The 72,089-nt window shown below is 45.1% G+C and overlaps 3 protein-coding genes and 1 non-coding gene across 4 annotated transcripts; 2 read left to right on the forward strand and 2 right to left on the reverse strand.

The window, feature by feature from the left end:
- Positions 1-15,923: 15,923 nt before the first annotated feature.
- LOC124672421 (dirigent protein 5-like) lies at positions 15,924-16,517 on the forward strand. Its single transcript, XM_047208650.1, has 2 exons — positions 15,924-16,268; positions 16,368-16,517. Exons 1-2 carry the CDS (start codon positions 15,924-15,926, stop codon positions 16,515-16,517), a joined length of 495 nt encoding a protein of 164 aa, XP_047064606.1.
- A 20,203-nt stretch (positions 16,518-36,720) lies between these two features.
- On the reverse strand, positions 36,721-38,379 carry LOC124672431. The gene has a single exon (XM_047208659.1). The coding sequence runs from the start codon at positions 38,306-38,308 to the stop codon at positions 37,091-37,093; it is 1,218 nt and encodes a 405-aa protein (XP_047064615.1). The 5' UTR covers positions 38,309-38,379; the 3' UTR covers positions 36,721-37,090.
- A 5,721-nt stretch (positions 38,380-44,100) lies between these two features.
- LOC124685599 lies at positions 44,101-44,268 on the forward strand. The gene has a single exon (XR_006997579.1). It is a non-coding gene; the product is annotated as a U1 spliceosomal RNA (small nuclear RNA).
- A 2,131-nt stretch (positions 44,269-46,399) lies between these two features.
- Positions 46,400-46,942, reverse strand: LOC124684802 (17.6 kDa class I heat shock protein 3-like). Its single transcript, XM_047219052.1, has 2 exons — positions 46,753-46,942; positions 46,400-46,671 (listed from the first exon to the last, which is right to left on the reverse strand). The coding sequence occupies exons 1-2, from the start codon at positions 46,940-46,942 to the stop codon at positions 46,400-46,402; spliced, it is 462 nt and encodes a 153-aa protein (XP_047075008.1).
- Between the last annotated feature and the right edge of the window lie 25,147 nt (positions 46,943-72,089).

The following is a 72,089-nucleotide window of genomic DNA, read 5'->3' on the forward strand; positions in this document are numbered from 1 at the left end:
AGTGATCTGAATCAATGGAAACAACCACACCGAACATCATTTATAAGGAGGTCTCTAGAACTAGAAGTCGGCGCACCAATGTTGTGTAGCTTCTTAAAGATTAATTTTTAGTACTATATTTTATATTGTTTGCATTTTATATTTCAGGGATCGTGGCAACGCACGGGCATTCAACTAGTTTATATAATACGTGGGGTGAAATTCAAACGAAAGGAGAGCAATGGTGGATATTTGCATTTTTTTGTGGTTTTTTTTACAATCAATATCACATATAGTTCTAGTACTAAGCAGCACATGGTACAGATACACCAACCGTTTTCAATGATTACAAAATAAAATTTAAAATAAATGACAAAATCTTCAAGGTCCTCAAACTTTTTTTTCTTCATGATACAGTCTTGTACTTATCTGAAGACAGCACAAGATATATAACAAACCATAAATTGTGAACACCAATCAAGGGTCTCCCTAATCTTAATTTGAGCTGCCATGTCAGGCTGCACACGCACAAACATTAAAGTAGCCATACCAAAACTACTATATTAGGGAAAAATAACCGCACAACCTAGTCGACGATGACGGGCATTTAAGAATGTGAATCACCATTATCAAGGACGTACTTACGGACAAATATTGCAATGAGACTCCTCACGGCAACCATGAGAAAATATTGAGGGCTCATACCTAGAGAACTATAATCTTCCAACATCGCTATTTACGTCAGGAATGATATTTCGCTGTCGAACCTCGAATGGACGGAAATTACTTATTTTACATGTTGGCATGTTCATTGATGCATAGGCTAAAAAGAAGAAGGCTACCAAAACCCTAATCTAGTACAATATTGTAAATATGAATTTTATTAAAAACTTCATGCTTAGATCGGGTTACTCACCCCTCCTGACGCCGATGAGGCTAGCCGGAGGAGGAGGGACTGTCCTATCACTAGTACAGACCATTACTTGTAAGGACTCCCTGGGCACACAGAAGGCCCTTTTCATGTGTTGTGTGGCCGAACGCTGACCACAGAAAAAACGTACGTTTGCCGACCTGCCACCACCAGCTTGTTGAGTGAGAAGATAGCACACAGTCACCAGAGAGGAAACCGTAGGCGCTATAACGCAAACGATTGGTCATGCACAAGTCAGTGTGCGTACCATTTACCTTTGCATATACTCGTTCTTCAGTCAAACCGTTGTGATTTTTTCGTGCTTCCTTTGCCTTTGCCGCTAATTTTTCCCGTTGTTTAGCTGCCTTCCTGATACGTCTCCAACGTATCCATAATTTCTGATGTTCCATGCTTGTTTTATGACAATACCTACATGTTTTGCTCACACTTTATAAAGTTTTTATGCGTTTTCCGGAACTAACCTATTAACAAGATGCCACAGTGCCAGTTCCTGTTTTCTGCTGTTTTTGGTTCCAGAAAGGCTGTTTGGGCAATATTCTCGGAATTCGACGAAACGAAGACCCAGCATCCTATTTTTCCCGGAACCTTCCAGAAAGTCAAAGGGGGACCAGAGGAGGGCCACAGGGGGCCCACACATGTGGCTGGCGCGGCCCAAGGGGGGCCGCCTGTTGTGTGGCGGCTCGGTACCCCTCCGACTCCGTCTCTTCGCCTATATAAGCCCTTTCGACCTAAAAACGCGATACCACTTGACGAAACTCCAGAAAGACTCCAGGGGCGCCGCCGCCATCGCGAAACTCCAATTCGGGGGACAGAATCTCTGTTCCGGCACGCCGCCGGGACGGGGAAGTGCCCCCGGAAGCCATCTCCATCAACGCCATCACCTCCATCATGCTCCATGAGTAGTTCCCCATGGACTACGGGTTCTAGCTGTAGCTAGTTGGTATTCTCTCCCCCATGTACTTCAATACAATGATCTCATGAGCTGCCTTACATGATTGAGATTCATCTGATGTAATCGGTGTTGTGTTTGTTGGGATCCGATGGATTGTTACATTATGATTAGTCTATCTATAAAGTTTGTGAAGTTATTGTTGCTGCAATCTTGTTGTGTTTAATGCTTGTCACTAGGGCCCGAGTGGCATGATCTTAGATTTAAGCTCTATACTTATTGCTTAGATTGTATATACAAGTTGTTTCACATGTCTATGTCCGGAACCCGAGGCCCCAAAGTGACAGAAATTGAGACAACCGGAGGGGAAGGCGTAGGTATGAGGATCACATGTTTTCACCAAGTGTTAATGCTTTGCTCCGGTGCTCTATTAAAAGGAGTACCTTAATTTCCAGTAGATTCCCTAGAGGCCCGGCTACCACCGGCTGGTAGGACAAAAGATGTTGTACAAGTTTCTCATTGCGAGCACGTATGACTATATATAGAAAACATGCCTACATGATTAATAATCTTGATGTTCTGTCTTAATGCTATTTCAATCCTATCAATTGCCCAACTGTAATTTGTTCACCCAACACTTGTTATTGGAGAATTACCACTAGTGTAGATAGCTGGGAACCCCGGTCCATCTCTCATCATCATATACTCGTTCTACATGTCATTGGAAGTAGTATCAACTATTTTCCGGTGCCATTGCTCTCATATTACTGTCTACTCGCTGTCTGTGTTACTTGTTACTACTGCTCTCATATTACTGCTGCTTTCACATCACCCTCGTTACTAGTGCTTTTCCAGTGCAGCTGAATTGACAACTCGGTTGTTAAGGCTTATAAGTATTCTTTACCTCCCCTTGTGTCGAATCAATAAATTTGGGTTTTACTTCCCTCGAAGACTCGTTGCGATCCCCTATACTTGTGGGTCATCAAGACTATTTTCTGGCGCCGTTGCCGGGGAGGCATAGCTCTACTCATAAGTTCACCTGGGGAGTACACTCTACCTCTCTCTCTGCTTTTATTTTATTTTGTCTTGCTAGTTTACTTCTGTCTAGTTTATTTATGCTTAGTTTATTTCTGTCTAGTATTATTTTGCCTAGTTTACTTTTCCTTAGTTTCATTTTGTCTTGTTTTATTTTTCTCATATACCCAAAAATCCATAAAAAATTGAAAAACCTAAAAATTAAAAACTGCTATTATGGGAGAACCTACAACCTATTTGGAGCTTATTGAATTATATAATAATTATAGAGAATCGAGAATGGGAAAAGTTATGAGTGCTGTGATAGAAAAATTAAATACAATTGCTAAAATATTGCTTAAACGCCATGATATAAACTGTTGCTCTGAACAGGATACTAAACATCTTAAATTTCAATGTTGCTTTAGTGAGGAAGTTTTAATTATGAACTATAATTGGAATAGCTATATTCATTTTGGGTTCGAAGAGGTAGAACAATTTGTCATATTTATGGGAGCCTCTGAGATAGAATCATTCATGTCTAAAAATTATGAAACTTGTGCTGTTTGTAAGGACCTTAAAGATTATGTCTCTTCTATCCTTAATTTTTGCATAGAAAGCTACGGTGATAATCCTTATATCATTGATTATAAAGAGAGACTCATTAATGCACAAGAATGCACTCACAATTTGCAGGAACCTATGGAAGAAGAAATTGATGAACCCGAAAGCTCATTGGATGAAAAAGAGGAGGAAATTGATGAACACTGAAAGCTCATTGCATGAAAAAGAAGAGGAGAGTGATGAACAAAAGGAGGAAGAATGGATTAGCTACCCATGCCAACCTTCTAATGAGAGTAACTCTTTATCTCTTACACTATTTGATTGTCCTCCATGCTTACCGAAAGAGGATGAATGTTATGTTCCTGTGGATTCTCTTGAAATATTCCCTATGAGTAAAACTGGTGAGAATAATTATGCTACTGTCATTCATGATAATCCATGCTACTTTGATAAATCTTATGATAATGCTTTGTTTGTGCCTGATGTCGAAATGCATGGTACTAAAGAGTTTTGCTTGGCAAATGTTTATGATAAATCTCTAGATGATGGTCCTATGTTACTTGATAATATTAATTGTACTACTAATGAAAAAGGGATTGGAGAGTTCTTGACTTTATCTATGAGTCCCATATCTTTTGAGATTGATCAATCATCTTGTTATATTATTGATAAAAGTGGGTTTGAAAGTTTTAATCCTATTATTTCTGAGCTTGATAAAAATTATGTGCTTGTGAATCATGAAAAGCATGCTTTATGTGATAGTTATGTTGTTGAGTTTATCCATGAAGCTACTGAAAATTATTATGAGAGAGGAAAATATGGTTGTAGAAATTTGCATGGTACTAAAACACCTCTCTATATGCTGAAAATTTTGAAGCTACTCTTGTTTTATCTTCTTATGCTTGTCACTTTGTTCTTCATGAATTTATTTGTGTACAAGATTCCTATGCATAGGAAGTGGGTTAGACTTAAATGTGTTTTGAACTTGCTTTTTGATTCTCTCTTTTGCTTCAACTCTCACCCTTATGTGAGCATCATTAAAATTGCTGAGCCCATCTTAATGGCTATAAAGAAAGCACTTCTTGGGAGATAACCCATGTGTTTATTTTGCTACTGTTTTGTTAAGTCTTGGAAGTTGTTACTACTGTAGCAACCTCTCCTTATCTTTATTTTATTGCAATGTTGTGCCAAGTGAAGTCTCTAATAGAAGGTTGATACTAGATTTGGATTTCTGCGCAGAAACAGATTTCTATATGTCACGAATCTGGGCATATTTCTCTGTAGGAAACTCAGAAAAATCTGCCAATTTACGTGCGTAATCCTCAGATATGTACGCAACTTTCATTAGTTTTGAGTTTTCTGATTTGAGCAACGGAAGTACCCCATAAAAATTCGTGTTTACTGGCTGTTCTGTTTTGGCAGATTCTGTCTCTGTTTTTTGCACTGTCTCTTGTGGACTTTAACTGAGGCTTTCTAGATGTGGAGAGCTGTAGCTAATGTTTTATTGAGTTCTTGCAATGTGTCACTACAGGGACAAGGTGGATTAAATTTTTTTGAGTACTAACCCCTCTAATGAAGTTTATGAGAAGTTTGGCGTGAAGGAAGTTTTCAAGGGTCAAGAGAGGAGGATGATATATGATCAAGAAGAGTGAAAAGCCTAAGCTTGGGTATGCCCCCGTGGTTCATCCCTGCATATTTCAAGAAGACTCAAGCGTCTAAACTTGGGGATGCCCAAGGCATCCCCTTCTTCATCAACTTATCAGGTTTCTTCTATTGAAACTATATTTTTATTCAGTCACATCATATGTGCTTTACTTGGAGCATCTTTATTTTTGTCTGTGTTTGAATAAATTCGGATCCTAGCAATCCTTGTGTGGGAGAGAGACACGCTCCGCTTTTTCATATGAACAATGGTGTTCTTAGCTTTATTTTAATGTTCATGGCGGAGTTGAAAACCGCTGCACTTATTGTTATTTGGTTGGAAACAGAAAATGCTTCATATTGTCTTGGATAATTTGATACTTGGCAATTGTTTTGAGCTCTCAAGTAGATCATGCTCTTGCATCATGAAGTTTAAACCTATTAGTGGAGAACTACCGTAGAGCTTGTTGAAATTGGTTTGCATGATTGGTCTCTCTAAGGTCTAGATATTTTCTGGTAAAAGTGTTTGAGCAACAAGGAAGACAATGTAGAGTTTTATAATGCTTGCAATTTGTTCTTATGTAAGTTTCTGTCTGTACCGGTTCATACTTGTGTTTGCTTCAAACAACCTTGCTAGCCCAAAGCCTTGTACTGAGAGGAAATGCTTCTCGTGCATCCAAAACCTTGAGCCAAAACCTATGCCATGTGTGTCCACCATATCTACCTACTATGTGGTATTTCCTGCCATTTCAAGCAAATACTTCATGTGCTACCTTTAAACAATTCAAAATTTACTATCTCTTATTTGTGTCAATGTTTTATAGCTCATGAGGAAGTATGTGGTGTTTTATCTTTCGATCTTGTCATTTACTTTTGACAGACTTTCACAATGGACTAGTGGCTTCATCCGCTTATCCAATAATTTTGCAAAAAGAGCTGGCAACGGGGTTCTCAGCCCCAATTAATTAACTTTCATTAATAATTCTCTTCACGTGTTTTGCCCTGATTCATCAGTAAGCAACTTAATTTTGCAAATAGACACTCCTCCATGGTATGTGAATGTTGGAAGGCACTCGAGGATTCGGTTAGCCATGGCTTGTGTAAGAAAAAGGTTGGGGGGAGTGTCATCTAATAAATAAAACTAAAGTACATGTGTAAACAAAAGAGAAGAGGGATGATCTACCTTGCTGGTAGAGATAACGTCCTTCATGGGAGCCGCTCTTGAAAGTCTGGTTGATAAGGTAGTTAGAGTACCCGCTACCATTCGTTGACAACAACAAACACCTCTCAAAATTTTACTTTTATGCTCTTTATATGATTTCAAAACTTAAAAAGCTCTAGCACATGATTTTATCCCCGCTTCCCTCGCGAAGGGCCATTCTTTTACTTTTATGTTGAGTCGGTTTACCTACTTCCTTCCATCTTAGAAGCAAACACTTGTGTCAAGCTGTGCATTGATTCTTACATACTTGCTTATTTGCATTCATCATATTACTTTGTGTTGACAATTATCCATGAGATATGCATGTTGAAAGTTGAAAGCAACTGCTGAAACTTATATCTTCCTTTGTGTTGCTTCGATGCCTTTACTTTGAATTTATTGCTTTATGAGTTAACTCTTATGCAAGACTTTTGATGCTTGTCTTGAAAGTACTATTCATGAAAAGTTTTGTTATATGTTATCTATTTGTTAGCAACTATAGATCATTGCCTTGAGTCACTTCGTTCATCTCATATGATTTGCAATGGTATGATTAAGATTATGTTGGTAGCATGTCACTTCAGAAATTATTCTTTTTATCGTTTACCTACTCGAGGACGAGTAGGAACTAAGCTTGGGGATGCTGATACGTTTCCAACGTATCCATAATTTCTGATGTTCCAAGCTTGTTTTATGACAATACCTACATGTTTTGCTCACACTTTATAATGTTTTTATGCGTTTTCCGGAACTAACCTATTAACAAGATGCCACAGTGCCATTTCCTGTTTTCTGCTGTTTTTGGTTCCAGAAAGGCTGTTCGAGCAATATTCTCGGAATTCGACGAAACGAAGACCCAACATCCTATTTTCCCCGGAACCTTCCAGAAAGTCAAAGGGGGACCAGAGGAGGGCCACAGGGGGCCCACACATGTGGCTGGCGCGGCCGGGGGGGGGGGGGCGCCGCCCTGTTGTGTGGCGGCTCCGTACCCCCTCCGACTCCGTCTCTTCGCCTATATAAGCCCTTTCGACCTAAAAACGCGATACCACTTGACGAAACTCCAGAAAGACTCCAGGGGCGCCGCCGCCATCGCGAAACTCCAATTCGGGGGACAGAATCTCTGTTCCGGCACGCCGCCGGGACGGGGAAGTGCCCCCGGAAGCCATCTCCATCAACGCCATCACCTCCATCATGCTCCGTGAGTAGTTCCCCCATGGACTACGGGTTCTAGCTGTAGCTAGTTGGTATTCTCTCCCCCATGTACTTCAATACAATGATCTCATGAGCTGCCTTACATGATTGAGATTCATCTGATGTAATCGGTGTTGTGTTTGTTGGGATCCGATGGATTGTTACATTATGATTAGTCTATCTATAAAGTTTGTGAAGTTATTGTTGCTGCAATCTTGTTGTGTTTAATGCTTGTCACTAGGGCCCGAGTGGCATGATCTTAGATTTAAGCTCTATACTTATTGCTTAGATTGTATCTACAAGTTGTTTGCACATGTCTATGTCCGGAACCCGAGGCCCCAAAGTGACAGAAATTGGGACAACCGGAGGGGAAGGCGTAGGTATGAGGATCACATGTTTTCACCAAGTGTTAATGCTTTGCTCCGATGCTCTATTAAAAGGAGTACCTTAATTTCCAGTAGATTCCCTAGAGGCCCGGCTGCCACCGGCTGGTAGGACAAAAGATGGTGTACAAGTTTCTCATTGCGAGCACGTATGACTATATATGGAAAACATGCCTACATGATTAATAATCTTGATGTTCTGTCTTAATGCTATTTCAATCCTATCAATTTCCCAACTGTAATTTGTTCACCCAACACTTGTTATTGGAGAGTTACCACTAGTGTAGATAGCTGGGAACCCCGGTCCATCTCTCATCATCATATACTCGTTCTACATGTCATTGGAAGTAGTATCAACTATTTTCTGGTGCCATTGCTCTCATATTACTGCTACTGCTGATGTGTTACTGTTACTACTGCTCTCATATTACTACTGCTTTCACATCACCCCTGTTACTAGTGCTTTTCCAGGTGCAGCTGAATTGACAACTCAGTTGTTAAGGCTTATAAGTATTCTTTACCTCCCCTTGTGTCGAATCAATAAATTTGGGTTTTACTTCCCTCGAAGACTGTTGCGATCCCCTATACTTGTGGGTCATCACTTCCCACCACTGCCAACTCGTCTATAAATTCAGCGAGGGCGGCAGGTAGCTTATACCTGCAAAAAAATGCTGAAAATACTAGAGGAACAATGTGTCGCCGATGTAGGTATGTCTCCAGTTACCAAGCACACACTTAGCGCGAGGATGGAGGCAGCCTTGTTCTCTCAGAACCGTGTGCTACCATGAACAAAAACTTAGTCCTACAATTTAACTTCACACACGGTTGTGTTCAGCCAGAACCTATGCTATCGGGACCAAAAAGTTCGCACTATCCTTAGACATCACTCGGTGAGATTACATCCATTAAGTTGTGTGGCATATGACTAGGTCATGAGGATGGAATTTCACGGGAACGAGCTGAATGTTCTTGTCAGGAACAAAATCAAACAAATATGATGATGTCGATGATCATATCTTGGACAAGTGTCGGCATCGATGTAACAAAGGGAATATGACTTAGTGTAATGGTTCAAACGATGATCATATCTTCATACAATACACAGGGGCCATTATGGTTATCCAGGTCCCCCTGGTGGTCATTGATAGAAGCGGTGTCTTGATCATGTCTGTGTTATTCCCGAACTGCAGGGTAACATACTTAAGGGTTCAGTGAAACTTGAGATAGTTTTTGATTCATCGGAAATAGATAAGAAAGAACCAGAAGGATTACGAGAGTATCCGAAAGGTGTTCAGAATGTTTCAAGAGGTGTCTCTGTACAACGGGGATTAAATAATATGTATTATATATTAATTAAGTGAATTAATATTAAATGTATTGATTTAATTAATAATAAAAGTCTTCCCAACCCTAAATGGGCCCCTATTTCAAGGGGGGACCATTAAGGGGGTGGCCGGCTACCCTATGGGCCAAGAGGGGAGACAGGCCGGGCCAAGAAAGGATGTGCGGGGGGGGGGGGGGCAAGGTGGCCGACCACACATGTCCCCTTCCTTTTGTCCCACCTTGTCTACCTAGAGTCTCTCCCCCTCCTTTTCCCATATATATAGTGAACACGTTGAGGTAGGATAACACACAACACAGTTCCCAAGAACCCCTTCCCCGAGGGTGCCTTCTCTCTCTAGTTTTCTCTCCCACGTGTTGTCCCTCGAAGAGCTGCGCACAAAGGGAGTCTACTCCACCTAGTACGCGGGAGCGCTGCTGGGATTCGGATCCAGAAGATCTACTTCCGCACCTATGTTACATCAGAGAACCGGGAGTCGTCGTTCAGCATCGTACGTGTGCGAAATTGCGAGGTGTTGTACTTGCGGCACTCGGCGTCGTACGGGAAGAATTGAACACGACCCTGAGGTCACCGACGAGTACGACTACATCATCCATGTTCTAGCGGAACGTCAACTGCTTTTGGTCTACGAGGGTAAGCCACCGAAACCATCTCAGTTGCAACATTACTCTTAGACAGATCTAGACAATTGGAGTACACTATTTAGATTTTTGTTTTGTTTTCTGCTACGAAGCCCTACATATTTTCCACATGAATCACCATTTTTGCCACGGTAGTCACAGTCATTTCCTCCTTGAGCACCAGGGTACTACTCATTACCCCCAGAGGGTTGTTGGGACGGTTTGGATGCCCACGACCCTGAGCTGCAACATTAGCGAAAGACTGAAAGGGTGCAATGTCCTGACCAGTTTAGAGAGGATAGACTGGCGTTGATCATACACAGTGAGCACATGTTGAAAAGTGTAGCTTGGTAAAACATTGATAGACGCGGAAAAGGGAGTAAAGTCAGTGCCTAAACCATTGAGGATATACCCCTTAAGGTCATCATCTATCTTCTTGTCGGCCTCCGCGATCTCCATTGCAAATCCATCTATCTTGGTCATGAACTTTTCATCCTTCATGTCTATCCTTTTTGTGTTTGCGGGAGAATAACGAAGTGTGTTGATCTGTGCGTACGAGGCAAAGAGCTCCTCGGTAGAGGACCAAGCATCAGCAACACAGTGTTCTACACCAACAACATGGGAGAGGATATCAGGGGCCAATGTTTTGAGAAGCCCAACCAAGATTTGTTGATCGTGTACAACCCACGCAACATAGATAGGATTGGGAATCGTCACCGGTTACTTTTCATCATATGGAGCCTCCAGGGTTTTGCACGACACACCATAGAAACCTTCAAGCAGTCCCATACCGAGCGCGTCGCAAATAGCGAGCATAACTTGCATCTTCCATAGAAATATGTTTCACCCATGTTAATTTTCTGTAGGGGGCAACTCGAGGGCAGCCGTCCTGGTGGTCGGTTCTGATGAGGATGCCATCGGTGGGAGGAGAGCGGGCCGGCCGAGATCAGTGACAGACTTCCTGAAGGGACGCAAGACACATCTTGGAATCAGCAACCCAAGTTTTCTTCTTCTTTTTGCTGACCAGAATCAGCAAACCTCGTGAGTTGGAATCAATAAAAAAATCTTCTTCTTTCTCAGATCGATCGAGCGAAGCCGAACCAATCTAGGTTTTCTGGGGATCAAGAGCTAAACGATAGGAAAAAAGCTGCTCTGATACCATACTAATGTTTCAGGGACCGATGGTTACTGATTTGGTAAATGTACAAACAAATGTGGTCCACATACTAATTGTACCAACTCCTGCAACGTGCAAATAAAACGTAACATGAAAGAACAGACGGGGAGAAAACACAATGTCCAACCAAACGACAAAATATTAGCAAATCTGTACCCCAAACAAACACACAGTGAGCAAAATAAATTGACCGGAGCAATTATATGCGCAGCAGAAAATGTAGGCAGCACACATAATCTAGGACAGCTTATAAACAAAATACAGTTAATATGGAAAATAAATCTACAGAAATAAGATGAGCCACGCAAAGCCTCAAAGGACAAAAGTTTCTATTCGTTCGATGCTGGCCATCGCACACCGTTGTGAGGCGAATCGGCTGACCCGGCTTTCCACCTACGAGTTTTTCAACGGTAACAACTTAAATATACGTTATTGGAGCTAGAATTACTGCATCTGCTGGCATCAGACTTCCCTTCCAATGAATCTTTGTTAAAGAATTTAGATTGTACTCATTCAATTACCAGACACTAATGCATCCAGTATTATTATTTATTGTCACTATCTCTTCGTGTCAGGATTGGACACTTGGACTCCAATGGGATACGTGTTGGCGGGAGAAACGCACTCAGGGTGGTATACATAAGGTATGTACATATAGGAGTGGTATACCATACCATATCTTAGACTTATTGTATTATAAGTCTACCAAATAGAACCTGATTATTGTTTGCAAAACAAAATAGAACCTGATTGTGAAGACTGAAGATGCAATTAACAACACACGTGAGTCACACAGCTGCTGGGATTGGGCAAGGTGTGTCTCTATAGATTAATTATCTGCTTATTAGACTAGTTATAGTGTGGAGTAACATTTAGTAGTAACATGCATATGTTACTAGTCTACGTTACCATTTTCATAGTGGATGGTATAATATACACATGGTATCATGCATGTTATATTTATTAGATTGTAGACTTATTTTATCTTGGGTAGTAGTTACCAACCCACTCTTTATTTATTTATTGTCATGCCATGTCATCAAAATGCTTTGAAGTGTGTGATATTACTACCTACTCCCTCCGTCCGTGAATACGTGTTTTTCTTTTTTGGAAGTCGTCAAATATGTTTTAAATTTGACTAAACTTTTACACAAAAGTAGAAACATACGTGACATCAAACTACTATATTATTGAACTACATGTCAAGATGAATTTAACCATATTTTTTTTATATCATAAATACTGCTACATTTTTCTAAAAAATTGGTCAAAGTTAATAAAATTTGACTTAAAACATATCCTAACGTACACTTATATGTTACTCCTACTATGAGTAGGTCTTAGAGGGACTACAGGGAAGAGATGCTATGGCTTCAGCGATCTCGCATTGACTGGTTACGTGAAAGAGACAGGAACACAAAGTACTTCCACCATAAAGCTGTATGGAGAGCTCGCAAGAACAAAATTATGAAACTTCAGGACGAAAACGGTGTTGTTAAAACAGTCCCGACGGATATGCAGCGTATGACAGTCTCATACTTTAAATCTCTATACACTCGAGATCCTTCCTTGGATCATAGGGAGATTACAAAGCTTTTTAGCCAGAAGATATCTACGGATATGAATGATCAGCTATGTAAGGACTTTACTGATGAAGAAATTTCTGATGCACTATTTCAAATAGGCCCGTTAAAGGCGCCGGGTCCTGATGGCTTTCCTGCTAGATTCTATCAGAAGAATTGGGGTGTCATCAAAGAACAAATTATTGCCGCGGTAAAGCACTTCTTTAATACAGGACATATGCCAGAAGGAGCTAATGATACTTGTGTAGTTCTAATTCCTAAAGTGGATAATCCGGTGGATCTTAAGGAATTTCGGCCTATAGGTTTATGCAATGTTCTGTATAAGATTGTCTCTAAATGTCTAGTCAATCGATTGCGACCTCTACTTGGTGAGGTTATTTCTGAAAGCCAAAGTGCCTTCGTTCCCGGACGTATGATTACTGATAATGCTCTCTTGGCCTTCGAGTGCATGCATTATATGGAACATGGCACTTCTATGAACTCAAACTTCTGCTCATATAAGCTGGATCTGTCCAAAGCATACGACAGGGTAGATTGGTTTTTTCTGGAGAGTACGATGCATAAAATGGGGTTCTCTCATCGGTGGGTGCAATGGATCATGGCTTGCGTTACCACGGTGAGATATTCAATCAAATTTAATGGTTCCCTATTGGAAGCTTTCTCTCCTTCTCGAGGCCTACGACAGGGAGATCCCCTTTCTCCCTTCCTCTTCCTTTTTGTGGCGGATGGCTTGTCAGCACTTCTACATAAAGAAGTGATAGATGGAGGAATATCACCCCTGAAAGTGTGTCGCAATGCTCATGGGATCTCACACTTATTATTCGCGGATGATACACTGCTCTTTTTTAGGGCATCAGTGGCTGAAGCGGCTAGGGTGAAGCATGTTATTGATGTGTATGAAAGTGGTACGGGTCAGCTGATTAACCCATTAAAATGCTCCATTTTGTTTAGTTCTTCTTGTTCTCAGGACTCTCAGGTGGCTATTCGTTCCTTGCTGAATGTGGAGCAACAATTGTTCGAACCAAAATATTTGGGTTTGCCTACACCTGATGGGAGGATGCATAAAGGAAGGTTTTTGAGCTTGCAATCAAGTTTGAGTAAGCGATTAATTGAATGGGGTGATGGACTGTTGGCACCGAGTGCTAGAGAAATCCTAATTAAGGCTATTGCCCAGGCAATCCCTGCTTATGTTATGGGTGTCTTCAAATTACCGTTCTCCCTATGTGATGACCTCACCCGCTTAATTCGTGATTATTGGTGGGGATCAGAGAATGGCAAGAAGAAAACCCACTGGATTGGATGGCCAAAATTGTTACGTGCAAAAAATCAAGGTGGTTTGGGTTTTCGTGATATGCGCATGTATAATCAAGCTCTTCTCGCTAGACAAGCGTGGCGCTTATTGTCACACCCAGATAGTCTATGTGCCCGGGTTTTAAAGGCTAAGTATTATCCTAATGGGAGTTTGATTGATACGGTTTTTACCGGTAATCCGTCTTCCACTTGGACGGCTATAGCACATGGTTTGGAACTACTGAAAAGAGGAATTATATGGCGTGTAGGTAATGGGAAAAGTATCCGGATCTGGCGAGATAATTGGATTCCTCATGATTCTTATATGAAAGTATATTCAGATCCCAGAAATCGTCGTATTCGTCGGGTTGCAGAACTGATTGATGATCAGGGACAATGGAAAACTGATATTGTTCAGAGTACCTTCCTCCCAATAGACGTGTCAGCAATTCTGAAAATTAGGCCATCCACACGTCTTGATGATGATATTATCACCTGGCAACCAGAGAAATCTGGGATATTTATTGTTCGTAGTGCATATAAGTTGGCCTTTGTCAATTCGCCTGAGCAATGCATGTTTACATCTACAAGCTCTAGACTAGAAGGTAAAGAAATATGCTGGCAAAGGATTTGGTCTGCTGTTGTACCACCAAAGGTCAAAACCCTTTGCCTTCAAGGCTGCATCTAATGCTTTGGCAACGGAGAAAAACAAAAGATTAAGAGGAATTGAAGTAACAGGGACTTGTATGATTTGTGGTATGGAGCAAGAAGACACGACTCATGCACTTTACAAATGTCTGCATGCTCGTCAGCTATGGGACACTATATGAGACGTATATGGCATCTTCCTTCAGATCGCGAACTTCAGGTTAACTCGACTGATTGGTTGAGAGCGGTACTAGAAGCTGTACCCAAACAGATGATTGATCACATCCTCTTAATAACTTGGAGAGCCTGGTATGTCCGCAACGAGGTTACACACTCTAAACCTCTGCCTACAACCGAGAGCTCAAAGAGATTTCTTATAAGCTATGTTAAGATTCTACGGAATTTGAAGGTCTCCTCTACAGAGGATATTATTAAGGGCAAGCAACCAATGATAGAAAGTATGTATCAGAGTTCGCCCTGTCCTAAGGAACCACCTGATAAGAGATGGACAAAACCCCCAGCCGGATGGGTAAAACTGAATTGTGATGGTTCAGTCAAAGTCGAGGATGAATCCGCAGGAGCAGGTATGGTGCTTAGAGATGAGAACGGTGACACTATCTTCTCGGCCTGTCGGAAGCTGCTAAACTGCCTCGACCCTCTTGATGCTGAAGTGAGGGCATGTGAGGAAGGATTGTTGCTGGCCATGCGATGGAGTGACAAACCAGTGGTTCTGGAACTTGATTGCAAAGTCCTCGTCGATGCTATAAAAGAAAAGAACCAGGACCGTTCGTCGTTCGTTCATACGATTTCTTTTATTAGAAATTTGTGTAGTAGTACTAGAACTATTTATACTGTAAAAGTGGATCGATCTTAGAATAGGGTGAGTCACTGTCTCGCAAACCTTGCGAGGATCGAGGGACAAACTGATCTTTGGATTGGCTCAGGACCTGAGGGCTTGTCCCAGGTGTATGACCAAGACATTCTTGTAAGCCCTATCATTTAATATATCCTCTTTTACTCGCAAAAAAAAACATGTGAATTAAGGTGTTCCCAGGGGCCAGGGCATGCACAATTCCCACTTTTCGGGACGTCGACCATTGGAGTATTAAACAGCATGCATGGCAATGCATGCCAAATTAAGTATAGGAGACAATATCGTACCAACACACAGTATTTTGATCGATTAGGCTGGAACCACAGGATATATTAATGCTACGCCGTTGTACCGACCGTGCATATGCATGCACGCCTTCCTTGATCGGTAGCATCACCTTGCGTCCGTTCCACTCCGACTGACCGAAACTAATTATTCCATGGCATCGTTCTCTGCTCTATAAATAGCATGCTCAGATCGAGCTCTTAACACACAACGACAGCAATACGTGGTCACTCACTTGATCGATTGGGATCTTCAGCTTAGCTTTGCTGAATAAAGCTTATAGTGGGAGCTGCAGTGAACCATATTTGCCGATGGAAGGCCTCACCGCATCATCCAGGATCGCGCTCCTCGTGTTTCTGCTCAGCGTGGTGGGCGCCGCCGCACACGGCCGCAAGAGGGTCGTCTCGAGCAGCTCCGACGAGCCGTGCACGAAGATGACGCTCTACCTCCACGACATCCTCTACAACGGGGTCAACAACTCCGCGAACGCGACGGCGGCACCGGCGACCAAGCCGACGGCGCTGAGCACGACGCACTTTAGCAACGGCACCTTCTTCGGCATGCTGGTGGTGTTCGACGACCTGGTAACCCAGGGGAAGGCGCTGCCCGTCGGGGACGAGGAGCCGGCGGCACGCGCGCAAGGGTTCTACTTCTACGACAAGAAGGAGACCTACACCGCCTGGTTCTGCTTCTCGCTCGTGTTCAACTCCGCGGCACACAAGGGCACTCTCAACCTCATGGGCGCCGACCTCATGGACGAGGAGACGCGCGACTTCACCGTCGTTGGCGGCACCGGCGACTTCTTCATGGCGCGCGGCATCGCAACGATCCGCACCGATGATGTTCAGGGCTCCTTCTACTTCCGTCTGCAGATGGACATCAAACTCTACGAGTGCTACGTCTGATCTGGTAACTTGTTAAGATGGTATAACATGCACGCGCACACGCCGTTGATTATTTTTATTTTCATGTTCATTGATGTGATGAGTTGCATGCATGGGCATGTGATGTTGTGGTTCAATGGCGCACTTTCACGCCAATATGAGTTCAAATAATATTTTTCGGTTTTGCTAGTTTTCGGTGGACCGATAATTAAATTGGAGTTTGAACCGTTGGTTGGATTACATGCTAGCGTGAATGTTGTGTGTTTTGCAACTAAGAATTGAAGTGAGTTGCAACTAAGATAAATTATTTTTCACAGTTACATTTGCATCGTGATTTGTGATTGCTATGAGTTGCAAGGAAGGGACAACTGCCTGAGAGTTAGCGAAGTCGGAAATTACTCTCTCCCGATATCTCTTGTTTAGAAATATTTAAAGTCTTCTATTGTAAGTAACTATCCTTATAATTGCCAACAAAAAGTAACTATCCTTATACATTTGATTATTTCATGCACCAAACTGTTGCAGTAGATGATATCTGCAATATAATCACACTTGCTACTCCCGTGGGTTCACTTGCTGCTGAATTTTTAAACATAAGGCCATAGGCCCGGCTTTATAGATAAAGCCACAACGGCAAGCATAAGTTCGATACAACCAGCAACATCAACTGGTGCCTAGCACCCACGCACACACTAGAATAGTAGCTCATACATCCGCCCCTTGGGCACACCACAGAAGAAAACCCAGGTGAGGGAGCCGCAGAATCGGCCGTCAAGTGGCCTCCCTCCTCGTCCTCGCGTGTAGTCGCCTAAGCTCGCCCAGCGCCGCGTCCAGAAGGTCCCTGTCCCGCTGTCTGACCAGCACCCTCCAGCTCTGCATATGGATAGACATGGTGAAGAGCACATCAGCAGGATGTCCGATCACCTTCCCCTCAATCGCTAACTTGTTACGAGCGTTCCAGAGCGTCCAGCCTAAGGCTGCGAAAGCAAACCACGCTAGCCTACGGAGAGGTCCGGAAAGACCTTGGACTATGGCGATGAAGTCGCCGACCCCGGTCGGATTCCAAGTACATGGAAGGAGTTCCCTCACCCCTGCCCACATAAACCTTGCAAGATGGCACTTGAAGAAGATGTGATCGCAATCCTCCAGCACGCCACACATTGCACATCTTCCGTCAGATGGCCCCTGCCTCTTAGCAACCTGCTCTGCTGACGGTAGCTTCCCCCTGATCAATTGCCATAGGAAGACTCTGATCTTGGGCGGGACCCTTGTGCGCCAGACTTCCTTGAAGTACGTGACTGCCGCCCCTTGCGACAGCCGCAGGTACATAGAGTGTGTGGAGTAGACCCCCGAAGGATCCAGTGCCCAAATCACCTGGTCCTCCCCCTCAGCGAAGGGGTGCAGATCAAAGATTCTGCAGAGGTTCTCCCATTCAACCATCTCGTCCGTACCGAAGGCTCTCCGGAACCTGATGCGCCATCCCCCCCTCCGATCTCACCCCTGTTACCGTGGAAAAGTGGTTGTCACAGCAGGCGAAGAGTCGAGGGAATAGCCGGTGGAGGGGTCCCCGCCCCGTCCACCAATCCAGCCAGAAGTAGGTTCGTCTCCCATCCTGAACCCGGTGTCGTGCCCCAAGCTTGAAATGCCATTTCACCTTTTGGATCGCATTCCACACTTGGGACCCTCTGGTTGGAACCGCTGGGGAGAACAAGTCATTATCGCCTAAGTATTTGGCCCTCAGGAGGTCTGCCCATAAGCCATCCTGTCGCTGGTATAATTTCCAGATCCATTTGAGCATAAAGGCAATGTTCATGGATTTTGTATTGAGGATCCCCAGACCTCCATACGCCTTAGGCTTGCACACGGTAGCCCAATCCACCATGTGGTATTTGCGCTTGTTTCCCACCCCTTCCCAGAAGAATCGGGCTCTCGCCGTATTCATAGCCCCATGTGTCGCGTCGTATAGAAGGTATAATCCCATGGCGAACATCGGCAGACTCGAAAGACAGGAATTCGTCAGTTCCAGCCTCCCAGCCGATGCTAGGAAGAGCCCTTGCCAAGGCTCTACCCTATGCCCCACCTTCTCTGTAAGGAAAAACCAGTCCGCTACTGATAACCTCTTGTCACTAACCGGAAGGCCCAGATAGCGAATGGGGAAGCTCCCAAGCTTGCAGTTCAGTGCATCCGCCACCCTGCGTTTCTCCTCCCCCGTGACCCCTGTCACGATGACTTCACTCTTGTTGAAGTTTATCTTCAACCCTGACATGTTCTCAAAGCAGAGCAGGAGGAAAGCGGCTCTGGATGGCATGCCGATGGTATTTTATAAGCGCATTTGGGAGATTCTCAGTTGGTGACACTATGGTGGAGGAGGTACTAAACGTGTTGCAAGGAGGCAGTGGAAGGATGGAATCAAACTATTGTTGTGCTCATCCCGAAGGTGCAGACCCCACAAAGTATGAAAGATCTACGCCTAATCAGTATCTGCAACCTTGTTTACAAATTCCTCTCCAAAGTGTTGGCAAACCAGCTAAATTGCATTTTGGATGAAATCATTTCAGTGAATCAGAGTGCATTTGTTCTGAAGAGGCTTATTACACACAACACTGTTCTAGCCTATGAGATGTCTCATTTTATGAAGCGGGAAAGGTCGGAGAAAAAAGCTATGTTATAGTGAAGTTTGATATGAGTAAAGCATATGATACGGCTGAGGGGTCATTCTTGGAGAAGATTATGATAAAGCTTGGCATGTGCTCCCAGTTTGTGGAAGGAGAGATGAAATGTGTTCGTTCGGTAACAAATAGATTCAAGGTAAATGAAAATATAAAAGATCCTATTGTTCCGGGCAGGGGTCTAAGGCATGGTGACCCAATCTCGCCATATCTTTTTTTATGTTATGCGCGGAGGGTTCTCGGTGTTGTTACAAGATGCAAAGGAGAAGGAACACATGGCGGGAATTAAACTTGCACCAACAGTACCAAGTGCTAATCATCTCCTTTATTTTGCTGATGACTCGCTGCTTCTAATGGAGCCTACCACCGAAAGTGCACAAGCGGTGAATGCCATCCTCCAAGCATATGAAGTTGCATATGGACAAGTTATAAACATGGAAAAATCATCTGTTCTTTTCAGCAAAAACACACGGAGAAGGCTGGAGCGTCCTATTATGCAAGTTCAGGGGCTGAATGCGGAAATGCGAGGGGGTAAGTACGTGGGCTTGCCAACATTTGTTGGCAGGGATCGGAAGAAAGCGTTTTAATTTGGCCATGCTTGCATGTCAAGGTTGGCGCCTATTGCAAGCTGCTAATTCTCTATGCGCTGAAGTACTCCCGGTGAAGTATTTTTGTGATGGAGATCTAGCCAGATGCAAAGCCTTTGCCTGGTATCAGCTACGTGTGGCATAGTATATTAAAGGGAATATAAATTCTTAAACAAGGGGTAAACTGGAGGGTAGGGAACTGAGAAAAATTTTAAAAATTGGTCTGACCCTTGGATTCTGTCAAACTCGACAAGAGGAACTAGTACACTGATATGTGTCAAACGTATCTATAATTTTTCATGCCCCATGCTTGTTTTACACCAATTTATATATGATTTGCTTACACTTTGTTGCACTTTTATACATTTTTCGGCACTAACCTATTAACAAGATGCCACGGTTCCAGTTTCATGTTTTCTATTGTTTTGTATTTCAGAAAAGTTGTACGGAAAATATTCTTGGAATTGGACGAAATAAAATCCGAAGTCAATATTTTACCGTATCGAAGACGAAGTCCGGAGGGGAGACGAAGAGGGGCCACAGGGTGGCCAGACCAACCCTAGGCGCGGCCTGGCCTCTGGCCGCGTCAAGGGGTGATGTAGGCCCCCTGGCCTCCACCGACCTCGCCCTTCCGCCTATAAGTAGCCTCCCGACGCATGAACCCTAAATCAATCAGCCTCCGCCGCCGTCGCAGACAAGTTTCGGGGGACAGAAGTCTCTGTTCCGGCATCCTGTCGGGACGGGGAATTGCCCTAGGAGCCATCTCCATTGACTCCACCGCCATCTCCATCACCGTTGCTGACTCCCATCATGAGGAGTGAGTAGTTCTCCCCCGAGGCTGAGAGCTTTACCGGTAGCTATGTGTTCTATCTATCTCTACATGTATAATCTTTATGTGATCATGAGCTTTGTAATCTAGTTGAATAAGTAGATGTTATTCTTCAACTATTTTGCTACTCAAGTGGTTTTGTTATGTGATCTTCGGGAACACCTTGTCCAATGGTGTGAAGGTGACAGTGTGCACACCGTGTTTATTTCTTAAGCTTAATTTACAGAAATACTTATGAATTGTGGTGACTAGTTAGTACCATCTTTGTATGCTCAAGGTGATAGTGTGGGGCGTCCATAGATTGGGAATGCAAACTTTAATGAATGCTTATGCAGCCCTACGCAGTGAATTTGTGTTTATTATCAAACCGGAGAGTGGTTTAGAGTAACATAGTGAAGTGATAATATCTATGTATTCAATTATGGTATCATTGTTGAGTGTCCACTAGTGAAAGGATGATCCCTAGGCCTTGTTTCCAAGCATCGAAACACCATTTACAACCAGTTCTGCTACATGTTTGCTTGCTGCCATTTTTATTTCAGATTGCAATTACCACTGATACGTCTCCAACGTATCGATAATTTCTTATGTTCCATGCCACTTTATTGATGATACCTACATGTTTTATGCACATTATATGTCATATTTATGCATTTTCTGGAACTAACCTATTAACAAGATGCCGAAGAGCCGATTGTCTGTTTTCTGCTGTTTTTGGTTTCAGAAATCCTAGTAAGGAAATATTCTCGGAATTGGACGAAATCAACGCCCAGGGTCCTATTTTTGCACGAAGCTTCCAGAAGACCGAAGAGGGAAGGAAGTGGGGCCACGAGGCGCCGTCACCATAGGGCGGCGCGGCCCAGGCCCTGGCCGCGCCGACCTAGGGTGTGGGGCCCTCGTGTGGCCCCCCGCGTTGCCCTTTCGCCTACTTAAAGCCTCCGTCGCGAAAACCCCAGTACCGAGAGCCACGATACGGAAAACCTTCCAGAGACGCCGCCGCCGCGAATCCCATCTCGGGGGATTCAGGAGATCGCCTCCGGCACCCTCGCCGGAGAGGGGATTCATCTCCCGGAGGACTCTTCATCGCCATGATCGCCTCCGGAGTGATGAGTGAGTAGTTCACCCCTGGACCATGGGTCCATAGCAGTAGCTAGATGGTCGTCTTCTCCTTGTTGTGCTTCATTGTTGGATCTTGTGAGCTGCCTAACATGATCAAGATCATCTATCCGTAATACTATATGTTGTGTTTGTCGGGATCCGATGGATAGAGAATACTATGTTATGGTGATTATCAATCTATTGTTTATGTGTTGTTTATGATCTTGCATGCTCTCCGTTATTAGTAGAGGCTCTGGCCAAGTTTTTACTCTTAACTCCAAGAGGGGGTATTTATGCTCGATAGTGGGTTCATGCCTTCATTGACACCTGGGACAGTGACAGAAAGTTCTAAGGTTGTGATGTGTTGTTGCCACTAGGGATAAAACATTGATTCTATGTCTAAGGATGTAGTTGTCGATTACATTACGCACCATACTTAATGCAATTGTCTCGTTGCTTAGCAACTTAATACCGAATGGGGTTCGGATGATAACCCGAAGGTGGACTTTTTAGGCATAGATGCGGTTGGATGGCGGTCTATGTACTTTGTCGTAATGCCCAATTAAATCTCACTATATTTATCATATCATGTATATGCATTGTTATGCCCTTCTCTATTTGTCAATTGCCCGACTGTAATTTGTTCACCCAACATGCTTTTATCTTATGGGAGAGACACCTCTAGTGAACTGTGGACCCCGGTCCTATTCTTTACATAGCATACAATCTACTGCAATTGTGTTTTAATATTTTCTTGCAAACAATCATCTTCCACTCGATACGTTTAATCCTTTGTTACAGCAAGCCGGTGAGATTGACAACCTCACTGTTTCGTTGGGGCAAAGTACTTTGGTTTTGTTGTGCAGATTCCACGTTGGCGCCGGAATCCCTGTTGTTGCGCCGCATCACATTTCGCCACCATCAACCTTCAACGTGCTTCTTGGCTCCTACTAGTTCGATTAAACCTTGGTTTCTTTTTAAGGGAAAACTTGCTACTATGCGCATCATACCTTCCTCTTGGGGTTCCCAACGAACGTGTGAGTTACACGCCATCAACCACTCATAATCATCCATATTACTTGTATTTCACTATCTCTTCACCGAACTAGTGCACCTATTAACCTGACAAGTGTATTGAGTGTGTTGGGGACACAAGAGACTTCTTGTATCGTAATTGCAGGGTTGCTTGAGAAGGATATCTTTGACCTTTACCTCCCTGAGTTCGATAAACCTTGGGTGATCCACTTAAGGGAAACTTGCTGCTGTTGTACAAACCTCTGCATTTGGAGGCCCAACACTGTCTACAAAAATAGAAGCGTGCGTAGACATCAAGCTCTTTTCTGGCGCTGTTGCCGGGGAGGTAAGGTAAAAGGTACTCACATCCTTTGGCTACTAAGTCTTTTAGTTGCTGGTGAGTGCTCGAAGTTATTTCCTTTAGATTTTGCAATTATATCTTTTTATTTCTTGTTTTTATTTTCACTAGTTAGGAAAAACAATAAAAAAAATTAGAGAGCTTTATAGTATTTATCTTGAGTTAAGACATGAGGTGTTTGAAGTGAAAATTAAAAAACCTATGGAACTTTATGTGCATGCTAATAGCAATGTCATTAGTATGAATGCTTTGAACACCATTATTGCTGATACTATGGAAAAGTCTAAACTTGGGGAAGCTAGTTTTTATGATATTTTTAATCCCCTAGCTTTAGAGGAGAAAATTTGCTCTGATGATATTTTATCTCCCATATGTGATAATTCTAATGATGCTTGTGATATCTTAAATCAACCTATTGAAAGTATTCTTTTTAAAATACCTACGAAAATTATTGAAAAAGTCATGGATGAACGTTATGCAGGGGATGGAACAGTCCATCCAAGTGATCACTTGTTGAAACTTAAAGAATTTGTGAATTGTTTAAAGTTGCAGGTTTATCAAGATAAAATGCCATGAAGAAATTATTTCCATTTTCACTTAAGGAGAAAGCAAGAAAGTGGTATCAGCTACTAGATGATCCTCATCACTTGGAGTGGAAGGAGCTTGAATCTCTCTTTTACTTTAAATTTTATCCTCCTCATGAAGTGCATATAGATAGGAATTATATTTATAATTTTCGTCCTCATGATGGAGAAGGTATTGCCCAAGCATGGGGGAGTGACTAATGCTCAAATGTCCCGTTCAGGAGCTCCCCAATAATATTGTTATTGATAATTTTTATGCAAGGCTTTCAGGAGAATACAAGGACTATCTAGATGTCTGTTTGGAGTGATCTTTCACAAGTAATAAGGTTGAAGCTAAGTGGGATCTTCTTGAAACAATTCAAAGCAATACCGAAGATTGGGATAATGACAAAGGTAAAGAATCATGTATAAACTATGAGTATGATTGCATTAAGTCTTTCGCTGAAACTACTGATTTTCAAGAGCTTAGTGCTAAATATGGTCTTGATCCTAAAATTATTGTTGATTGTTGTGGAGCTTTTGCTTCTCATGTTAATGTTCCTAAAGGAAATTGGGACATGTATCATGAACCTTATAAAGACACTTGCATGAAAAATGAAACTGTTATTAATGATTGCAATACGCATGCTCAAACTTCTGAAAGTACTATTTATAAGCATGATAATTTTTGTGGAGTACTTAGACCTTGTGAAAAGAATCAAATCAAAGAATAATATGGTATCCATCACAGGAATGAAAAAACTAGAATGTGGGACAGGGCTTTAAATGATCTTGGTGAAAAAGTTTGTGCCCTCTACCCTTTTGTTCGTGAACTTTGCTATAAAGTAGGTCATTTCAATTTTCAATGCTCAAGCTATGATAATAGCCTTTCGAATCCAATGATTACTGCAAGTTTGTATTCTGATGACGTGATCACTCCTAATCAGCAAGATAAACTTACTTTATTTTTTGGGTTGTGAAGACTTATCAAGGAAAACTTTTTTTTATAGATATGAGTGCTTTTGATATGAATAGCGTCCTTCATGGATGTCATCTTTATTGTGTTGATAATTGACATGAATACTTACATACAAAATATTGTAAAAGATGAAACTTTACCAAAATATGACAGGACTAATATGTGTTTTGTTCTTATTAATGAAAAGGGGGAATCCTTCAAAGTTCCTTCTATTGTTTCTGATAATAAACCAGGGTATGTGGAGAAGCTCCCTTTCAAACCTCTCCCTCCTAAAGAGAAGAAGAAGAAGAAGAAGAAGAAGAAGAAGAGAAGGAGGAGTAAAAGGACAGAGGGAACAATATTTTCCCCTAAACATTTTGCTTTGTTGATGAGTCTGAAGTCGATGATGTTCATATGCCTGTTACCTATAGTAGTGATCATGATTGGAAAAAGCATACTACTTTTGATATTGAAAATCTCTTTGGTACTAATTCTGAAAATGATGATGTTAACAATTGTTATACTATTAGTACTATCCATGTTCCTTCCGATGATGATATATTTACAAATGAACACACTTTGGAAGATAACTACTCTATTGCTTATGATGATACTATACCTAAAATATATGATGATTACAATGATCAATATGATATTTTCCACCTACTATTAAGGATAAAATTAATTATGATTACAATATGCCTCCTATATTTGATAATTATGGTGATGAGAATAATAATGATAGCTATTTTGTTTAATTTTCTCCCACTACAATTAATAATTATGACTATGCTTATGTGGGGAGTGATAATTATTTTATGCATGCGGCTCATGATAAGAATGTTGTATGTGATAGTTATATTGTTAATTTTATTCATGATGCTACTGGAAGTTCTTATGAGAGAGAGAACATTGGTTTTATGTATCTCAGCAATATTAAGTTTCACATCTCTATGTTGAAAATTTTGAAGTTGCACTTGTTTTATTTTCCTATGCTTGTTACTTTGTGCCTCCATGACTTTTTTATTTACAAGATCATTTTTCATAGGAAGTGGTTTATACTTAAATTTGTTTTATATTTACTCCTTGATGCTCCTTTTGCTTCAATTCATATTTCTTATGTGAGCATCTTCTCAAACTAATGTGCCTAGCTGAAAGGCATTAAAGAAAAAGCACTCTTAGGAGACAACCCATGTTTTATTTCTGTAAATTTTTTCTTTGCTGAGTCTTGGAAGTTATTAGCTCTGTAATAACCTCTCCTTATCATTTTTATTTCGTGTTTGTGCCAAGAATAGCCTCTAATAAGAGGAAAATAAGATTTGTGGAAGTTGCTGTCCTGAAACAGATTCTGCGCCGTCACCGTAAAAATTCGTATTCCCAGCTAGAACGTAATTTTTAGCATATGACTCAGGTTATTATCTAACTTTTGTTAGTTGAACACTTTTCGACTGAGCAACAGAAGATTTTTCAAAAAAATCGATCTTTACCTGATGTTCTGTTTTGATAGATTTCTGCCACTATTTGCATTTGCCTCTTAATCTCTTTCTTTTTGAGTTCTTTTGAGTAAAGAGCTTTTCAAGAAGTTGCTACAGCAGCTAATGTTTTAATGGATGTTTGATATATGTTAGAACTGAACCCAAATGGATTTGTTATTTTTATTGCACTAATGCTGCTAATAAGAATTGTGTGAAGTTTTGTATGAAGGAAGTTTTCAAGTGTAGGTAGAGAAGAAGGATGTAATGAGATGAAGTATGGACAAAAGCTCAAGCTTGGGATGCCCATGTCACCCCAAGAAATATCCAAGAGGTACAAGCGTCAAAGCTTGGAGATGCCTTGAGCATCCCCTCTTCATCAGCATAGCATCAGGTCATCTTTCTATACGCTATATTTTTATTGCTTCATATGCTATGTGTTTTTCTTGGAGCGTCTTTATTTTTGTTTTTAGTTTTTTTTGTTGTAGCATATGGTTGGATCCTATCATTCTTGTGTGGGAGAGAGACACGCTCCATTTTAATTGCATATAACACTCTAGTTTTCGCTCTTATTGTTCTGCGAGTGTTCTAGTTTGCTAGTACTGCGTTTAGCTCTTGGTTTTTCATTCTTATTTTGTCCAGATCTTGTTAGTTTTCTTTGTTTATGTATGATTAGGTCTCTGGTCTTTACTAATTATTATCTCTGAGAGTTGTTTCAAATAAGTTGGTTGGTGTTGGAGACGAGTAAAATGTTTCATGTCTATAGTGATGCAAAAGGAAGCTTGTCTAGACTCTGGCATAGACTTTGGCCAATCATGTTGGATGTTATTCTAGTCATATGCTTAGTATTTATTGTTGTAGCATGACTTGTATCAAATAGCTGAGAGTGCATAATGTGCTATTGAAAGAATGATGTGTTGTTTCCATCATAAAAAGCTATTGTGGTATTCTCATTTGATGCTTTATTGGGTTGACTTGGCACATGTTTACACCATGTCATGACTACAACCAGTCAACTAAAGCCTCTATGATCATTTAGTTTTCGACTTGTAATATCACTTTATGCTTTTATTAATAATGTTTTGTCGCTATGCATTATTATGGCCATTATTTCTCTCTTAGTTGGTCGCTCCCAATCTTTTGCTAGCTTTCGCCTGTACTGAGTATGAGCTCTACTCGTGCATCCAACCACCAAAAACCAAAGTTTGCCAATTGTGTCCACCATACATACCTATATGTGGTATTTCACTGCCACTCCAAAGTGGATTGCATGTGTTTTGTTCTTAGCTCATGAGGAAATATTGAATGGTTTATTCTCTTTTCATGACTTCATTCTGTGACTAGCATGCATAATGTGTTGGTCCATAATATTGCAAAAAGAGCAAGGCAACTGGATGCCCATCCTAAATAAAATATAAAATAAACAAATAATTCTCCGCACATTATGTACTGGAGAGATCCTAAATAATGGTGTGCATTGGAGAACTACATGGGAGCCGCTCTTGAGGTCACTATATGAAAGGATGATAGATTGTTTGATGCCATTCGTTGACATAGATATGCATACCTCTCAAAATATATTATTTCAACACTCCTATTGCATTCAAAATAAAAAGCTCTAGCACATGAGTAATTTAGCTTTCTTCCGCGCAGGGCCTTCTTTTTTACTTTTATGTTGAGTCTTCATCTTCTTGCTCTATGCACTAATTAAGAGAGCATAGATGTAATTCTAGGTATAATGTGCATAGTCCCAAAATTTATTATTGATTGATTCATGATTATGCTATTGCTTATTCTCAAATTCTTCGAAAGGTGTCCTGGCATTTATGTTTTGCTACTCCATAAAGGACAAGCTGAGTACCACTTTGATATATTTTATCTATGCTCATAAACAAACAGTTGCTTTTAATGCACAATTATTCATGATCCTTTGTTTGATTTACTTCTCATGTTGTTACATAGTTGCTAAGTTCTATTGTTAGAATTATATCTATCATGCTTATGTTTACAGTACTTTGATCCCAGCTCACAATACTTTACAATAACTTGATCAATATTGTCTTGGCTTCATGTCACCTTAAAAATTATTTTGTTATCACTTACCTACTCGAGAACGAGCAGGAGTTAAGCTTGGGGATGCTTGATACGTCTCAAACGTATCTATAACTTTTGATTCTCCATGCTTGTTGTACACCAATTTATATATGATTTGCTTACACTTCGTTGCACTTTTATACATTTTCCGACACTAACCTATTAACAAGATGCCACAGTGCCAGTTCCCTGTTTTCTGCTATTTTGCATTTCAGAAAAGTTGTACAGGAAATATTCTCGGAATTGGACGAAACAAAAGCCGAAGTCAATATTTTACCGCAACGACGACGAAGTCCGGAGGGGATACGAAGAGGGGCCACAGGGTGGCCAGACCAACCCTAGGCGAGGCCTGGCCGCGCCAAGGGGTGGTGTGGGCACCGACCTCGCCCTTTCGCCTATAAGAATCCTCCCGACGTGTGAACCCTAAATCAATCATCCTACCTCCATGTATGATCTTTATGTGATCATGAGCTTTGTAATCTAGTTGAATAAGTAGATGTTATTCTTCAACTATTGTGCTACTCAAGTGGTTTAGAGTAGCATAGTGAAGTGATAATATATATGTATTCAATTATGGTATCATTGTTGAGAGTGTCCACTAGTGAAAGTATGATTCCTAGGCCTTGTTTCCAAGCATCGAAATACCGTTTACAACCAGTTCCGCTACATGTTTGCTTGCTGCTATTTTTATTTCAGATTGCAATTACCACTCATAATCATCCATATTACTTGTATTTCACTATCTCTTCGCTGAACTAGTGCACATATACGCCTAACAAGTGTATCGGGTGTGTTGGGGACACGTACAAGAGACTTCTTGTATCGTAATTGCAGGGTTGCTTAAGAGAGATATCTTTGATCTCTACCTCCCTAAGTTCGATAAACCTTGGGTGATCCACTTAAGGGAAACTTGTTGCTGTTCTACAAACCTCTGCACTTGGAGGCCAACACTATCTACAAGAATAAAAGCGTACGTAGACATCACACACCCCAAGTCAATGATCAGCTGATGCATGTTGCAGACCTCATTGATTCGATGTCCAACTCATGGAATGAACAAGTTATCTCATGGAGATGCAGAAGCAATCCTGAAGATACCTATATGTGAGGAAATGGAAGATTATGTAACATGGCATTTTGATAGTAAAGGGATTATCTCCATGAAATCAGCCTATAAAGTGTATGCTCTCTCTCAATGATAACTGTCGGCGTGGGACTACCTGAGCACATGAAGTGAAAGGGAGAAGATAAAATGGAAACAAATATGGAATCTGAAGTGTCCTCCAAAGGTGCACCATTTCTTGTGGCCTGTTGGCCATGATAGCTTGCCAACACGAATGAATAGCGACGTCACATTGATCTTAACACTAGGTGTGTTGTTTAAACATTATGCTCAAAGAGCTCAGCTTTAAATTAATAAAGCCAGCAACATGCAAGGATACAAGGTACAACAAACACACGCTAGAACGAGTTTAAAAGAAACTAGCAAAGCGCTACAAGAACTACAGAGGTTCGGAGTCGCAACCGGCTACAAACACACTGAGGACCGAAGAGCCAAGCCACCAAGAGAACACTTTGAACAAGCCGGAGATCATTGTTGAAGAGAAGGGCCAAAGCCACAGACACAACACAGCCCACCCCAAGCCCCAAGCATCCCAAGGCAAGGCCTCAAATGAGGAACACGACGCAGAAGCGTCACCTCTGCCTAGCGAGAGACTAGGGTTTTCACCCGGGAATTGAGGGGTAAGGCGGGGCGGGGAAGACGAGGAACCTCAAAGGCGCCTTTAGGAAGGGAATGCCGAGGAAGCGCCACCGTCGTCATGGTTGAACAAACAACCAAGGGTTTCCCCCGGCCATCTGCATCCGCCACCAAGCCACTCACTTGCGACCATAAGCCGAAGAAGAGGAGATGCGGTCGCCACCGGAAGCCAAAGCCAGGTGCAGGCCACCAGAGTCGCCAACCGTCACAGCCACCTCCGCCTACCTCCGCGCCACCCAAGCAACCACAGAGGGCAGGAACAGCACCAACGGTCATCACCTTGTGGCAAGGTCGACACTGCCCACCTACCCAGGACCGCCGCCCCGGCTTCCAAGCACCCCAGCGCCGTCACCTCGAAACAAACCAGGAACCCCAAAGCCTTCGAACCATCCGAAACCCATGGGCAGCGCCACCCATGGACGCCACCCCACCGGGTGTGGATCCACGAACACCATGCAAGCAGAGCAAAAGGAGGTGTGGAAGAGCCCTCTCGACCAACACCCGGGAGGAGCCATCGCCCCTGCGCCGTCCTCCGAGCCGCAGCTCCTCGCTCCATAGCTTCCAGGGCCGGATCCACGCAGCGCCGCCAACCGGAGGTCACTGAGCCGGCCGCCGAGATCTAGGCCGCCAAGCCGCCTGAGCTTCAGACCCCGACAAGCACACCCAGCACACGTAGCCTCCACGCCGACGCGGCCCACTACGAGCGCCACACTACCGCCACCACCGCCGCGCGACGGGAAGATGAGCCCCCCCCCCCCCCGCCGTTGGCACCGTAGGAGCTTTTCCCGGCGGCACCCTTTGTCGGTGAGGAGGAGGGGCAGAAGTGGGGAGGGACTGGTGGCGGCTCGATCTAGGGTTCACCCTGCCGCTCGCGGGAGTGGATAGAGCGAACGGTCCCTGTGCTCGTTCCCACACTAGGTGTTTTGTATGTAACACGGGGTTCGAAAATGGTGGGCACTTATTCGTGGCATGCATTGCTGCCAAGAAAGCTTGGAGAACTTTATCTCTGGAGGAAGCAAGGCATTTCTTGTTGAACTGTGGTTCTGGGCTGGAATTACTTGAAAGAATTCTGGCCATGCCATATGAGAGGAAAATGAAATGTGTTGTATTTCTCCGGTGTTGGTGGATTGAGAGAAACAAAGCTAACAGAGGAGAGAGGAGGCTATCCATTTCTGAACTTCGGTTACTATATGCATGTATGCTGAAGAATGGACGATGGACTTGAAAAGGAGGTCAAACAAACTGTAAACAGAATCCGTTGCTGGCAACCACCACCGGTGGACTGGGTATTGCCGAATTCTGAGGGCTTGTCTTTTACTTCTAGAGTATTTATGGGGATGAGAGGGGATTATTTCGTATCCCGGAAAATCCCCACTAGTCCGTTTACTTCTTCTGTGTTGAACGACATAATCCCGAGATATCCCCTCCCATCCCTATATTTTTTGCCTAAATCAAAAACTAGGCCTTGTTTACTTCTCTCGTATTTTTCTTCCCAATGGGTATGGGGATGGGAGGAGATTTGGTGTTCATCCAATCCCCTCAAATACCCTTCCCCAAAAATACACTAGTATGATGGAGAGTTTTTGATTTAGGCAAAAAATATGGGGATGGGAGGGGAAATCTCGGGATTATGTCGTTCAAAACCAGAGAATTAAACGGACTAGTGGGGATTTTCCGGGATACGAAATAATCCCCTCCCATCCCCATAATTACCCTAGAAGTAAACAAGGCTAATGGAGACATGAATGTAGCTGAAGCAGGTTCAGCCCCGTTTGCAAGTGATGCGCTGCACACTGAGACTTATGCTCTAATAAAAGCAACTGAATTGGCTACTCGGCTGGGGTTTGGCAGAATCATCTTTGCCACAGACTATCAGACGCTCTAGCGAGCGGTCTCCTCCACCGATTATGATCTCTCACAGATGGGTGGCCTTTTCCGAGAAGCCAAGTTTCAGCTTACTACTGAATTCATAGAACATAAAATTGTGTATGGAGGAAATTGCAGTTTGCACCAGGTCTTGTTCCAGGCGTTGCAAAGACCACCAGGTCTACGTCTTTTTTGCAACATCCACCAGGTCCTGTACTAATCTGTTGCATTCTAGTCTAAGTTTTGATTTGCCTTGCGTTGATAGCCTTATTAGCAGTAGGTCCCACACAGCCAGCGGGTTGACCACGTCTAACCAGGCGAGAGACGAACCGACCGAGCTGCCCTCTCCACACCTCGTCTTCCTCGCGACTTCTCCCGTGAAGCGCCGCCACGAGGGCGCCGACGGCCGGCAAATCGCCGCCTGTTGGACGCCGATGATGGGCTCGGACGACGGCCTCGACTTCCTGCACCATCCTCCCCCTCCTGACGCGAAGCTAGCCCAAGGGAAGGTAGATCAAGGACTCCCGGCGGCGGCGGCAGCGGCGGCGGAGGCGGCGGCCGTCCAATCGGCGGCGAGCTTCTCGCCCACGAGTAACCCCAACCAGAATTTCTCCGTCGTCAGGTAAGGACGCACCCCAATTTCATCTCCTCCCCGCCGCTTTGATTAGGGTAATGTTGTAGCTGCCTCTCTTGAACCCTAGGTTTGCCACTGCCCCTTTCTAACATAGATCGACGTGTATTTCGTTAAAAACCTTGAATTTTAGGTGCTTATGTTTGTATTATTCACATGGTACGACCAATTTTGGAATGTGTTTAAGACCGAGTCTATTGTGCTGATTGAAATAACAAATCAGGGTGTTCCATGCTTTTGTGCTGATAGGATTTTGTATATTTGTGCAGCGAGGAGACAAACATCAATTCACAATGCAACATGGAGTGGCCATCTGATTGGTTTGTTGAAGAACCGAGGGCAATCCATCAAGATTGGCCCATGAATAACAGATTTGATGTGAATATGGATTGCAACATTCAGCAAGAAGTAGTGGATGATTCTTTCCAGATGGATGATATTCTGGGAGAAGATATTGTATATGAGTCTCATTCTAGTGATGAATCAGGTTCTGATTTTGAGGAGGATGTCGACTGGCAGAAAGAAGGCTACACAGATGTAGCCGAATTGTTCCCTGTACCTGAAGAAGATGAATTGGATGAGGAACCTGCTGTGGACAAGGCAGCTCTAGTGCGGGAAGCAAGAAGCAAAGCTGCAAAGGCCAAGGCAAGAAAGACTCGTGAGCTGAAGTTGAGGGCTGCTGCAGGAACAGTTGATGATGCATTTGTGCTTAGTGATAGTTGCAGTGATGACAATAAAGAGATCACTAATTCAGGTGATGACGATGGGGCTGTGTTGGAATCAGAAATAGTAAGCAGGAAGCACAAGAGTAGAGCAAAGCCGCTGAAGAAAAGAGTTTACTATGATGTGATGAAGGAAAAGGCACATGAGCAGCTACAGATCGAGTTGTGTTTTCATAATGTGACACAACTAAGGAAGGCTTTGGATGATTATCACATTGCATACAGAAGGAACTTCACATACTTGAAGAATAATAAGGAGAGAGTGATTGTTTGTTGCAGCTCGGAGGGAACTTGTTCTTTCATGATTTACTCATCTGAAATTGAGGGTGAAAGCACACATTGCATTCGGCAGATCAATCTTCCACACACATGTGGGACTACCACTGATACATCAAGGATCAAGAGCACTTGGATTGCAAAAAAATACGAGGATATGATTAGGAGTGATCCAGCCATGAATATAACCGCTCTCATCGATGTTGTGATGAGAGAACATGGAGTTGAAATATCCAAGCACATGGCATATAGGGCAAAGAATAAAGCACTTGAAGCTATAGAAGGACATGGAGATATGCAATATCTACGTATTAGAGATTACTTGCAGACCGTAATGGACAAGAATATTGGTTCTAGATGCCATGTAGCAACAATCCAGCCTACAAACAAACCTGAAAAGAACCCAAGGTTTCATGGTCTCTTCTTTTCTCTACATGCACAACTTGAAGGGTTTAAGAATGGATGCAGGCCTTTCATCGGTAAGCCGGCTAACCTCTCTAGTGATTATGCATTATTTCTCTTTCCCCCTTGACTCTCATATATCATATTTTAATTTATATGAAGGGGTTGATGGATGTTTTCTGAAGTTGGGTAATGGAGCCCAAGTTCTTGCTGCGACTGCTCGAGATGGCAATAACAACTTTTTCCCGCTAGCATTTGCGGTTGTTGGAACAGAAGATAAGGCATCATGGGCATGGTTTCTCCATCAGCTAAAGTATGCCTTGGGTGGTCCAGCAGGCAAGTTTGGCAATTACACCATTATGTCCGACAGGCAAAAGGGCCTCATAGCTGCAGTTCATTTGGTATTTCCTGATTCCTGCCATAGGTATTGCCTTAGACACATTTATGCAAACTTTATGAGTGCGGGACATAAAAGTGGGGATCTGAAAAAACTAGTTGATCGCGCTGCATATGCCTTTTATAAATATGACTTCGATGTAGCCATGGAAGAATTGAAAACCGAAGATAAGGAAGCATGGGAATGGTTGTGCAAAATACCTCCTATACACTGGGCACGACATGCATTTGATACAAATTGCAAGACTGACTTAGTTGTCAATAACATTAGTGAGGTGTTTAATAGCTACATACTCAAAGTCAGGGATAAGCCAATAGTCACCATGATCGAGTCAATTAGGACAAAACTAATGGCCAGATTTGCAACAAAGAGGGAAGGGGTAGAGAATGTCCAGTGGGAAATCACTCCAACTTATGTAGAAAAATTAGAGTGGGCGAAAACAAATGCAAGATGGTGTACAAATATTGTATGTTCAAAGAAGGATTTGTGGCAAGTTACACACATTGATAGAACTTATGAGGTTAATTTAGCTGAAAGAAAATGTGGCTGCTTCAAATGGGACTTGACAGGCATACCTTGCAAACATGCTGTAGCAGCCATTCACAAATCCAAACAATTTCCTGAGGATTATGTCAGTGACTTCTTTAAGAAGCCCATGTACAAAGAGACATACAAGAATTTGGTCTATCCTGTACCAGGACAACACGGATGGACCAAAACAGATTCACCCGACATAGACCCACCTGAGTACAAAACTAAGCGTGGAAGAAAGCAAAAGAAAAGGCGGAGAGGGCAACATGAATCATCCAAGTCAACTGTTCAAAACAGAATGACATCTATCAAATGTTCAAATTGTAATCTCCAAGGCCATAGATACACAAATTGTGTTGCACCTTTGAAACCCCACTTGGCAGCAAGAAAAGCACAACACAAGGTAATCTTTTTATTGTATTTTACTGTCCCATAACATATTTACATGTTTCATAATTCTGCAATGTTTACCAAATTTGACATGTTTTGTAGACCGTGAGAAGGTTGCCAGATGCTACTCCACCGCAAGCACCTCAGCGCCATGATGCTCCACCGTCGGCTCCTCAACGTAATGCTGCTCCACCGTCAGCTCCTCGGCGCAATGCAGCTAGTAGTTCTTCTCACGAGTCTACTGCCACAGGGAGGACGTCAAATGTGCGAGGGTATGAAGGGTCAAGGCTTTATTCTTACTTCACAGCCGGTCTAAACTACCAACAAGAGAATTCCCAGTAATAATGATTGTCAGGTTGTTTTGGCCTTTATTATGTGCACAATGGCTACATGTGGGTACTTTTGGATGCTAGTATAACCTTAAGACTGCACCAATATTTTGGTCCATGATTTATGTTGGATGTATGGCAGAGTTTGTAATGGCCATCTGGGACCATCATTATATTTGTACTTCTATTTGTATGTCATCTGTTGTTGCCAATTGATATAAAATGTCCAAGTTGTTCTTTTTATAAGGAGATATCATGCCAAAATTTTCTAGAATACTTTTCTTCAGGTTTGTTTGTAATAAAAGATGAAAAGGCTCAAACGTCATGCAGTATTTCTTGCTGCTAACGATTAGTACTAGACTAGAATGCAACAGATTAGTACAAGGCCTGGTGGATGTTGCAAAAAAGACGTAGACCTGGTGGTCTTTGCAACGCCCGGAACAGTGCCTGGTGCAAAGTGCAATTTCCTCTTGTGTATGTGCATCGTGCGTGTAATAAGCAAGAACTGTCACAAATCATATAATCTGTCTAACTAATATGAAATCACTGACTTTCAGAACTGTCATCCTAAGATGCAGGCTCACGCTTATCTTCAGCTTGGTGCATATACAGCCAAGGAAAGTTTCTTACAGCTAACTTCGGCCCAAGAAGAGAGCAAAACAAATATTCCAGATATGTATTATTCCAAATACTTACGAGTTTCAAACAACTTACTTTGGGGAAATTAGAAATGAACGATGTACTGGAGCTGCATCAGCGAAACAAGTTACTTCAAGCAAGAACACAGAAACATATGCATAAACCTCTGGCTGTGAAGATCCGGAGAAACACATTGATAAATCAAGTTATGGAAATTCTATTCAACAATCCAAACCAAGCTCTAGATGGAAGCCGGTGTCTAAACCAAAGCTCTTCATCAGAAATTGATAACTCATAGCACAACTGTAACAAGATTGCATCAGTTGACTGTCGATATGCCAAACCTTATAACAAGTTCTTCTCACTAGTACTTTCAACAAGTGTCAGCATTTCTTCTTTCCTGTTGTTGTTTCACTGAACAGCTCCATTGGAGCAGTCCAACATGGCTAGAATCGTAAGTATCGACAAGGCCTGGAACACTGTTGTCATAAGGATCAACTTTCCTGTTGTTGCTATGGTGAACACTATTGTAGATGAGGGAAGCTAAAGCGCATGCAAATTGAAATAATAAGCAAAACATTCGAAAGAAGCGGTTAATACACATTACAGGGCATGTTTGTAATGCAGGATTCCAAGGGAATTTAACAGGAACAAGTTCGTTTACTAAACAGACAGGAAAACTCTCGCATCCAAATGAAACCAAAAGATGCTGAAAGTTGGTTGATCTTAGAACAGATTGCAGATTCAGCAAGGCATGTTCAGAAACAATGTGTATGAACATGACATGTGACAAACAACTGATTCATAACTATGCCATGCTTTCTTCTATACTGGATGACGACCAAAACATATCAGAATTCAGGAAATGTTAGCAACTACCAAAACTGTAAGCCACATTCAATAGTAGACATCCAACATCCAGTTATAGTGCTAGAGGAACAACACAGAAACAGGACTTGGCAGCTTACTGTGCAGACTCCAGACTGAAAACTCCGTAGTGCAATAAGCATTTAAATACTTTTAGAGCTTGTTCTTGGTTCCTGCAATCTGAATCTAGTGGGCACTTTCCCTTTGAGAGTGGCAGCATAGTCTTCAGCAAGGCAAGGCGCAGCTTTCTTGTGAGGATTTATGAACTTCTCCATAAATACCTTCTCGCTCACCTGGGCTGCAGTATAGAAGCTTCGTTCGCGCTTTAGCAATCCATTTTCCTTAAGAAACTTCACAACATAGTACCGGGGTTTGAGCCGGGCCTCTAGGCTATAAGTGAGCATTGCCGGCCTGTGAGCAATGTACTCAGGCTCTAACCCAACCTCGTACATCAGGAACTCCGACATGCGCTGCAGCCTGTCTTGGGAGTTCCTCAGCACCACTGGAAGCTTTGCGACGGCAATGGCCACCTCAGCTTCCGACCACCCGAATGTCTTCCTCAGGAACTCCACCTTAGCAGCAATCTTCTCCTCACTGAGGAATGCGACAGCCAGCAGCGCGTGCCTGAACATGGCAGAGCCACGGCGCACACCGACATCCTCAGCGCGCTCCACCATCTCCTTGACGCGCTCCGGGTTGGTGGTGAGCAGCCTCGGCACAGGGACGCACAGCTTGACAATATCACAGTCACCTAGCCCGCACTCTCGCAGGAGCGCCACATTGGGCTTGACCACATTCTCGAGGTCAGAGCTGAGGAGGTAGGTGTTGTTCTTGAGCGCCTGGAGGAGGGTCTCGAACGAGCCGAAGAGAGGGACGTAGTACTTGAGCTTGGAGATGATGGTGGGGCGGCGGAAGCGGGCGGGGTCGACGAGGACGAGGCGGGCGATCTGGGAAGGGGAGAGCCCAAGGTCCCGGAGCTCGGCGAGGCGCTGGGCGAGGGTCTTGTCGACCTCGGAGCAGAGGAAGAGCGGGTCGTAGACGACGACGGCGGCGACATCGGCGTGGGAGAGGCCGAGGTCGGAGAGGAAGGCGCGAACGGCTTCGGGCCTGGAGGGGGACTTGAGGTGGGAGAGTACCTTGGAGGCCTTGACGGCTTGCTTCGGGGTGAGGTGGCAGGACGCGACCAGATAGTCCTCCACCGCGAAGGAAAGAGGGCTAGCCGACGTTGCGACGGCGGCGGCGGCGGTGGTGGTGGCGAATCGGGTATTGGAGAAGAGGCATCGGTGGGGGAAAGAGTTGAGGGTAGTGGCGGCGCGGGGACGGAAAGAGAGAAGGAGGATGTGTTTCTGGAGGAGAAGCATGGCTGGCGGCGGCGGCGGCGCAGGCGACAGCGGGGGAGGGCGCGGCGCCGGCGAGAGTCAAAAAATATCTAAGAAGGAGAGCGGCTATCGCGCAAAATGTTATCTTCCCAATTTCTGGATGATGAAGGCGAGCGGTAATTGTAAATGGGGATTTGTCCATCGTTCAGTTTTTTGGCACCCTAGGATTCAAAACGGACAGTCAAGATTGTACACTAAACCCTAATTTCGTTCTTTCTACTGAACCTTCAAGGCCTCAAAACACCACCCCTTCGGCATCTCAAGCAAAGAAATTGCTCCCCTAAAATTTTAATTTGAAGCCCCAAAAGGCTTCTGAGCAAGGTAATAGTCTAACTAGCTAATTGTACATGCTCTGGAAACAAATGCATTGTTTCATGGCATTAGTGGCTTATCCATATTCATCTATAAATGTATTACCTCTGTTTTGAAATACTCCCTCCGATTCATATTAATTGACTTCAATATGGATGTATCTAGAACTAAAATGTGTCTAGATACATCCATATTAGAGTCAATTAATATAAACCGGAGGGAGTATATAAATTTTTAGAAAGCTAGTTTAGCTTTAAACCACATTATCCGGGCGACGTTTCATTCTTGTGCCTCTCCTTTGCAAAAGGTTAATGCCTTGACCTTGCATTTGATCCTATGGATTCACAAGTCATGCTAGGGTGCTACACCAACGTCGTGTTCCCGTGGCGACGGTGTTGGTGTGGTGGAAAGACAAACCTCCTTCACTGGGATCAACCTGTTTTTATTGCTTCGTTAAGATTTTCTTGGATCCCACAACTTTTGTTTTCTTTTGTTGATCCTTTATGGTGCTTGATTTTTTACTCCCTCCGTCGCAAAAAAAAATGTTGATGAACTTTGTTTAGATACGAAGGTATATAGATATATTTCAGTTATAGATACATTTATAGCTAGAAAAAATTGAGCAACTTTCCTTGAGACGAAAAGAGTAGGTGGCATGCACACCATGTTCTTGTAAGTTGTAACTCCTTGCCTTAGCGGTTGATGACTTCATTAATTATTTATTTTAAATCTGGACTAAATAACTCCTTGCCTCGCCAGTTGATGGCTTCATCAGTTCAAATCTGGACTAATTTTGAACCCTATATACGGTTGTGCATCACACACATTGATGGCAAATTTCCCAAATAAATAATGTAATTTTACAATTAATGAATAAATAAAGAGATATCATCATGTCATATTTGAGATATCAAGTGATTGCGTCAAAAATAGATCTGAACACGAGGAATACCTAGTGCAGCCGCCTCTTCAGAAAGCCAATGCCGCCTCCATCTCCGCCTACCCATAGATTGGTTTCCCTTCCTTTGACCGGCCTTGCCAGCGTCGGGAGGGATGGGGAACCCAATACATGTGTGGAGTTTTAATAAAGGTAGTGTTTTCAGTATATTAGGTTAGATTTTTGATAGCCGTTTTCTTTTGGCTTCCGCGTCAATGAAGATGACATCTTCTACAATAAGTGTCTTCAATCTTCTGCTCGACAACGAGATCTCTGTTCCGGCGTCAATAGTGGTGTTGTAATACAATTCTATATGTATGCGTCTTCAGATCTTGCTTCGTCAGATGAATTTTGGATCTTTTCTCACTGTTATCGTGATGAGGATTGCCCTTGCAATAGTTGCCCCGGCTGCTACGTCGTCGACAATGATGATTTCTACTCTCAACTCCCCCAACGATGTTGACCAGGCTATTTAGTTTTTTTCTTGCCATATTGGTGTTGATACTCTTGCTGACGTTGATTGACTATTTTAATGCTTGCGTGCGTATAGCCTTCGTTCATATGTATTGCCTTCAACAAAATACAGGATTGCGTCATGGAAGAAAAAGAGTTTGGAGGTCTCAAAGGTTTGCTCTTTTCTTTAGATTTTGTTTTTTAATTGATGTAAATAACTACTAAAAATATGTGTTATTGATTGTAAAAAAAAATGAAAACATGATAAGCATGGTTCGATAAAAAAAGCCAAAACCAACCCGTACTGCGAAGATTCCATGCCCAAAATCTGACGTAGCCACTGTATCTAAATAGCTAATTTCCTGCTGAAGATCATTGTAACGAGCATCCTTTTATTCACCGAGTACGTTTGTTTATTCTGTACTGATTACCAGTTATTCTTTCCTCCTAAACACTCCATGAACATGTAGATGCTGAGGGCATGAGCAATGGAGGCAGCTGTCCAACTAGGTTTGGATAAAACTTTTGACATATGCATGCCACATTATGGTCTCATTAATGTGTCTTTCTCTCAAAAGCTGATTTGGGTTTTTCTTTTTCTCTCTCATATTTTTTACTTTATGGCTGAAGATGCTGCTTCCTGATGAAGAGGCTGCCTCCTTATCCAAACCTAATTTGGACCACCCGAACCAAAATAAAGCTGTGAGGCAGCACCCCTGGGGCTATGTATTGGACATGCCCTGATCTTCTTACCATTTGCTGTTGGAATGCAGATTAGGACCCTTTTTTCTCTACTCAAGTTAAAATGCAGATGATGGCATTCGGTGCAAAATTGCATTTTCCTTTTCCCGTAATCTTCTATAATGTTGAGAAACCGGCTGTATACATACTACGTCAATGCCAGAAGCAGCAAAATAATGGGCCTAAGTCCGGTCCAGCGATCCGAAACTCCACGGCCACGGCAGTGCACTCCCTGGATGCATGTCTCACGTTTAGAGCATCTACACTCGTCTCCCCGACGAGGCCCCCGAGCGACGGTTTTTCCATCCGGACGGCGTAAATCGGATCAGTAGCGCCCCCGGTTTCTCGTTTTCGTCCGGATTTGGCCCTTCATCCATCCGGCGAGCCCACGCCATCCCCGATCCCCCGGGGCGCGCTCGGGGACTCCGGATGAAACTTTTTGGCACGAAACGCCGTGTGGACCCGCGTAGTCGGTGACACGAAAACCAAATCCTGTCGATTTTCCCTCCATTCCCTCCAATTTGCTTGCATATCCTCATTCTCTCCCGCCGAATTTGTCCATTCCCCTCGTCTTCCAGTTCCAGTTCCCGGCGGCGTCTTCTCGTCCACCACCGCTCTCCTCCTCATCTTCTCGTCCACCACAATGCCGCCGAAGGGGACGACGAGGAAGCCGCGGGCGAAGAAGGAGCGGCCGCCGGGCATGACGAACGCAGAGTGGGCGGCGGACGAGAAACGGCGCGAGGTGGAAACAAGCGGCAGGGCGGAGAGGGTGAAAAGAGCCGCCGCTAAGAGGTCAGGAGGAGCAAGCGAGGAAGATGAGCATGGCCTTCAGCGGCGGCGGCGGCTCCATGTTCCTCGGCCAATGGCTGGCGCAAGGTACAAGCAGTTCCCCGTCGTCCTTCTCCCCTACGATCTACTCGCCGTCGCCGACTGCCATGTTCCAAGAGGGCGCCTACGTCCAACCGTCCAGGTTCACGCCGTCGCCGCCCGAGCTTGACATCGGCGGCAGCGGCGGCCAGTTCGAGGGCACCTCGCCGGTCATGCGACGAGGGCCGCTCCCGTTCGGTGCAACGGCGGCGCCGAACGAAGAGGCAATCCACAAGATGATCACCTCCGGCTCCATGGACGCCGCTGCGAGCCCGAGGTTCTTCATGGACGCCGCCGCCGCGAGCCCGGGGTTCTTCACGCAAGAGGAGGCGAGGGCGACGGCAGCTGTGGCAGCGCGCAAGGATCATGTGGAGGATATTTCCGACGGAAGCCAAGTCGTCGAAGAAGAAGACGAAGAAGAAGGAGAGACAACTCAAGCCGCCGTCAACCTGTCGAAGGGGAAGAAGAAGAGGAGGAAGGAGTCGCCGCCTGCCGAACCGCGTATCAAATGGACGCCGAAGGAAGAGGAGTGCCTCGCCGAAGCTTGGATGACCGTGTCCATGAACGGCATAATCGGAGCCAATCAGTCGTTCGACACGTATTGGCTTCGAGTGAAGCGGGCGTACGAGGAACGCAAACTCGTCGATCCCTACTTCAACAAGACGAACATGAACGTGTACCGGGGAGACAAGGCAATGGCCACCCATTGGGGGATCATGCAGACGGCGTGCAGCAAATGGCACGGCATACAGGAGGAGGTCAAAGAACGGCCGATCAGCGGCCACGACTTGGAGCAAAGGTACGCTCCGTCGACCCCGCATCATCGAGGCACACCGTCGTGAGCTGACCCGTATCGCCGTACTCTTTTTCCCCCAGCTGCGCCGTGCTTTGGACATGTACACGGACGACACCGGCATGCAGTTCAAGTTCCTGAACGTCTACGCCCGCCTCGAGAACTGCGAGAAGTGGAAGGAAACCCGCACGACCCTCTCGAAGAGCAAGACCGAGCCGTACAACCCCAACGCCCCGGCGGCTGGCGTGGCGGAAGGGCGCCCTGTACTCGGCCAGAAGAAGCTCAAAGAGATCAAAAAGACGGGCAATCCCGCCGACAGGATGCAGGCGTCGATCGATAAGTGTTGGGCCGACTTGAGGTCGCACGCCGACGGGCGGGCCGAAAAGTTCGACGGCAGGTGGCGGGAGATGCTCGCCAACCAAGGCGCCCGGATCGCCCTGCTGAAGACGACGGCGGCGGCGAAGAAGAGGAACACAGACTTGGCGTTCCTGATGGGCGGCGGCGACATGGAACCGATGGACGAGGAGACGAGGAATTGGTACCGGGGGCCACCGCAGCGACATCCTCACGAGCCCCTCCGGCCGGTTCTTCGTCGTCTCCACCGGCTCCTACCTCGTCTACCTCACCATCTACCTCGTCGGCTGCGGCTGCTTCGACGTCCCACTGCCGCCGCTTCCTCGTCGGCCGCCGCGGCCGCTCGGCCACGGCGTGTGAGGAAGCTGGTCCGTCGGACACCGCCGTGCCGGCCGGGACTGCCGACGAGCCTGTCTCCGTGTAATTTCCCTCCGATCGCCGATCTGTGGCTGATCCTTTTGCTCCTTTTGCCGATCAACTGGCCGTACTTGTAGCGCGGGACGGCGATTTGTTTGAATTTAAACTCTATCCGCCGAACTCCGGGTGAACGACTGGAAATACGGTACTCCCCACGACTTAATTTCGTCCAATCCGGCGGTTGTTTCGTCCGGATTTGGGCGTGGGGAGCGCCAACGAGTGGGGATGCTCTTAGTACCACATCGGAAGCCGGAGACGGGCGGGGTGGGAGAGCTCGCTGTATAATGGACGCCTAGTGCAACATTGCAAAGTACTTAGGGCGACCCATTTTAGACGCAATTTATATCCTTTTGCGTCAGATATGGACACAAAAAAACGTTCGCATGTCCGCATGCGTCGCATTTTTTTTGCAATAATGCTACACCTACGGATAACTTTTACGGAATCACCTTACGGACTCCCAGCACCCAGGCAAACATGTGAACGTGGACCGCTTTTTTAGGAGAGAGTTTCAAACCGAACCAATCAAATATCTACACGTCTGTTCGTAAGATTTTTATAAGCCTTGCACGTCCGTAAGTATAGCATTATTGTTTTTTTGACCGCATGCATGATTAGAGAGGAGAGAGAGGGAAAGATTCTATTTGTGTGGTTAGGAATGGCCAGCACATGGGTCTGCCCCTTGTTAAAGGAGGAGAGAGAGAAATGCATGCAGACCAAACAGACGCAAACGGACGCGCGGATGTGTCCGCGCAGACGCATTTTTTGACGCATATTTGGTCCATGTTTGCGTCAGGACGGATGCTGCGGACGTTTTGCGTCTAGCCGCTGGAGCGCATTTTTTGTCCGCGCTGACTCAAACGGACGAAAAATGTCTATTCGCGTCGCCTTATTGGAGATGCCCTTACCTGGACGGGTCTACGGCTGATCATGGAGGGTCATGGAGGGTCGTGGCCTAGATTAACGGCTCGCATTGCACTTGGTGCAACACGTTGGTCTACCATCTCCCTACGGGGAGAGTGGACGCCATAATTTATGGCAGAGGGGGTACTAGTGCAGATTTCCCTAATGTATGAAGGGACCCCGGCACTATCTCTGCCGCTCGTTTGCTGGAGATTCGTGCAAAGTCGGCATGGTCAAAGCTCGCGCAAACTTTGTACTTTCACCCCTTAGAAAAAGGACAATCACCCCCAGTACGGCCTGGACTATAAAAAGGGCGACCCAAACCCTAATCCTCCACATCCCACCCTGTCCCGTCCCCTCTCGCAGCCACCCGCCTCCGCCCACCGTCGCCACCCGCCTCCTCCTCTTGCACCGCCACCACAATCCTTCCCGCGCGACGCCTTCACACGCTCTAGTGGCGGGCGCCGGCGGCCGGAGGAGCCCGCGTCCCCAACCCTCCCCGCGCGACGCGGAGGCCGGAGGAGCCCTCCCTCACGTGAGGCAGGAGCCTATCTGGCGGTGGTGCCCTCCCGTGGCGGCCAACCGCGTCCTCCGGCGCTCTCCCGCCCAGCGGCGCCCTCCCGTGGCGCGCCGTCCTTCTCCGGCATGTGTGCAGCACGCCGACCGACGGACTTGCTCGATTTTTGTGGTGGCTTATGGACTTGCTCGATTTTTTTTTGATCTTGTATGAAACTTGCTTGTATCTCAAAAGAAACTTGAATAGTTTATATTTTGTCTGTAAAACTTGTGAATCTCTACTGCTATGAAGCTGGTTGGGAAAAATTGCAAAATCTATGTTTGATCGTATCTGTACTGGTTGGTAAGCAATTGTTATGAATCATGTGTTTCTCGTATGAATCTGATTGAAATTGGTGTGAACTGAGCTAATTTCCTCAAATAAACAATGAATAAATTATGTGAAAAAAATGAGAAGCTGAAACTGGGATGAATCATACAATTTATTTCTGTTCCTATGTTCTTTCAAAAAATTGTGTATTTTAAATAAACTGCAAAATTATCAGAATTTGTGTATTTTTAAGAACTGCAAAATTATTAAGAATTTTTGAAACTAGTCTTATATTTTTGTGGATTATATGAAACTGTTATTGTACTCAAAATTATCAGAAAATTAATATGTTTTGGAAGCTGTACTCAAAACTCTTATATAGTAAATTGTAAGAAAAAACATCGGTTTATTTTTTATAAAAAAATCTCGGTAGGTGGCTGTGAGATGTGTGAGAGGGAGAGGAGAAAGTAGTGACTGTGAGATCTGTAAAATATGAAAAAAATAGGTGGTTTTGTGCAAAACAGAGAGGAACTACCGATTGAAAGTGGAAGGATCTTTAATGGTGTAGATAGTGCCGGTGGCACTTCTTACATGAGGAGTTGCATTTCTCGAGGGGGTACGCGTTGGCGCGGTCCTTGCCAAATCTTGAAAATCAAAGTTTGGTACTTTTGGCTCATCTGGTGAGCTCCTTTGTGGGTTCATCTGGTGAGCTCCTTTGTGGGTTTTGTCTATTTCTAGATAAACTTTCTTTCTGAAGTTATGTTTTTTTGGTTAACCCGGAAGGGGTTCATTGTGCCTCTCTCTGAGGTTCAGCTCCTTTGTGGGTTTTGTCTATTTCTAGATAAACTTTCTTTCTGAAGTTATGTTTTTTTGGTTAACCCGGAAGGGGTTCATTGTGCCTCTCTCTGAGGTTCAGATGTTTACCCTTCAGGGAACTTTCTGACCTAATGAAGTACTACCTCCGTTTCAAGGAATAAGGCGCACGCGTACGTCAAGACAAACTTTGATCATAAAGGTTAAGTAATAAAATTTTAATTTTATTATATGTAATTAGCTCCGTTGATTCATACTAAAAATACTTTCTAATGATGGTAATTTCATACAAACAATCTTTATATATTTAAAGTATTTTGGTCAAACAAAAAGCACGTAAAACAAGAACGCATTGTTTCTTGAAATGGAGGTAGTAGTATTTGCTGGGCATCATATGCTTGCACCGATCATCCACCAACAAGGAACCACATGAGGGATCACATTAGACCAAGGCACACAGTGCTACACGATACATATGCTGCTGCCACGCAGCTGCGTACGCATACGACGAGTCGTATACGGGTGGCATACCGGCTACTAGAACGGGCAACTAAGACAGAACACGGACACCCACGCACACCATACATAACATAGTAGTGGTAGTACAGTAACATAGCAAGGCCCCTCACGTGCCTGTGATGCGCGCGCGTGCGGTGTTCAGGCGATGTCGATGGAGCGGACGTTGCCCTGCTTCTGCGCGTCCTCATCCTTGGGCACGACGACCCTGAGCACGCCGTCCTGCATGGTGCACTTGATCCCCTCCGCCTTGGCGTTCTCCGGCAGCCGGAACCGCCGCATGAAGGACCCGAAGCTGCGCTCCACGCGGTTCCAGGCGTCGTCCTTGTGCTCCTCCTCCCGCGTCTTCTGCCCACTGATCTTCAGCACGTTCCCGTCCTCCACCTCCACCTTCACGTCCTCCTTCCTCACCCCTACGCGCGCGTTCATCAGCAAACATCAATCGGATAGATGGACACTTCTCCATGACAGAAAGGATATGGAGCACAACGTACCGGGGATCTCGGCGGAGAAGATGTGCTCCTTCTCGTTCTCGTGCCAGTCCACGTTGGTGCGAGCCACGGCCGTGGCGTCGTCGCCGCCGCGGCGCACGGCGTCCCAGGGCCAAGCGGAGGCGCCCAAGGGGTCAAACAGGTCGGAGGAGAAGGGGTCCCCGCGGCCACCGAACCATGGCATGAGCGACATCGTTGACGCGGCTGCAGTGCTTGGGCGCGCGCACGCAGGCAAAGCAGATCTGCTATACACACCCGGGGTGTTTGAAGATGGGCATTTTATGCAACGTACGGGCCGCATGGCCGCGCGCGTGGGTCATCTGCTTGCCACGTCCGGTGCAGCGGTGCGTACGTGCCGCATTTGGGTGCGCATGCGTTGCCACGACGAGGACTCGTGTTGCTTGGCATGCGAGGAGGTTGCTCGATCTGGCACCGCATGTACATCTGGCGACCATGCACTCATGCACGCTAGTGGACGTCAGGCTGGGTTGCCACTTGGAGACGTAAGTGCATCTCCAACTCTGCGACCCAAAGGGACGCGGCTGGCCGCGTGGACACGCGAATAGTGGATCGCGTCCACGTGTCCGTTTGGATCGCACGGTGCGTCCAACGCGCGGACGCATCGCATATTTGAAGAAAAATAAAAAAAATTTAAAATATAAATTTAAACGAAATTCGTTAAACATATGCCCTATTTTGGGTAAATTTGTACATAGCCCTATTTTGGACAAATAACTAACAAAAGAAGCCCTCTATAGGGGCTTTAAAATTTAAAACAAATTTAAAAACCCTAAGCTAGGGTTTGATCGATGACGTGGTGGCCACCGGTGCGCCGCCTAGTCCCTGTGGGCGTCGTCGGCGTCGGCGTCGACGACGTCCCAGGGCGGCGAGGCACTGTTGTGGCTCGATCGCGCCGGAGACTCCGGCTACGGAGACCACAGGGCCTCCTCCCAGGCGGAGTGGGGGTCCGGAGCCGCCCGCTGCTCCGCCGCAGCAGCACGGAGCTGTGCCTCCTCCCTGAGGCGCTGCTCCCTCTCATGCCAGGCGAGGCGCCTGGCCCGCTGGCGCCTCCCCTCCTCCGAGCGGCGGCTGGCCTCCTGGCGCTGCTGCTCCTCGCGGCGGAGCCTGGCCTCCTCGCGCCGCCGTGTCTCTTCCACCTCCCGTCGGGCCTGGGCGAACAACTCCCAAGCCTCGGCGTCCTCTAGCGCCTGCCGGGCCTCCTCCTCCATCGCGAAGGTGCGAAGGGCCGCTTGGAGTTGTGGCCACTTCGCTTCCTCCTCCGCCGCCGATATCATCAGAGCGGCGCAGAGGTCGGAGTCCTCTTCCGAGGACTCCGGCTTGGGCTGCAGCAGCAGCGACGCCGGTTGCGCCAATGTCGCGCCGCAGCGGGCGGCCTCTCCGATGTGGAGGCCGCCGCGGTTTCCTCTGGCCCGCAGCGCCAGCGGAGGCCGGCGGCTGCTGCTGGCGTCCTCGTCGTTGGCTCCGGGAGCGAACTGTCGCTTCGGGGCCATAGCGGCGGTTGCGCTCGGGGAGTGGACAGTGGAGTGGGGACTGGACTGGAGGGACAGATCCCTCCAATCCACATTTAAAAAGCCGTCGCGGTCACAGACCGGTGGGCCCAAGGGAGACGAGCAGGCTAGCATCCGGACGCGACCGAACGCTGTGTGCCATCCACGGACACGCAAACCTAGCCCAGATTTGGGCCGGGTTTGCGTCGTTCGGGACGCCGCTGTTACCTGCCAAAACCCACCGGCGGGCAATGGTTAAGCAACACGAAGAGCCGGGAGGCTCCCAAGGCCGCTTAGTGGACCCTGGCACCTCGCGTCGTCCCGCAAGTCTTCCAGCCACGTCCTAGCGGTTGCTAGGGCGTGCCACCTGACCTAGACCCGATCAGGAAGGTGTTAGATTGCTTTGATTGTTCCTGCATGGTAGACACGTAAATATTAAATACGAGCCCTATCGGCTCTCAGGTTGCCTCGTGGATCGGCTCAAAGAGCCGATCGCCCCATGGTTCACGTTGGATTTGCAATGACATGGGGATCCTGCTTGATCAAAACAAAGCTAAACCGATCTACGACAGTTTAGGGTTTTCACCGCATAATCGGAACGTCCTACGCGTAGTCGGGCCTAGCAGATACGGAAGATGATGCAAACTACCCCTACAAGAGGCCTAAAAACCAACATAACGTTAATTCCTGGAACATCCCTTGTAGGAACGGTAAACAACACCTAACGCACTACCGGATCGTCCGACCCCAGCATAAGGCCTAACTATGCAGATATTAAACTAATCCCTGCGGAGCAAGGAGCAACTATAACAGATCGGATCTACTAAGTAACGAACAAGTAAGATGTTGCCCTTACACCCAGATAGGTGTAAGGGCAGCTAGGTGTCGAGGGACGGCATTGCCACGCAGATATGCACGAGAAAGCATCAATGCAAGCCCCTAAACACCTAAACATAAGTAGTGCTGCTCGCCATCAACAACGCTTCAGCACGAGCAGCACAAGGTAGACGAATAAACGTATCTTGCCTAGATCGCGAGATGCGATCTAGGCAGCATGATGCTTACCCGGAAGAAACCCTCGAAGGAAGGGGTGGCGATGCGCCTGATTTGTGTTTGTTGTGAACGTGATTGTCCTCCTTTCTCGATAACCCTAGATACATATTTATAGTCCAAGGGACTTTCTAATTGAGGCGTGCACCTAACCGTGCACGGGCCAGACTCTATCTGTTAATTCTAAACACGATACGATCTACTATATTACAGATACACGGGCAATTTAGTCCAAACTCTTAGCGCAAGGCCGCTTCGAAGATGCTCCATGTGTACGTCCTTCAAGCCCATCTTCACTTACGGCCCATCTCCTGATTTGGCCAAAATCCGGTGATAACACATGCCCCCTGGTTTTGGTAATGATAATTTCAAAACCATCTGTTTTTCCTTCGAGGGGTCATGTCGTGGCAGAGCAGAACCGTCGCAGTATTCTTCATCATGACGTCTTGCCTTTTCAACTTCCCTGCACGATTTGACGGTTTTGGCACCACATCCTCGAAAACTGCTTAAGCATTAAATCGCTATATCCCCTTTTATTTAGCCACTTCTTGCAGTTCCCTTCTTCATCCCCTTCGCACTAGCACTTCCAAAAGCCCTCCTCTGCCACCATGTCTTCTTCTTCTTCCTCCTCATCGGGTCTTTCTGCGCAGTCCTCCCCCTTCCGCGAGCCGACGCCGGAGTGGAACCCGGAGGAGGCCCATGCAGCCAACATCCGCCGCGCCATCGAGGCCGGGGACGAGCCGAGCCACAACTTCTCCATCTGGTCAGAGGACGACAAGTCCCTGACCGACGGAGAGAGCGACCTCCGCTTCCTCGCTAATGGGGAAGCGGAGGAGGAAAGCGACGACGACCACTCTCCCTGGGACGAGGTCACCTCCTCCGAAGAGGTGAAGGAGGAGGAGGAGGACGTCAGCTCCTCCGACGAGCCGCCGGCCAAGCGCCACTGCCCCTGGCCCGGGAACCTCAGCGACTTCGACAGCGATGACGACGACGCTGACGGGGACGACGAGGACAACGAGGGTCCTGCCGGCGGCCGCTACAGCAGCGATGACGAGCCGGCCGGGAGCAGCGCCGATGACGGCGACGACGACGACGACGACGAGGGCAGCAACGGCCCCTAGATAGGATCTTAGCCTAGGGCCTGATACGTCTCCAACGTATCGATAATTTCTTATGTTCCATGCTACTTTATTGATGATACCTACATGTTTTATGCACATTATATGTCATATTTATGCATTTTCTGGAACTAACCTATTAACGAGATGCCGAAGAGTCGATTCTTTGTTTTCTGCTGTTTTTGGTTTCGAAATCCTAGTAAGGAAATATTCTTGGAATTGGACGAAATCTTCGCCCGGGGTCCTATTTTTGCACGGAGCTTCCGAGAAGACCGAAGAGATAACGAAGTGGGGCGACGAGGCGCCGCCACCATAGGGCCGCGCGGCCGGAGGGGGCCCGCGCCGCCCTATGGTGTGGGCCCCTCGTCAGCCCCCCTGACCTACCCTTCCGCCTACTTAAAGCCTCCGTCGCGAAAACCCCAGTACCGAGAGCCACGATAGGGAAAACCTTCCAGAGACGCCGCCGCCGCGAATCCCATCTCGAGGGATTCAGGAGATCGCCTCCGGCACCCTGCCGGAGAGGGGATTCATCTCCTGGAGGACTCTTCATCGCCATGATCGCCTCCGGAGTGATGAGTGAGTAGTTCACCCCTGGACCATGGGTCCATAGCAGTAGCTAGATGGTCGTCTTCTCCTTGTTGTGCTTCATTGTTGGATCTTGTGAGCTGCCTAACATGATCAAGATCATCTATCCGTAATACTATATGTTGTGTTTGTCGGGATCCGATGGATAGAGAATACTATGTTATGGTGATTATCAATCTATTGTTTATGTGTTGTTTATGATCTTGCATGCTCTCCGTTATTAGTAGAGGCTCGGCCAAGTTTTTGCTCTTAACTCCAAGAGGGAGTATTTATGCTCGATAGTGGGTTCATGCCTTCATTGACACCTGGGACAGTGACAGAAATTTCTAAGGTTGTGATGTGCTGTTGCCACTAGGGATAAAACATTGATGCTATGTCTAAGGATGTAGTTGTTGATTACATTACGCAGCATACTTAATGCAATTGTCTGTTGCTTAGCAACTTAATACTGAATGGGGTTCGGATGATAACCTGAAGGTGGACTTTTTAGGCATAGATGCAGTTAGATGGCGGTCTATGTACTTTATCGTAATGCCCAATTAAATCTCACTATATTTATCATATCATGTATATGCATTGTTATGCCTTTCTCTATTTGTCAATTGCCCGACTGTAATTTGTTCACCCAACATGCTTTTATTTTATGGGAGAGACGCCTCTAGTGAACTGTGGACCCCGGTCCTATTCTTTACATAGCATACAATCTACTGCAATTGTGTTTTACTGTTTTCTTGCAAACAATCATCTTCCACTCGATACGTTTAATCATTTGTTACAGCAAGCCGGTGAGATTGACAACCTCACTGTTTCGTTGGGGCAAAGTACTTTGGTTTTGTTGTGCGAGATTCCACGTTGGCGCCGGAATCCCTGTTGTTGCGCCGCATCACATTTCGCCACCATCAACCTTCAACGTGCTTCTTGGCTCCTACTGGTTCGATTAAACCTTGGTTTCATGCTGAGGGAAACTTGCTTCTATACGCATCATACCTTCCACTTGGGGTTCCCAACGGACGTGTGCATCTACGCGTATCAAGCTAAATTTACGGCGCCGTTTCCGGGGAGATCAAGACACGCTGCAAGGGGAGTCTCCACTTCTCAATCTCTTTACTTTGTTTTTGTCTTGCTTTATTTTATTTACTACTTTGTTTGCTGCACCTAAACAAAACACAAAAAATTAGTTGCTAGTTTTACTTTATTTACTTGTCTTGCTCTCTATATCAAAAACACAAAAAAATTAGTTACTTGCATTTACTTTATCTAGTTTGTTTTATTTACCGTTGCTAAAATGAATACCCCTGAAAATACTAAGTTGTGTGACTTCACAAATGCAAATAATAATGATTTCCTATGCACACCTATTGCTCCACCTGCTACTACAGCAGAATTCTTTGAAATTAAACCTCGCTTTCTTGAACTTGGTTATGAGAGATCAATTTTACGGTGTTAGTTACGATGATGCTTGCTGCCCATCTCAATAATTTTGTTGAACTTTGTGAAATGCAAAAGTATAAGGATGTAGATGGTGATATTATTAAATTGAAAGTGTTTCCTTTCTCATTAAGAGGAAGAGCTAAAGATTGGTTGCTATCTTTGCCTAAGAATAGTATTGATTCATGGACTAAATGCAAGGATGCTTTTATTGGTAGATATTATCCTCCCGCTAAAATTATATCTTTGAGAAGTAGCATAATGAATTTTAAGCAATTAGATACTGAACATGTTGCTCAAGCATGGGAGAGAATGAAAACTTTGGTAAAGAATTGCCCAACCCATGGACCGACTACTTGGATGATTATCCAAACCTTCTATGCAGGACTAAATTTTTCTTCGCGGAATTTATTGGATTCAGCTGCTGGAGGTACCTTTATGTCCATCACATTGGCGGCGGCTACAAAACTTCTTGATGATATGATGATAAATTACTCTGAATGTCACACGGAAAGAGCTCCACAAGGTAAGAAGGTAAATTCTGTTGAAGAAACCTCTTCCTTGAGTGATAAGATTGATGTGATTATGTCTATGCTTGTGAATGGTAGATCTAATGTTGATCCAAATAATGTTCCTTTAGCTTCATTGGTTGCTCAAGAAGAAAATGTTGATGTGAATTTCATTAAAAATAATAATTTCAACAACAATGCTTATAGGAACAACTCTGGTAATAACTATAGGCCATATCCTTCTACTAATGGTAATGGTTATGGTAATTCTTATGGGAATTCTTACAACAATAATAGGAGTGTACCCCCTGGTCTTGAAACCATGCTTAAAGAATTTATTAGTACACAAACCGCTTTTAACAAATCTGTTGAGGAAAAGCTTGATAAAATTGATACTATTGCTTCTAGAGTTGATAGGCTTGCCTCTGATGTTAATCTTCTAAAATTGAAAGTTATGCCTAATAATGATTTTGATAATAAGATTACTACTACAGCAAATGCCATCCAAGTTAGAATTAATGAGAATATAAGATTAATGGCTAAATTGCGTGCTAGGTGGGATAGAGAAGAAAATGAAAAACTAGCTAAAGAGAATAATGTAGCTAAAGTTTGGACTATTACCACCACTAATAATGCTAATTATTCACATGTTGCTGCACCTCCTACTATCAATGGTAAAATAATTGGTGTTGGCAATGTTTCTACTCCTAGTGCAAAGCGAACAAAACTGCCTGAAATTGCTAAAACTACTGAAACTGCTTGTGATAAAACTGCTGAAATTTTTTCCAACCTTGGGAACAATGATCCCATTGCTGTAGCTCATAATGATTTAGATTTTGATGATTGCCACATCTCTGAAGTTATAAAGTTCTTACAAAAACTTGCTAAAAGTCCTAATGCTAGTGCTATAAATTTAGCCTTTACAAAACATATTACAAATGCTCTCATAAAAGCTAGAGAAGAGAAACTAAAACTTGAAACTTCTATTCCTAGAAAGTTAGAAGATGGTTGGGAGCCCATCATTAAAATGAAATTCAATGACTTTGAATGTAATGCTTTATGTGATCTTGGTGCAAGTATTTCGTTATGCCTAAAAAGATTTATGATATGCTTGACTTGCCACCATTGAAGAATTGTTATTTGGATGTTAATCTTGCCGATAATGTAAAAAAGAAACCTTTGGGGAGGATTGATAATGTGCGCATTACGGTTAACAATAACCTTGTCCCCGTTGATTTTGTTGTTTTGGATATCGAATGCAATGCATCTTGTCCTATTGTATTGGGAAGACCTTTTCTTCGAACTCGTTGGTGCTGTTATTGATATGAGGGAAGGTAATATTAAATATCAATTTCCTCTCAAGAAAGGTATGGAACACTTCCCTAGAAAGAGAATGAAGTTGCCTTTTGATTCTATTATTAGAACAAGTTATGATGTTGATGCTTCTACTCTTGATGTTACTTGATTTGCACTTTCTGCGCCTAACTGAAAGGCGTTAAAGAAAAGCGCTTATGGGAGACAACCCATGTTTTTACTACAGCAATTTTTTGTTTTGTTGAGTCTTGGAAGTTGTTTACTACTGTAGCAACCTCTCCTTATCATGTTTTTGTGCCAAGTAAAGTTTCTATGTCAAAGTTGATGTTACATTTGGGATCGCTGCGCAGAAACAGCATTGCTGTCTGTCACAAATCTGGGCACAGGCCTCTGTAGAAAATTCGGAAAAATCTGCCAATTTACGAGCGTGATCCTCAGATATGTACGCAACTTTCATTAGTTTTGAGTTTTTCCATTTGAGCAAGTCTGGTGCCAGCTTTAAATTCGTCTTTACGGACTGTTCTGTTTTTGACAGATTCTGCCTTTTATTTCGCATTGCCTCTTTTGCTATTTTGGATTCATTTCTTTGATCCATTAATGTTCAGTAGCTTTATGCAATGTCCAGAAGTGTAAAAAATGATTGTGCCACCTCTGAACATGTGAATTATTAATTGTGCACTAACCCTCTAATGAGTTTGCTTGAAGTTTGGTGTGAAGGAAGTTTTCAAGGGTCAAGAGAGGAGTATGATATACTATGATCAAGAGGAGTGAAAGCTCTAAGCTTGGGGATGCCCCCGTGGTTCACCCCTGCATATTTTAAGAAGACTCAAGCGTCTAAGCTTGGGGATGCCCAAGGCATCCCCTTCTTCATCGACAACATCATCGGGTTCCTCCCCTGAAACTATATTTTTATTCAATCACATCTTGTGTTCTTTACTTGGAGCGTCGGTTTGTTTTCGTTTTTGTTTTTGTTTGAATAAAATGGATCCTAGCATTCACTTTGTGGGAGAGAGACACGCTCCGCTGTTGCATATGGACAAATATGTCCTTAGGCTTTACTCATAATGTTCAAGGCGAAGTTTCTTCTTCGTTAAATTGTTATATGGTTGGAATTGGAAAATACTACATGTAGTAATTCTAAAATGTCTTGGATAATGTGATACTTGGCAATTGTTGTGCTCATGTTTAAGCTCTTGCATCATATACTTTGCACCCATTAATGAAGAAATACATAGAGCTTGCTTAAATTTGATTTGCATATTTGGTCTCTCTAAGGTCTAGATAATATCTAGTATTGAGTTTTGAACAACAAGGAAGACGGTGTAGAGTCTTATAATGTTTACAATATGTCTTTTATGTGAGTCTTGCTGCACCGGTTCATCCTTGAGTTTGCTTCAAATAACCTTGCTAGCCTAAACCTTGTATCGAGAGGGAATACTTCTCATGCATCCAAAATCCTTGAGCCAACTACTATGCCATTTGTGTCCACCATACCTACCTACTACATGGTATTTCTCCGCCATTCCAAAGTAAATTGCTTGAGTGCTACCTTTAAAATTCCATCATTCACCTTTGCAATATATAGCTCATGGGACAAAATAGCCTTAAAAACTATCGTAGTATTGAATATGTACTTATGCACTTTATCTTTTATTAAGTTGCTTGTTGTGCGATAACCATGCTTACAGGGAACGCCATCAACTATTGTTGAATATCATGTGAGTTGCTATGCATGTCCGTCTTGTCTGAAGGATCTATCATTTTAGTGGTTGGAGCATGCAAAATTGTTAGAGAAGAACATTGGGCCGCTAACTAAAGCCATGAATCATGGTTGAAGTTTCGGTTTTGGACATATATCCTCAATCTCATATGAGAATAATAATCATTGCTACATGCTTATGCATTTAAGAGGAGTCCATTATCTCGTTGTCCATGTTGTCCCGGTATGGATGTCTAAGTTGAGAATAATCAAAAGCGAGAAATCCAAAATGCGAGCATTCTCCTTAGACCTTTGTACGAGCGGCATGGAGGTACCCCTTTGTGACACTTGGTTGAAACATGGCATGCAAAGATCCGGTAGTCCAAGCTAAGTAGGACGAGGTGCGGACGGTATTAGTATACTATGCATGAGGCTTGCAACTTGTAAGATATAATTTACATAACTCATATGCTTTATTACTACCGTTGACAAAATTGTTTCATGTTTTCAAAATAAAAGCTCTAGCACAAATACGAGCAATCGATGCTTTCCTCTTTGAAGGACCATTCTTTTACTTTTATTGTTGAGTCAGTTTACCTATCTCCTTCCACCTTAAGAAGCAAACACTTGTGTGAACTGTGCATTGATTCCTATATACTTGCATATTGCACTTGTTATACTACTTTATGTTGACAATATCCATGAGATATACATGTTATAAGTTGAAAGCAACCGCTGAAACTTAATCTTCCTTTGTGTTGCTTCAACACCTTTACTTTGATTTATTGCTTTATGAGTTAACTCTTATGCAAGACTTATTGATGCTTGTCTTGAAGTACTATTCATGAAAAGTCTTTTGCTATATGATTCACTTGTTTACTCATGTCATTACCTTTGTTTTGATCGCTGCATTCATTACATATGTTTACAAATAGTATGATCAAGATTATAATGGCATGTCACTTCGAAATTATCTTTGTTATCGTTTTACCTGCTCGGGACGAAGCGGAACTAAGCTTGGGGATGCTGATACGTCTCCAACGTATCGATAATTTCTTATGTTCCATGCTACTTTATTGATGATACCTACATGTTTTATGCACATTATATGTCATATTTATGCATTTTCTGGAACTAACCTATTAACGAGATGCCGAAGAGCCAGTTCTTGTTTTCTGCTGTTTTTGGTTTCAGAAATCCTAGTAAGGAAATATTCTCGGAATTGGACGAAATCTTCGCCCAGGGTCCTATTTTTGCACGGAGCTTCCAGAAGACCGAAGAGATAACGAAGTGGGGCGACGAGGCGCCGCCACCATAGGGCCGCGCGGCCAGAGGGGGGCCCGCGCCGCCCTATGGTGTGGGCCCCTCGTCAGCCCCCCTGACCTACCCTTCCGCCTACTTAAAGCCTCCGTCGCGAAAACCCCAGTACCGAGAGCCACGATACGGAAAACCTTCCAGAGACACCGCCGCCGCGAATCCCATCTCGGGGGATTCAGGAGATCGCCTCCCGGCACCTTGCCGGAGAGGGGATTCATCTCCGGAGGACTCTTCATCGCCATGATCGCCTCCGGAGTGATGAGTGAGTAGTTCACCCCTGGACCATGGGTCCATAGCAGTAGCTAGATGGTTGTCTTCTCCTTGTTGTGCTTCATTGTTGGATCTTATGAGCTGCCTAACATGATCAAGATCATCTATCTGTAATACTATATGTTGTGTTTGTCGGGATCCGATGGATAGAGAATACTATGTTATGGTGATTATCAATCTATTGTTTATGTGTTGTTTATGATCTTGCATGCTCTCCGTTATTAGTAGAGGCTCCGGCCAAGTTTTTGCTCTTAACTCCAAGAGGGAGTATTTATGCTCGATAGTGGGTTCATGCCTTCATTGACACCGGGACAGTGACAGAAAGTTCTAAGGTTGTGATGTGCTGTTGCCACTAGGGATAAAACATTGATGCTATGTCTAAGGATGTAGTTGTTGATTACATTACGCACCATACTTAATGCAATTGTCTGTTGCTTAGCAACTTAATACTGAATGGGGTTCGGATGATAACTCTGAAGGTGGACTTTTTAGGCATAGATGCAGTTGGATGGCGGTCTATGTACTTTGTCGTAATGCCCAATTAAATCTCACTATATTTATCATATCATGTATATGCATTGTTATGCCTTTCTCTATTTGTCAATTGCCCGACTGTAATTTGTTCACCCAACATGCTTTTATCTTATGGGAGAGACGCCTCTAGTGAACTGTGGACCCCGGTCCTATTCTTTACATAGCTAGCATACAATCTACTGCAATTGTGTTTTACTGTTTTCTTGCAAACAATCATCTTCCACTCGATACGTTTAATCCTTTGTTACAGCAAGCCGGTGAGATTGACAACCTCACTTCGTTTCGTTGGGGCAAAGTACTTTGGTTTTGTTGTGCAGATTCCACGTTGGCGCCGGAATCCCTGTTGTTGCGCCGCATCACATTTCGCCACCATCAACCTTCAAAGTGCTTCTTGGCTCCTACTGGTTTGATTAAACCTTGGTTTCATACTGAGGGAAACTTGCTTCTATACGCATCATACCTTCCACTTGGGGTTCCCAACGGACGTGTGCATCTACGCGTATCAGGGCCAGTAGTAGTGGACGAGGCAATGTACCCCCCTAGGGCTTCCTTTTGAGGGCAATCAGCTCCTTATGTAAGAAATCTCGTTTATCAATGAAGAACTTCCCCAATTCGATTTTGCCGATTTCCTTTATGATAATTTAGCCGATTGTCCTTCGTACTGATTCTGCCGATTGTCAATTCGGTCAATGCTCGACGAGCCGATTTCCATGCATCGGTCCCCCATAATCCGCTCTTCCTTTCTTCGACATCGGAATGATCGTGAACTTGGTCAATGCTCAATAGATAAATGTCAACGTATCGATTCTTCACGATCTATCCCTCACCTTTTCGACCGATGACCTGGAGCCCTGATGGCCAATGAGGCAGACCAATGCCTTCAAAAGAGTCCTAAAACTGCCGCTGAACAACTTGCCATTGAAACCAAGGCCCCAGTAGTACAGATATCCCCTGTTCTGTTCCTTTACAGCAACCAGATAGCCCAGAATCAATTCTCCATCGGTGATGATGGATCTTTCCTTTGCAAGAACTCATCGCCTTCGAGAGGAATTGCGTTGCGGGACCGACCGAAGACTCTCCAATCGGCTTCTAAAAACAGAGCATCCACGAGGCCAGCTGCCCCCCCAAGCCTCAGCCGGGGTGAAAACAGTGATGGGGACACGTGATTCAAACAACCAGCCGATCACCTTTCTTCCGTTGACAGCCGATACTGTAGATGATCACCCATAGTGCAATGAGCAAAAGGCTGCCCTATATGCCAACAATCCCCTGATAGCACTGCCGAACTGGCAACCTGGCACCTTTGCGCACTTGTACCAGAGTTGATGGCTGTGCATCGGCTTTGCATCATGAGACTCCTCAAAAGGGATCATAAAACCTGATTATGAAACTTACCAGCCAATCCAGCAGGTCGGTAACCCGGTTGTAGGCAGGTGTCTTCGATAGAGCTCGGGCTTGTCGCTGAATCGACTCGCACTCTGAAACTGATAATTTTGCAGCATCAGCACCATTCCTCAGACAAGTTGTGACGCAGAGCCAGCCGATTCCGACAAGAATCGGCTTCCTATAGCAAAGGATCCCTCAGGGCAAGCTGCCCCCCCCCCCCTCGAGCCTCAGTCAGGGTGAGGACCACAGTGGGCCAGCCAAATGGGCTTCCATTGGCCTCCAAGTTGTAGGGCAGAGTCAACCGATCCCAACCAAATCGGCTCTCCAGAGCGAAGAAATTTCAGGGCGCTCTTCTGCCTGATTTGGCCAAGCTAATGCAACTGCTAGTGGGGATGTTTGATGAAGTCCTGACGCCCTTCCCCACTCTGGACGTAACATCCTCTGAAGGTAATATCTACCAAGTTGCCACCTTGGCCAAGCCTTCAGGCGGAAATGCCACAGCCGATTGCTTTATCATCGGCCGTCCTCATGGTCCTAGAGGAGGTATGCTCCCTTTGTTGGGCCCATCCTTAACCTGACTTGCTCTTGTCGTGAGTCGGGGTTACGATCCACAATCTTGCAGACGAACATCAACGGCTTTTTATCCTCGAGTCGATGTCTGCGCATCGGCTGCTCTTGTCGTGAGTCGGGGTTACGATCCTCAATCTTGCAGACGAACATCAACGGCTTTTTATCCTCGAGTCGATGTCTGCGCATCGGCTGCTCTTCAAATTTTTGAAAATTTGAAGATCATATGTGAATTTTCATCATATGTGAATTTTCTACGGCCGATTTACTCATGTATCGGCCCCCACTTTATCAGAGAATATATTCTGAATTGCTTCAAACTCCGTATCCTCGTGTTCTATCCTTCTATGTGCCCCCCCCCGAGCCGATTCTGTCAAGTCATTGATGGTATCGGCTCTTCAGGCATCTGTTGGATCAATGCTGAACACAGACAAAACGTATGTCGAGGATACTTTCGGCCGATTGCTGGAATCGGCCTCCCTTTTTATTGCACTGCTTCGTGAAGGTTTAGCACTTCTTGGTTTCCCACTGTAGCTACGTGACGTGCTGGAGATAAGATCCTTTGTTTTTTTTTTAATTTTTTGGGGCCGATCGCAGGGATTGGCCTCGCCACGTACGTCCATGGCCTTGGACTTTGCTACTCCGTTAGGCCGGTGGATAGAACCAGCCTTACCCCATTTTTCAAAGCTTCGATGCGCTCACAACCCTCTAAACTGATTCCAGAGAGCGGCTCTTGGTTATCTGCTTCCTACACACTCATGGCAGCTAACGATATCTCGATTGAGTCATCCGCTCCGAACGACTTCCACTTCATCTCCATCCCACTGTATGATGCATTGGTGCATTGTAGATGGAATGCAACGATTAGCATGAATCCAATCCCTTCCTAATAGGACGGCGTAATTGCTTTTGTCTGTCGACGATGAAGAACGCGGTAGGTATGGTTTTCCGGCCTACGGTAAGCTCTACATTCGAACACCTTTCGCTTCGACGCTCGGCCGTTGAAGTCGCTTAATGTGACGTTGGTCTTGATCAGATCATCACTGGAGTGCCCCAAACGTCATAGCATGGAATACGGCATTATGTTGACTGCCGCTCCGGTGTCAACCAACATCTTGCTGACAGGTTGCCCATTGATGTAACCCCTCAAGTATAGGGCTTTCAAATGCCTATAGCTTCTATCTCGTGGCTTCTCAAAGATAACTGGTCGTGGACCGCAGTCGAATTGAGCCACTGATACCTCCTCGTCGTTTGGAGCGCGAAACTCCGACGGGAGTATGAACACCATGTTTGTGTCAGCCGATGTCTCTGCATCAGCATCAGCCGATGCCTGTGCATCGGCTTTCGTCTGTTTGGGGCGCCATACTTTCTTGGGCGGGCGCGCCTTCGTCTCCAATGTTTGCTGAATTTTCATGGCCAGATCGGGCCGTGCCTTCCTCAACGAGTACAGGTACTGTGCCTCGGCTTCTTCTAGGTTTCGCAGCCGCTGCACCCTACGCTTCTGAGAATGGCTGAGTCCATCAGGGCACCACCTTGGTCGGTGATACCTATCTTCTTCTCCATTTGACTCCTCAAAGTCTTCTTCTTGAGATGACTCAGCTTGTTTATTATGAGGTGGGAGAGGCCCTAGACGCTCGAACACTGAAACTTCGTTTGCCCTCCTCCTTTGATGTTTGCACTCTGGGCAGTTATCGATTGTTGGCAATCGGCTCATTCCGGAGTCCCAGCAATGTTTGAAGAAAGGACAGCTCTAGTGCTTATCCATGTTGTCTTGCTCCCTTGACCTCCCTCTAGCGTGATGCTCGTACCCGTCGTTGTTTCTGTCGTGCTGACGATACCTCCTGTCCGCTGCATCTGACCGACGATATCTTTCATCGTCTTCATCGTGGCGCTGACGTCGGTCGTACTGCTGCTCATATTTGTTGAGGAGATGCACGGAGAGTGGGCGTTGATACCGTATGCTTCTCACCTCCTCCTCGGTTAGGTATCGTCTATCGTCATCCTAGGGCCGGTCGCGTGGAACGGCCTCCTCTTTATCTTTGCCACGAGAGTGGCTGCTCTCTGCTTTGTCCGTGCTATGGCGGCTCACAAGCCCTGCCATGTTGACACCAAAGGAGAACCCTGGCTCCCTTATAGAGTGACCGAGATCCACCATATTGACGCCGAGAAGACGAACGTGTGCCTCCTTTGACCTTGATGCCGTGCGAACGGGTTTTCGCAAAGGAGCCGATGAGCTCGGCTTCACGGATGGCCTTCGGCTCATCGTATTTCTTCTTGTGCTCCGCAGAAGATCCTCGTATGTGATCCGTTCCTCTGCCATCTCGGATGTCGGTGTTGACGTGGATGTTGCGGAAGATTGTCCCACCGGGCGTGCCGGAATGTGTTACCTGCCAAAACCCACCGGCGGGCAATGGTTAAGCAACACGAAGAGCCGGGAGGCTCCCAAGGCCGCTTAGTGGACCCCTGGCACCTCGCGTCGTCCCGCAAGTCTTCCGGCCACGTCCCGGCGGTTGCTAGGGCGTGCCACCCGACCTAGACCCGATCGGGAAGGTGTTAGATTGCTTCGATTGTTCCTGCATGGTAGACACGTAAACATTAAATACGAGCCCTATCGGCTCTCGGGTTGCCTCGTGGATCGGCTCAAAGAGCCGATCGCCCCATGGTTCACGTTGGATTTGCAATGACATGGGGATCCCGCTTGATCAAAACAAAGCTAAACCGATCTACGACGGTTTAGGGTTTTCACCGCATAACCGGAACGTCCTACGCGTAGTCGGGCCTAGCGGATACGGAAGATGATGCAAACTACCCCTACAAGAGGCCTAAAAACCAACATAACGTTAATTCCCGGAACATCCCTTGTAGGAACGGTAAACAACACCTAACGCACTACCGGATCGTCCGACCCCAAGCATAAGGCCTAACTATGCGGATATTAAACTAATCCCTGCGGAGCAAGGAGCAACTATAACAGATCGGATCTACTAAGTAACGAACAAGCAAGATGCTGCCCTTACACCCCGGATAGGTGTAAGGGCAGCTAGGTGTCGAGGGACGGCATTGCCACGCAGATATGCACGAGAAAGCATCAATGCAAGCCCCTAAACACCTAAACATAAGTAGTGCTGCTCGCCATCAACAACGCTTCAGCACGAGCAGCACAAGGTAGACGAATAAACGTGTACTGCCTAGATCGCGAGATGCGATCTAGGCAGCATGATGCTTACCCGGAAGAAACCCTCGAAGGAAGGGGTGGCGATGCGCCTGATTTGTGTTTGTTGTGAACGTGATTGTCCTCCTTTCTCGATAACCCTAGATACATATTTATAGTCCAAGGGGCTTTCTAATTGAGGCGTGCACCTAACCGTGCACGGGCCAGACTCTATCTGTTAATTCTAAACACGATACGATCTACTATATTACAGATACACGGGCAATTTAGCCCAAACTCTTAGCGCAAGGCCGCTTCGAAGATGCTCCATGTGTACGTCCTTCAAACCCATCTTCACTTACGGCCCATCTCCTGATTTGGCCAAAATCCGGTGATAACAGCCGCGGCCATCCGCATTTGCGGTGCGTGGCCGCGTTGGGCCACATTTTTGTCCGGTTGGACCCATCCGGACGCGCGGGCGCGGGATGGGTCGCCGCGTTGGAGATGCCTAGGGCATCTCCAACTGGACAATTTATATCAGACGGTGAAAGTGGACGCGTGTCTAGACGTCGTTCCGCGCGGAGGAAAATAGTTGTTTTTGATCGCACGTCCGTTTGCGCCAGAGGTGTCTCCATACGTGCCGACGCATAAATAGTTTTACCAATTTTTATTTTTTCATTTAATCATAGATAGAAATATTACACAAACTACTACATAGTTTGGAACATGGTTTCATTCTTTTGCTGCCAAGAAAGAACACTCTTAGACACCTAGTCGTTCAAACTAGAAAATCTAGCTGGGTTCTGTGTGCCTATGTTCTTAGATGTGCAACAAGAACATCTAGAAACTTCCACTAGTGGCTTCAATTGGCCGGTGGCCATCTTCGCCGCAAAGAAATAACACTCGAAAATCACTAGCTGTCGGTGTACTTGCCGGACTCGTCCGTGTGGTAGTGCCTGCGGCAGGATGTCTCATTGACCACCTTGACGATCATCTCTCCGCCGCCTTCGTAGAAGAAGGTGAGCAAGCAACCGGCCTTGAGGTTGTGGGGCAGGCGAACTTGTCCCACCCGGTGTGCTACCCGTCAAACGAGACATCGACAGGCCACCGACAGAAGCCGCACCTGGCCTCCCGCAGCTTCAACTCGGTCGGCTCGGCGTCGTCGGCAAACTCGACGAACTTGTCCGTTGACCGCTTGATGCCGAGGGGGTCCTCGTTGATGCAGAGGATGAACTCGAAACACCTCGCCTGCTCCGAAGATGACGACGGCGCATGCGAAGACTAGCGGCGGGGTGATGCTGCTCCAACACGCCGTTCACCTTGACCAGCCATCGATTCCCTCGCGGGCTTGTGGGGATTGGCGCTACAGTGGAGATTATGCGGTAGCTAGGTTTTGTGGGGAGGAGATGAGTTTAGGCAGCTAGCCGAGCGCGCTCCCCTCTATTTATATGTCGGAGGGAGCCGAGGGGTGCGGCACACGTGGCAGCGCCATTAACTTCGCTGGCAGAGGTGGGCAGCGGCCGCTCGGCAGGCGAGGCATCGCCATTAACGTGGCGCAAACTGCCGAAGTGACACTTCGTCGCCAAACCGGACGCCGCTGAGATGACGCATCCAGCCAGGGTGTGGTGACCCAGCGTACCACTGTGATACGTCCATTTTGCATCACTATTTTATATCATAATTTACTGTTATTCCTTGATATATTTCATATTTAGAGATGATACTTATGTTATTTCACCTATTTTGCATGTTTCATGATTATTGGAGAATTATTCACCGGAGTCAGAATTCTGCTGGAAAAAGCACCGTCAGGATACCATATTTCTGAAGATCAACAATTGACGGAAAATACACCGAAGCTCTTATTTTCCCAGATGACGGAGCCAGCCAAAAGGGGAGACCGAGGAGGGCCGCCATGCCCCCCCCATAGGCCGGCGCGGGCCCTGCCCTGGCCGCGCCGCCATGTGGGGAGGGGGCTCACGACCCCCATCGGCCATCTCTCCTTCGTGTACTTCATCTCCCGAGAACCCTAAGGTACGGGGAGGCATCGAGAATAGACACAGCCGCCTCTGCGGGGCGGAAAAACACCAGAGAGAAAAGAGCTCTCCGGCGGGCAGAAATCCGCCGGGGAAATTCCCTCCCGGAGGGGGAAATCGTCGCCATCGTCACCGTCATCGAGCTGGACTTCATTGGGATCATCATCATCTCCACCATCGACACCGCCATCTCCACCGCTGCACTTCGTCTGCGCTGTAACATCTTGGGTTGAATCTTGGTTAATTCATAGGGGAAACTCTCCCGGTGTTGATTACTCCTAGTTATTGATGCTATTGAGTGAAACCATTGGATCAAGGTTTATGTTCAGATTGTTATCCATCATTATATCACCTCTAATCATGTTACATATGATGTCTCGTGAGTAGTTCGTTTAGTTCTTGAGGACATGGGTGAAGTCTAAATGTTAGTAGTGAACTATGTTGAGTAATATTTAATGGTTTGATATTTAAGTTGTGGTGTTATTCTTTTAGTGGTGTCATGTGAACGTCGACTACATGATACTTCACCTTTATGGGCCTAGGGGAATACATCTTGTATTCGGTTGCTAATTGTGGGGTTGCCGGAGTGACAGCAACCTGAACCCCCATTGGTATATCGATGCAGGAGGGATAGCAGGATCTCAGAGTTTCAGGATGTGGTTAGATTTATCTTAATTACTTTCTTGTATTTGTGTATGCTTGCAAGGGGTTTAATCACAAGTATGTATTAGTCCTAGGAAGGGCGGTGCATTAGCATAGGTTCACCCACACAACACTTATCAAAACAATGAAGATTAATCAACTATATGAAGCGAAAGCACTAGACTAAATTCCCGTGTGTCCTCAAGAACGTTTGGTCATTATAAGTAAACAAACCGGCTTGTCCTTTGTGCTAAAAAGGATTGGGCCACTCGCTGCAATTATTACTCTCGAATTTTACTTACTTGTACTTTATTTATTTGCTATATCAAAACCCCCTGAAAACTTGTCTGTGAGCATTTACAGTGAATCCTTCATCGAAACTGCTTGTCAACACCTTCTGCTCCTCGTTGGGTTCGACACTCTTATTTATCGAAAGTACTACGATACACCCCCTATACTTGTGGGTCATCACACTGCATGGTGTAGTACACAAGTCGTTGAAATAATACAAGTGAAACACCGTTCCACTCATATTACATCCCTCAGAGTGGTACAACAGAAACATATGCGAGTCCAAGGTATGTCTATAGAAGTATACTCGAACTGTTTACATAAGATCAACACGGACTCCTACTTTACAGTGAGGTAAAACTTCAAATAAAGCTCTAGAAGAACGACTCGTAGTCTAACTTATTGCTAACCCAAGATTAAGAGCTACTTGCTATAGAACTCTAGCTACTTAGGTGATAGGATTAGGGAAAGGTTCCCTTCTATTACTAGTCTAGGTTTCCCACTCTAACTAATGCAGAAGTTGACTCCACTGACTTCATTGATTGAGTTCTCTATCTTGTTGCAGTTGACTCCTTTGTCTTCGAGTTCCACGGTAGTTTCTCCTTCGGTGCCTTGATGTAAGAAGGGGGTTCAAATGGGAGGGAATGAGTACGAGCGTACTCATCAAGTTCATATTAGGAAATAGGTGTATCATGCACTAGCTACAGCCACAGACCAGAAAGTCATAGGCGAATGCAAGTTTTCATAAACATTTCTTCAAAAGGTTTATTTTATTTTGAAAACTATGCCCGTCAATCTTCACAGGTTGACCAGAACTTCATGGAGTTCCTTTCCTGCCACGTTCGTAGCTCCCTTCCCGGAACTGGGACTGACAAGCCACAATTTAATACACTCTGCAGAGGTGCGTTACTTTTCCCATAAGAGAACTTATCCTTGATACCAACTGAGACGCGTTTCTCGTCCACACTTCCTTGGTGTGGGGCCAGGTGTAAGATCCAAGCCGATTGCTGCCTTCTCCGCGACCCCGCAGATCCACCCTTTTGTAAGTCTGTCCTCCCCTTTATCTATGGGTAGACCGGCCCAGGCATTTGTTCTCACCTATAACATTAAGGTAGACCGTTCTGAACAACTCATGTGCCCTGTCCTATACACCATAGATAGACCGATCCGGACAACCCTTAGAATCCTTCATAGACCATTAAAAAGTCTGCTCTCTCCTGTATCTAATGGTAGACCGTGACGGACCACATGTCCCCACCTTTACCAAAGATAGACCGATACAGGCAACCCTTATCACTAGTCCGTTGGCATGCGAGAGGGAAAAGATACAACTGACTTCCCCAGAGCCATTATAGATCTTATGGTTAACGCGATATGTACGACGCTAGAATCACTAGACGACATTGGTACTTAGTCCTAGATGAGTAGTACCCTTGCAATGGAACCTCCACCATATCAACACATACCATGGTTCCATTGCCCACCACATAGTCATATTCATAATTGTAAAGTAATATTTTGCTTTTCAATGCAGGAGTGATAAGTATAGTACTTTGCATATAGTTTGATAAAAATAATCAAATGACATGAGCAAGCGATGAACTTTCATTTCTTGACTGCAATATTATGCAGGCAAACGCTTCGATACGTGATAACTCCAAATTCTGAAATACCATCATCGTCCGGTAAGGACAATGTTTAAAGAATTGGCAAAGATGCTATAATGCATAGTATGAGATGCAATCGTCCCGAGCGTAATCTAACCCTGATGATTTAAGATTGGGTGAGTTGTAAGATTTCTTTAGGGTGTGTTACACTTTTAGAATGGTTCTCAAACAAGGTTCTTATTAGGGTTTGGTGATATGAATAGCATAAACAAGTGGTATAATGCATCATAATAATCATACACATAGAAGAATAATGATTGCATAACAAGTCAAGAGTAGTTGTCAGTTTTAAGTTCTACATGACATGATTGCTGATAACTTATACTACACTTTAAAAGAATAACTTTTGAAGAACATGTTAATTAAGAAACGGGTAAGTATTTCAAATAAGGACTATGGCTTCTATGGTTTGATTGATATTTGTACTTCAAAAGAATAACTTTTGAAGAACAGGTTAAATAAGAACAAGAACTACTATAAATAGGATCTAAGTTTTTCTAGGGTTTACTATTGGTTTCATTTAGTTCATTATTAGGGACTAGTTGGGTTCTTAAGTTGAAATGGTTCTATATGCAGCAAGTATTGGCAGGTTTATTATTAGGATTTCTATTTTCGTGCCCTCGGGTCCTTAGTTGTACTAAGTTTTCCCCAGCTCCTTAGTTTTTCCTCAGTTTTCCTCAATCCCTTGTCTGTAACCCGCAGAAAGAGCTCGGGCGGAAGGAATCCCGTTTAGTTGACGTTGGTTGGTGCTGGCAAGTGGGGCCGCTGTTGGTGCCCCGCAGTGGACACGTCTCCACTTATCCAGATCATCGTGGGACCCACAACTTGTCCACGTTAGCGCGCCGGACCCACAACTTTACCCAGGTGACCGTTGCAAAATGGGAGCCCGAGCCAGCCCCGCGCCCGTGCCCGTGCCATTGCTTCCCCTTTCTTTCTCCGCACCCCATTGTTCTTCTTCTCCGCCAGCGGCAGCCCTTCTCCGGCAGGCGGGTGATGTCTAGTTTCTCTTCGACCTCCCATTCTTCATGGCCGCAGTATGGACCCGTGCCTTTGACAAGATGCCCTGACTGTCCACGCAAGGAGCTTCTGAAGCCATCGATTTGTAAGACGGACGAGAACGGCAACCGTGGACGTGAGTTCGTTGCATGCGAGATCTTGCCATATAGAGAGGGGGATAAGGTTAGATCTCGCTCCAATTTCTCTGTTTTCTCTCAATTTTCTTGTTATTCCCTCGAATTTGGGATTTAGGGTTCACGTTGTTGTTTTCAGATCTTGAAGAAATGCAGGCATTTCGAGTGGATCGATGTGTACGTCCAGAGGCTTCAGTTGCAGGAATCAATTGGCGCTATTGGGGGGCGCAATTTGGGAGGGGGGGACTTGCTGAGAATGCGGCGGAGAAAGGAGCCGTTCAGATTATGCCTAATGCTCCCAATGCAGAACTGGTGGAAGTGAAGGGAGAACTGAAGAAAATGAACAAGCAGTTAAGGCAGCTGATCGAGTTGAAGAAGCAAGCTAATCTGATGGCTGGTTGTTGTTTTTTGTTGTATAATTATGATCGGATTCTTATCATTGCTCACCAGGCGCTAGAAGTTATTACAAGGGATACCTTGTTACAAATCCATTATTCAGTTACATGTACTTGTAGTTGTTTTCAAAGTTAGTGTGTGCATTCACCGAAATTACCAAATATATTCCCTAAAAGAAAAGGAAAGCTAAAGATAGTTGATAATTGTTAGAGGGGTGACAAATAATGCAATCACCGAAATCCGCAAATATGTATGCCTCATGTTTATACCAAAATTATACCACTTTTAGGCCGTTTCAAAATACCAATACCATATCCCAAACTATATTCCCTAAAAGAAAAGGACAACTAAATATAGTTGATAATTGTTAGAGGGGTGACAAATAACGCAATCACCGAAATCCGCAAATATGTATGCCTCATGTTTATACCAAAATTATACCACTTTTAGGCCGTTTCAAAATACCAATACTATATCCCAAACTATATTCCCTAAAAGAAAAGGACAGCTAAAGATAGTTGATAATTGTTAGAGGGGTGACAAATAATGCAATCACCAAAATACGCAAATATGTATCCCTCATGTTTATACCAAAATTATACCACTTTTAGGACGTTTCAAAATACCAATACTATATCCCAAACTATATTCCCTAAAAGAAAAGGACAGCTAAAGATAGTTGATAATTGTTAGAGGGGTGACAAATATTGCAATCACCGAAATCCCCAAATATGTATGCCTCATGTTTATAACAAAATTATACCACTTTTAGGCCGTTTCAAAATACCAATACTATATCCCAAACTATATTCCCTAAAAGAAAAGGACATCTAAAGATAGTTGATAATTGTTAGAGGGGTGACCAATAATGCAATCACCGAAATCCGCAAATATGTATGCCTCATGTTTATACCAATACTATATCCCAAACTATATTAAGTGGCAAACTTGTTATTGCACATAAATAGAGGGGTGGGCATTCTCCAGCGACAGAGAGAGAGAGAGGGGTGGCCACGAAGAGAGAGAGAGAGGTTGCCACGAAGAGACGGATAGGGGTATACTGCCCGTTAGATCAGTGGATCAACGGTTCGTGGAGTCGATCCGTGTGACAACGGCTCAACCAATCAGGATAAGTTTGGGCTTCTGTTATCACCAGATTTTGGCTAAATCAGGAGGTGGGCCGCGATCAAGATGGGCTTAGAAGATTACATATGAAAGATCTATGAAGCGGCCTCGCACGAAGAAGTTGGGCTGGTTAGCCCGTGTATCTTAGTAGAATAAATTATGTATTGATTTAGAAGTTAGAGTTTATCTCGTGCACGGTTTAGTGCACATCCACATTAGAAAGTCCCCTGGACTATAAATATGTACCTAGGGTTTATGGAATAAACAACAACTCACGTTCAACCCCAAAAACAAACCAATCTCGGCGCATCGCCAACTCCTTCGTCTCGAGGGTTTCTATCGGGTAAGCGACATGCTGCCTAGATCGCATCTTGCGATCTAGGCAGCACAAGCCCCACGTTGTTCATGCGTTGCTCGTATCGAAGCGCTTTTGATGGCGAGCAACGTAGTTATCATTAGATGTGTTAGGGTTAGCATTGTTCTTCGTTTAAGCATGCTTACGTAGTGCAACCCTTGCATATCTAGCCGTCCTCACGCCTATCCCGGGTGTGGGGCGGCACCCCGCTTGATCATTATTTAGTAGATCCGATCCGTTACGATTGCTCCTTGTTCTACAAGGATTAGTTTAATATCTGCAATAGTTTGGCCTTACGAAGGGGGGGAGGATCCTGTGGCACGTAGGGTGGCGTTCGCAAGTCCTAAACGGGATGTTCCTAGGATCAACTTCATGTTGGTTTTCTGGCCTTGTTTAGGATCGGCTTACGAGCACCGTGCGTGGCCATCTGGCCCAACCTCGGAGTAGGATGATCCGATTATGTGGTGAAAACCCTAAATCGTCGTAGATCTCATTAGCTTCATCTTGATCAAGCGGGACCACCAAGTATTCGTACACCCCGTACGGATCATGGGTGGATCGGCTCTTTGAGCCGATTCACGGGATAACTCGAGAGCCGATCGAGGCTCGTATTTAACGTTTACATGTATGCCCTGCAGGAAACTAAGCGAGGCAATCTCATCACCTTCCCGACCGGGTATAGGTCGGGTGGCACGCCCTTGCACTTCGCAACGCCGCGTGTGACCAGAAGAGCATTGCGGGCCGTCGCTCGGAGGGGTCTCGGCCAGCCGCAGCTCTAGGCTCCCCCGGCTCTACGGTGTTGACAAGGCCGCTGCCCGCCGGTGGGTTTTGGCGATCAACACATTCGGCACGCCCGGTGGGACCATCGTCTACATCGACCACATCGCCATCTACATCCGAGATGGCGGACGGCACGCCGATCACATGCGACGAGATCAAAGCCATCCTCGAAGCCGCACTCTTCGGCTCCTCCCACCGAACCCACCCCCATGACGTCAGGGGGAGGGGCTCCACGCCCGAAGGCGCACTTGAGGAGAGAGATCTCTCCACCCGGTTGAAGGAGCGCACCAAGTCTCTGAAGCATGGGGATCTACCCAAGGGGCTCAGAAGGGAACATGACGGGATCAAGGCAACCCTTGGAGCCGAACTCATCGGCTCCGCTGAGAAGACCCGGCCGCGTGATATCGGGCTTGGTACGAACCCACGCCCGGGGCCCGGTGTCGACACGGTGGATCTCAGCCACCCCATAAATCGGCCAAGGT

Source organism: Lolium rigidum, chromosome 1 (assembly GCF_022539505.1).
Source record: "Lolium rigidum isolate FL_2022 chromosome 1, APGP_CSIRO_Lrig_0.1, whole genome shotgun sequence".
Classification (NCBI taxonomy): Eukaryota; Viridiplantae; Streptophyta; class Magnoliopsida; order Poales; family Poaceae; genus Lolium; species Lolium rigidum.

Coding starts and splice junctions, on each gene's coding strand:
- LOC124672421 (XM_047208650.1), top strand. CDS start 15,924: ATGGAAGGCCTCACCGCATCATCCAGGATCGCGCTCCTCGTGTTTCTG. Junction 16,269..16,367: donor CGCAAGGGTTCTACTTCTAC/GACAAGAAGGAG, acceptor GCCGACCTCATG/GACGAGGAGACGCGCGACTT.
- LOC124672431 (XM_047208659.1), bottom strand. CDS start 38,308: ATGCTTCTCCTCCAGAAACACATCCTCCTTCTCTCTTTCCGTCCCCGC.
- LOC124684802 (XM_047219052.1), bottom strand. CDS start 46,942: ATGTCGCTCATGCCATGGTTCGGTGGCCGCGGGGACCCCTTCTCCTCC. Junction 46,672..46,752: donor CTTCTCCGCCGAGATCCCCG/GTACGTTGTGCT, acceptor ACGCGCGCGTAG/GGGTGAGGAAGGAGGACGTG.